Consider the following 72,089-nt stretch of genomic DNA (forward strand, 5'->3'; position numbering starts at 1 on the left):
AAATACACGTTCAACAACACATCATTTCTATGAAAAAACTATTTCGGTAGCGGTCCCTTAACACGCACTTATACAGGGTGGTCCATCTGAAGTTTCGGATGAGATTATCTCGAAAACTATACATCGGATAAAAATAGTGGGTAAGACAAGTTCGTCAGCTCAAAGGGGGACATCAAATGATACTACATGTGACCTCCAGCCGCCCCCCCCCCCTTGGGTGGGCCGGCCGTGGTGGCCGAGCGGTTCTAGGCGCTTGAGTCTGGAACCGCGTGACTGCTACGGTCGCAGGTTCGAATCCTGCCTCGGGCATGGGTGTGTGTGATGTCCTTAGGTTGGTTAGGTTTAAGTAGTTCTAAGTTCTAGGGGACTGATGAACTCAGATGTTAAGCCCCATAGTGCTCAGAGCCATTTGAACCATTTTGAACCCCTTGGGTGGAGCGTGGGCAACTTTTAAATCTGAAATGGAAACACCCATTTTTTATTGCACATTCGGATTCCCCATAAAAAAAGTAATCAAGTTTTGTCTGAAACAGTTTTTAAACCATTGACAGATGGCGCTGAAGTCGAGAAGAAAGTAAAATTGGGGAAGAGCTCTGATTTATTTGGAATGAAAGGAGAAAGAGGCATCAAATCGATAAAAAATATGCACCAATTCTTTCATCACGCCAAATTAAGCTATTTTTGTACAAAATGTACTGTATCTTACTTTGAGCGTTATCCAGGAACAACAACAAGGTCGCAGTAGAATGATGTTCCCATGGGGTGCTTCATTAGTGAGAGTCCCCTTGTCTCTCACAATTTGGGGTGCTTAATTAATGAAATTAGCCACGAATAAATTGTTCAAAATTATCCCCATTTGCTTCAATGCATAATGTCAATCTTCTGCGAAAGTTGCCCACAGTTTTGAGCAGCACATCCCGTGGTATGGCTGCACACGCTCTTCGAATGCGTTGCTCCATATCGTTTCGGGTTGTGGGCTGTCTTTCATAAACAGTATTTTTTAAATAACCCCACAACAAAAAAGTCAGGAGACGTTAGGTCTGGTGAACGTGGAGGCCACTGAATTGGTCCTCCGCGTCCTATCCACCGACCAGGGTACCGTAAATTTAAAACGTTCCGCACATTTTTAGCAAAATGGGGAGCTGCTCCGTCCTGTTGGTATCACATTTGTTGCCTAGTTTCTAAATCAACATCTTCCATTAGCTCCAACAAATCATCGCGGAGAAGTTGTGAATAAGATTCCCCAGTAACATAAAACGGTCCTATCAAGTAACCGTTTAACATTCCACACCAGACCATTAAAGACCATTTTTGTTGATTGTCAACGGGTCTGTGCCAGTGTGGATTGACAGGAGGCCAATAATGACAATCATGACGATTTAATTCGCCATTGTTTTTGAATGTGGCTTCATCGGTGAACATAACGTATCTACAAAAAAAAAAAAAAAATCGCACGACTACTAATTTCGGAATCCAGTTGAACACAGGCGAGAACGGTAAGTGTTCGAGCTCCATTATCATTGTATTCGCGATGACAAGGTGGACGGTGCATGTATCCATTTCGAGCTCGTTGAGTGATTTCCAATAATGTTTTCGCTTGGATGTCGTCTGTCTGGGAAACGATCCGCATTCAATTGCGCAGCAGCAGCGTAATTGTTATGGATTCACCTAAAATTAACATCATATCAACAATCTCTGTCGGAGGACAATGAGCCATGTTTCGCTAAAGAATAATTTACTTTCGTCAGTTGATTTTTACGGTTTACAAGCTGAAAGTGAAGTGACATTGCATCTATACTGAGCCATAGTTCGCAGTTTGGCCACGGTAGCGCCACAGTCGGGTGACTAATGCAATTGCGAGGAGTTCCCAAAGAGGTTTTAATACCATTCCGCTTCCCTCCATCAAAAACTGTGGCGGGTAGGATACATTTTGCAAAAAAATAGCTTAATTTGGCGTAATGAAAGAACTGGTGCACGTTTTGTACCGATTTGATGCGTCCTTCTCGGATCATTGTAAATAAATCGGAGTTCTTCCCCAATTTTAAAGTTTCTCGATTTCAGCGCCATCTGTCAATGGTTTAAAAAAATGTTTCAGACAAAACATGATTACTTTTTTATGAAGAATCCGAATCTGCAATAAAAATGGTTTCCATTTATGATTTAAAAGTTACGCCCCGCCATACCCAAGGTGTGTAGTATCATTTGATGTCCCCCTTTGAGCTTACAAACTTGTCTTACCCACTAATTTGAGATAATTTTCGAGATAATCTTATCCGAAACTTCAGAGGGACCACCCTGTACAAGGAAAATCAGTAATATAGCAATAAACAGAATCGAACATAGCCTGGTAACCAGGGGATGATGGACCATATGGTAAAGGAAGAGGTGAAAGCTAAATTCACTTGCATACAAATACATGCAGAAAACCAACGACATTTACATCTGAAATCTGCTGTCTTTCAAGTCATCAGAGAGCAATCAGCAGTGTCAGGGGAACCACGTGGGGCCTGGAAAGAAGTATTCACGATCGTCATGTAAACAGGAGCGAAAATATAGAGATCAGAAACTAAGGGAAAGATAGCAGATATTCACATAATTACACGTCCTAGGTAAGAATTTGGGCTGCCTTCAAGAAATTAAAAAAATCGGAGAACGGAGAGAAACTACAGTATGTACACAATATATACACACATCAAAAAAAATTTTGCATCACCTCGTTTCCTAGAGACCGGAGCCTGTACACAAAATTGGAACAGATATCAACATAAACATCATTTCCGCCTTTTTTATTGCTCATGAAAACCACACATTGCGTGTTCTACCACCATACAGCGAGACCTTCAGAGGTGCTGGTCCAGATTGCTGTACACACCGGTGCCTCTAATACCCAGTAGCACGTCCTCTTGCGTTGATGCATACATGTATTCGTCATGGCACACTATCCACAAGTTTATCAAGGCGCTGTCCTCAACGGCGATTCGGCGTAGATCACTCAGAGTGGTTGGTGGGTCACATAGTCCATCCACAGCCGTTTTCAATCTACCCCAGACGTGTTCGATACGGTTCATGTCTGGAGAACATGCTGGACACTCTAATCGAGCGATGTCGTTATCCAGAAGGAGGTCATTCACAGGATGTGCACGATGGGGGGCGCGAATTGTCGTCCATGATGACGAATGCCTCGCCAGTATGCTGCCAATATGGTTGCACTATCGGTCGGAGGATGGCATTCACGTATCGTACAGCCGTTACGGCACTTTCCATGACCACAAGCGGCGTACGTCGGCCCCATATAATGCCACCCCAAAACAGTAGGGAACCTCCACCTTGCTGAACTCGCTGGACAGTGTGTCTAAGGCGTTCAGCCTGACTGGGTTGCCTCCAAACACGTCTCCGGCGATTGTCTGGTTGAAGGCGTGTGCGACACTCATCGGTGAAGAGAACGTGATGCCAATCCTGAGCAGTCCTTTTGGCATGTTGTTGGGCCCATCTGTACCGCGCTGCATGGTGTCGTGGTTGCAAAGATGGACGTCGTCATGGACGTCGGGAGTGAAGTTGCGCATCATGCAGCCTATTGTGCACAGTTTGAGTCGAAACACGACGTTCTGTGGCTACACGAAAAGCATTATCCAACATGGTGGCGTTGCTTTCAGGGTTCCTCCGAGCTATAATCCGTAGATAGCGGTCATCGACTGCAGTATTAGCCCTTGGGCGGCCTGAGTGAGGCATGCCATCGACACTTCCTGTCTCTCTATATCTCCTTCATGTCCGAACAACATCGCTTTGGTTCACTCCGAGACACCTGGACACTTCCCTTCTTGAGAGCCCTTCCTGGCACAAAGTGACAATACGGACACGATCGAACCGCAGTATTGACCGTCTTAGGGATGTCTCCAACTACAGACAACACGAGGCTTTTGAAAAATAGAACCACACCACCAGTAAAATAGTTCATGAGACCTTAATGTTTTGAGAAAGAGCACTCACTCGATGACTCGTCTAACGGAACAAAGCGTATCATTCAGAGTTAGACATAAGCACACGAAATAATTCGAAAATGCAAAGAGAAGGACGTAGTGAGACAATTGTCTATCCGGCACAACTAAAATGAGTAGAATTTACCACATTATGAAGTAAAGCTAAGGTAAGCTAATACCTTTGTCCAGAAAACCAGAGGATTGCTTATAAAGGCGTCCGGAAGGCGCCCTCGACCGAAACAGCCACTCCGCGCGCAGTGGTGGAGGGTGTTCCCGTTAGAGCAGAAGCGGGTTGTCAACCACATTCCTGAGACGTACAAGACTGACTTCCTTCCATGTAACTACCCGAATCTCTTTAGTCCGTGCTCTTCTCTTCCATGACGTTAATTTGGTGCTAGACGTTAAGAAAAAAGAACGACGCACCGCGAATGAGTTGCGCAAACTGCTCTCAAATTAATGTTCACACAGGTACGGACGGAAATTGCAAAATTGTAAGCTCTCGTGCCAGTTGGATGAATATGTAACACTCCAAGGGAATTTCATCTAACAGCTGGGAAGGATAGTGAACAGGGGACATGTCTATTTCACAGCATAATGTTTTTAAATCTCATTTCATATATTCCGTTGGATAGTAGCTACGGCTCGCAGACAGGCGTGTGAACAGTATATGCAGATGTCATCTGGAAGAGGACGTGTAGTCGGATCCAATGAAACTAGTTGGCATAATCGACGAACTGCTGCACATCTGAACAGGAGCGATATCGCTATTTGACGATGTTGGCAGGAATGGGTGAACTGTGGTCAACAGAGTGTCAAGAAGGAATCTGCTGTCCTAGAGAGACTACAGAATGTAATGACCGAGCAATCGCCAAAGAGCTACTCAGAGCCCCAGATTCATCATCATCAGCGACCCGACGTGGTGACCACAAGGGCCACTAACAGGCGGCTCACAGGAAAGGGGATGAGCCCACGGCGCCCCTTGCGCCGACTACCATTTGTGTTATCATGTATCGATACCGATTATATGTTCGCATTGATGACAAGAATTCAACAACACGGCCTGTCCTTGAAGGACTTCCACAAGGATCGGTCATATCTCCACTGCTGTTTAATTTATATATTAACGACCTCCCGACGGTGCCACATGTTACCGCCAGTTTCTATGCCGACGACACAGCGCTCCTGACTGCAGGCACCAGAGTGGACCACCTCGTCACACGGATGCAGCGCCAACTAGATTTAGTGGACCACTGGACCCACATGAACAAAATAACGGTCAATGCAGAAAAAACCAAAGTTATTGTCTTCACACGTCGGAGACCCATTGTCAATGACCGCCTGCGGATATCAGACCAGCCACTCTCCTGGGCAACAACTGTAAAATACCTGGGAGTGCATCTAGACGCCAAACTGTTGTATAGTCATCACATTATGGAGAAGAAGACGTCTGGCCTCAAAATGCTGGGAGCTCTCCTCCCTTTTCTGAAGAGCTCATACCTCAGCCAACGCACGAAACTCCAGTTGTACCATGCCACAGTCGAACCATCTATTTTGTATGGATCGACCTCTTGGGGTACTACGTGTGCCACTAACTACAAGAAGTTACAGGTTGTACAAAGCAGATGCCTACGATGGATCACAGCAGCCCAATGGTGGATCCGAAATCATGACATTCATCGAGCCTTAAGCGAATCTTACCTCTCAGACAAGGTCAAGGAGAAGGCACGAACCTTATTTCGGAAGTTGGACATGATACGTGACAGTACACCACAACTCACCACAGTAGGTGCAGTAGAACCCTTACGCAACCACAAATATAAAGTACCGAAGGCGATAGTATTTGAGCCTCCGTAAATGATATCCCTACGTAATTCTCCATAATTTAAGGACATATCGTCCTTTAGCACTTCTACATACATGTTTTCAAACACACACCAAAAGCAGCGAGTTAAAGGACCCTTCTGTGTGCCCAAACTAAAGCTGAAAGAAGAATAAATAAATAAAGAGAAAATTTTTACCCCTTCCATTCCCTACAGAAGTAAAAATCAACGAAGTTGATCAGACTTCAGCACCACCACTCAAAAAAAAAAAAAAAAAAAAAAAAAAAGTATCCGGCCCACGGGCGTCATAGCAATGGAGTCGCCGCGTGTTTCCCTCCCGCCGGAGGTTCGAGTCCTCCCTCGGGCATGGGTGTGTGTTTCTGTGTGTGTGTGTGTGTGTGTGTGTGTTGTTCTTAGCATAAGTTAGTTTAAGTAGTGTGTAAGTCTAGGGACCGATGATCTCAGCAGATTGGTCCCTTAGGAATTCACACACGTTTGAACATGTCGCCGCATGTTTGTAGAAATACAAATGAAGCAAATCTTCTATTTGCTGTGTTACTTATTTGCTAATCGTTTCTGCTCCTGTCCAGCTTTGCTATGACAACAGTTGCAACACCAATCTGTAGCCCACCTCTCCTTACCATTGTGTACAAAATCGTACACGCCATCCTCGGCTTACATTTCAGCAACATAATGCCCACTCGCACACGTCTATAAGTTCTACTGCTTGTCTTCCTGCTTGCCAAACTCTACGTTGGCCAGAAAGGCGGCCCGTCTCTCCCCAACTCAGAATGTTTGGGGCATTATGGGACGGCCTTCAGATCAGCTCGTGTTTCTGATGACCTAACGTGCCAGTTGCTCAGAATTTGCCACGATATTCCTTAGGACGACAACCAACAACTCTACCAATCAACGCGAAGACGAATAACTGCTTGCATAACGCGTTATTAACTTGCTCAATTTGTGAAGCCCTTTGTCTTCAATAAATCATCTATTTTTTCTGAAATTGTAATCATTTATTTGTCTGTACATGTAGATCACACCTACCGACTTGCATACCACTTTTTTTTTTTTGTCTTAGGTTGTAAGCGTACTGTCATATCGCTGGCTTAGTTGTGGAGTATCTTTGCGGGCAGCCGCATCTGCAGAGTCGAGCGCGGGACACGGAAATGTTATGTTGTGTAGTGTGTAGCTCTGCATGTGAGAGGCATTGTTAGTACGGAAGTTGAAGTGTTGCTACAAGTGCTATTACAGTAAAAATGATGAAATATGGAAGTGATTCAGTGCGTCAAGATGTAATTAAATATGAGCAGTGCCGCCGATAACGCATTTGTGCATCCTCTCGTTGCGTGTCGCACAGCATCAATCATCCGCGCCGTGTTCGGTCTCCCAGAATTAACTGATGTGAATTAGTAGAAATTAGTCACCATAAAAGAGTGCAGTCAAGTGCCAGTATCTTGTAGCGAGCGTGAGAACGTGCGTTCGATCATCGCGTTCCGCATAATCAACAATCAGCCGCGCCGCGATGGTTACGCGCACGCTCGTACAAGTGAGAACTGAGAACTGAAAAATTAACTTTACGAACAGCGCTATATCATTACTTGTGTCGAGGAGGACTGGTAACAAATTTCTGTGTATGCGTGACGAGCGTAAGAACTCTCGTGCGATCATTCGGCTTTCGCATCATCAACAATCACCCGCGTCGTGTCGGTTACACGTACGCTCGTCCTAGTGATTTTTGTGGACAGATAATCGTCCGTTATTTGGGATAAACACTCATGAATTAGATTGTAAACAGTGCAACCTGCGATTTTCTTTTATCGTCTCAGAATATAGTTGTTCATACCAGACGTAGAACAGTGTTGTGTTTTAACGTTGAGTGGCTCCCCTAGACCCGCCTGTATATTTCGATAGATAATTTCAGGCAAGCATGGAGAGCTGCATCAAACCAGTCTCAGGACTGAAGACCACAACAACAACAACAACAACCATTTCAGGCAAGCCAGCGGCAGTGTGGAGCAGAACAGTACGACCGCCGCGGGATTATCAGGTACGTGGTGTGGACAGGGCGCACGGTCGAAACGACAAACAGTTTAGAGGTACCCCACTCATTTGTACCCCGGGCGTTTACAAGGTGTACGATCGCTCAACCCCGGGAAATCTTGGACGCTGTGGAGGCTATTTCAAAACCTCTCATCACGCACCCACTTACTCAAACACATTTACAAGGCTAAGTAGGAAATGAACGTGAATAACAAACAAAACGGCTCGTCCATTTCTCAGGGGTACGTGTAGCTGCGACGGAATGAAATGGTTAAATGACTAGAAACTGCCAGCGTGCTAGACAGACAGTTTAAATCAACAGTAATAAAGCGAATTCAGCTGACACATTTCAATATTACTGCATTAAAGATCCCCGCTGAATTTTTCTCTATATCTGTGATGGATAATCTCGTGAACTGCTGATGGAAATTTGATACGGTTTTCTCTGATATGTGGACTGACTATAGAATTTATCACTGCCACGCCAGACAAGTCGGCCAGCCATGGATATTTAGTGCTACCCGTGCAAAGCCACGGCTGCTCGCCACTAAACATAGTAGATGAGTTTTGTTATTCCGAGGGAAAGTTAACTGATGATGTTCGATGTAGAGAAGATAAAAAATGATTACTGGCCACTGAAGGAACAGCATTTCTGACAAAGCACAATTTGCTGGACTCCAATATAAATTTAAGTGGTACGTCTGCTATGTACCCATGAAACTACGAACATAAAGAGTTCAGACAGGAAGAGAATAAATGATTTTGATAAGTGGTGCCACTGAAATACGCTGAAGATTGAATGGATAGTTGGGAGTTGCAACAAAGATGTACCAGATCACACTAAAGAGAATATAAATTTGTTGCACAAGTTGACTAAAAGAAGGAGTAAGTCGGCAGGACACATGATGAGGCATCGAGGAATCATCTATTTGGTAACGGAGAGAAGTGTGGGTGAGGGGTTAAGAGTTATAGAGGGACACACCAGTTGACAACAGTATGCATGTTTGAGTGGATGCAGTTGCGACAGTTATGAAGGGATGAAGACATAGCTTGAAGAGCTGCGTTAAACGAGCCTTCGGACAAAAGACCAAATGAACAACAACAAAACAGGTACCTCTGCAGGCTTTCGTGATGAACGTCACTGAATGTAAAACGTTCTAGGTTCACCAGTTTGCATTCAATTATGAACTGTTGCGCTCAGCGACTGTGAAAATGTTAAAATCTGCGATGAATACAGCAATCAGCCGCATATGAATCTCTGTTTTACTGCAGATCTGTGTACATTACAGCTACAATGCTTTTATTAGCGAGTTATGTAGACCCAGAAAGCCTGAACGTGCACATGTTAATAACGACTTCAACCTGCCCATAGCTCAACTCACACTCGCAGGTTGACGTCGTTTTATCAACTTGTTCGCATTAAAGCTTTCTGGGTCTGCATGACTCGTTACGAAAAGCAGTGATGATGCCAATACTCTAGCTGAAACCTAGCTAGATCTCCAATAAAATACAGATTTGCATGCGACTGGTTCTGTGTTCATCCCTGATTACAATCTTCTAGGTTTTTAGGCCACATCATGTTCCTGTTCAAGTTGTTCCACACCATCGGCGTTTCGACCCCTCTGTCGGAATCTTCTTCACAATCTTCTGCTGTTCGCGGTCGGCTGTGTCCTATTCCATTGACGTATTCAGCGAGGAAAAATGATCGTGTAAGTACCTCTGTCTGCGCCCGAGGCTCTCTTATCTTATTTCCATGATCAGTAGGGGAGATACGAGGGATGTCCAGAAAGTAAGTTACGATTGATCACGAAATGAAAATCACAGTGAAAATCAGAAATGTTTCATTTGTAACAGTTAGCTATACCTTTCAGCTACTTCTCTACGTAGTCGCCGTTCTGACTCAGACATTCGTCGTAGCGTTGTACCAACTTTGCAATACCCTCATCATAGAAGGTAGCCGCCAGTGCTTTCCGCCAATTCTCTACGCTGGCCAACAGCTCGTTGTCTGTGCCAAAATGTTGTCTTCATAGCAAGCGGTTCGTTTGAGCAGAGATGAAACTCAGTGGGAGACAATTACGGGCTGGATTGTGGGTAACCAAACATTTCCAATTGAAACGATGCAGGGACGTCTTCATTGCCCCTGCAGAATCAGGCTGAGAATTGTCTTGAAGAAGAAACCGCACGACAGTTATGTAATGTTGGTTGCATAGCTTCAGGGGAAAATTCGCACCAGGCTCTCGTACTTGGCGGGAGACACTATTTTCTATAACATCTTTACGCGCTCACTAAGAGCTCAGGAATGAAAAGAGCGACATAATTCTACCTAGAGTCATCCTAGAGACACTGCCCAACACATCTTTGCAAAGCTTTATCGGATTTTCATAGTCGTTTCCATTTCGCGACCGATCGTAACTTACTTTCTGGACAGCCCTCGTACGTTGATTATAGCGGAACTATCCCACAGTATGCCGCGAATAGTGGACCTCTAATTTTACCCAACAGCATGACTTGAGACCAATGTCTTCTTCCGTGCAAGGATTCCTATTTAAACTCCGTGAGGCTGTTTCAATACCCGTACACATTCAAAAGCTCGATACAATTTGAAACGAGACTCGTACGACCAGGAAACATGTTTTCAGTCATCAACAATCCGATGTCGGTGTTGACGGGCGCAGGCGAGGCGTAAAGCTTTCTGTCGTGCAGTGATCAAGCGTGCGCAAGTGAACCTTCGGCTGCAAAAGGCGATATCGATTATGCTCGTTGAATGGTTCACACGCTCACACTTGTTGATGGCCCAGCATTGAAATCTGCAGTAATTTGCGAAGGGTTTCACTTCTGTCACCTTGAACGATTCCCTTCAGTCGTCGTTGGTCCGTTGTTACAGGATGTTTTTCCGGCTGCAGCGATGTCGGAGATTTGATGTTTTACCGATTCCTGATGTTCACGGTACCCTCGTGAAATGGTCGTACAGAGAAATCCCCACTTCATCGCTACCTCGGAGATGACGTGTCCCACCGGTCGTTCATCGACTGTAACACCACGCTCAACCTCACTTGAATCATGATAACTTACCATTTTAGCAACAGTAACCAATCTAACAACTGCGCCAGACACTTGGCCTTTGGCGACCGCAGCGCCGTATTCTGCCTGTTTGCATATCTTTCTGTTTGAATACGCATACCTCTACCAGTTTATTTAGTTTATTTGGCGCTTCAGTGTAATATTTCATGTGGTGTAGTTTGATGAATCCTCTCCCAGAGCAATCAAAGAACCCCCAGTCATGGCCAGACGAAAGCTGTTTCGTCTGGTCACAACAGCCAAGGCCCTATCTAACATTCTGCGTGGTGTCTCTTTGTTCTAAGTCGTGTCTCCCTACCACTTTCGCGCAACGACGCTCTAAGCGTGTTTTTTAGGGAATTGACTAGTTTGAACCTGGGACCTGTTGCTGGTAAGGAGACGCCAGACCACACATGACATGTAGAGTTTAGAAGAATTCAGTGAGACTAGCGATGATATAATCAAATACTTAATGATTTCAGCGTCAGCTCCACTGCACTCCCTGTAAAAGAATCTTAATACTAACTAAATTTAGTGGAAGCGGTTCAAGGCTTTCCTATTTTTAGTTAGCTGGTAAAATAACGTCGAAAAAAGCGGTTAAGTTTACCATTGGAAATTTTATTCTACTCACAAAACATTGTTTATAAATTGCACTATTGATAAAAGGAAATATTTTAATACAGGATGATAAAAACCAACTGTGTTCAACGAAAATGTGAGCGAATATTCCCTGAATTGGTTTCCAAGTTCTACAATGGATCGAAGGATGACCTATGCCATATCACATCTATAATCTAGGTTTAAATTAAGTTTCATAAAGGAGAAAACTATCAAAATGGTCTACAGTGACCCTCAATTATCTTTAATTACTTATTTAACTTGTCGTAAATTAAAGTGGCTGATGTGGCTTCTCAATAATTATTAACAGAAAAATCATCGCGTTCAGATTTTAACTTGTAATAGCAAATGTGAATACCACGAAGTTTAATTGACGATCGACACTAGTATTACGCAAAAAGGAGGTGTAACAGATGAGACTTCTGCAGTTCTGAGTGAAGCCTTATGCGCTCTCATGCGGCATCACGTGCGTTCATTACCTTGTCGTTAGTTAGGCAGCGTCAGGGGGCGGCGGGCGACGCAGCTACACACACACCACGCCGTCTCGGAAGCAACTGTCCCCTAACCTCTCCTTACTACAATTTACCGAAGCTGGTTTAAGAAAAAGCTATCTGGCTGTGTTTTCAACTGACCACTCAGAGTCTCAATGTTAACATTAAGCTCCGCCTACAAAAATTCTGTCTATCCAATGAGAAACGTTCTACTTGTCGTGGTGGGGCAATGTTTTTAACGTTTGCAACGTAACAGAGACACGTATAGTCTCACGCCAAAACTTGCAGCTGGTGTGGCCCTTTTAGTGTTATCGTAAGATCTATACTGTTCTTCTGTAGGGCTCTATCGTTTAACATGGGCTGGGGGGGGGGGGGAGGGGGGGGGGGACTTGGCGCTCGGCTGGCGACGTGGGTGTCCGTCCCTTATCGTAGGGCCTTCTAGCTTAACACGGTTCTGCTCTCGGCTTCTGTTCTCGTTTCTCCCCTCGGAACTGCGTCTGTTTCACGGTGGGAAGGTATGACATGCATTTAGGCGTTCTTGTGTTAGTCTGTGGTATTCCATTTGCTCACTCGTTGATCGTATTACTTTGGTTAATTTAATGTCAGGATTTATTCGGAGCTATGTGACATACTGCCGGATTTGCTATCATGTCAGGGTTTTCATGGAAGGTGTTGGATTTGCCTGACACCTTACACCTAGAAGCGCGTTTTTGTATCCTACGACGGTTTTTGTCTCTCCTAGTTCATATGGACTTCAAACATTGGCATAATGCTATTATATTGCTCGCCGCAGCGTCTTGTAAGCAGTTTGCAGGTACTGTCCAGCGGATCGTGTGTTCAGCGCTGTATTGTCAGGTCCAGAGCCGTTGCGGTCGTCAGCTGCGGAAGGCCGCAACACGTCCGCGCAAGAGCTGGTCGCGAGCAGGCGCTGCTAGGCCGCCGGCGCCGAGGCGTCGTCGCCCTGCCCCAGGGCGAACGGCTGAGTGATCGTCAGAGGCAGAGCAGGGCAGGGCAGGGCAGGAAGCGCCACTTGTCCAGCCCCGAGGCCGGCGCCCACAGCCGTCGTGACGTCCGCAATGCGGCGCCTCCGCGCCGCGGCGCCCGCAGATAGCGATCCGGGGCCCGCGGCACGTGCGCCTGCGAGTGCGCAACCCGCGGCGCGGCGCCGGCCGAAGGGTCGCCTACTTAGCGGGCGCGGGCCAAGGCCTGGCAGGGGCGCCGCGCTGACGCAGGCGGCCGCGCTAAAGTGGCGGGCGGAGCGCGGCGGCCGCCAACACTCCGCGTCTGACCCTGAAACTGTGCCTCCTCTCCTAGCTTCTCTTTTGTGTACAGCGACGCCTTCTAGCTGCTGTATCCTCGTTATATCCCGCTCAGTTCTTTTCTCGCAACTTCAGAGGGAACTGTACACACGAATTCCATCGTAACACTTTCAGCTACTGAATGAAACAACTTTATTAACTAACAGCTTTAATGTATCAATCATCTTCACGTTCAGGAGTTAGACATGTATAATGGGCAGTCAAATACCGGGTGATCAAAAAGGCAGTATAAATTTGAAAACTGAATAAATCACGGAATAATGTAGATAGAGAGGTACAAATTGACACACATGCTTGGAATGACATGGGATTTTATTAGAACAAAAAAAAAAACAAAGTTCACAAAATGTCCCACAGATGGCTCTGGACAGCAAAACGTCAGTGACTGCGCATGACAATCGTGTATAAAAGGAGCTGTAATGAGAGAGAGAATCAGATGTCGCAGCATGTTGAAATTACCTGAAAAGGCGTTTTTAGTGAAGCTGTATTATCAGAATGGGGAATGTGCTACTTCAGCGTTACGATCCTACCGCCATAGGAAGGGGATTCGAACGGGTAAAGGTCCGTTGACAAATGCAGCTGTGGCGAGAATGATTTCGAAGTTCGAAGCCACGGGTTGTTTAGACGATAGACCCCGTAGTGGCCGACCGAGCACAAGGCATAATGCTGCTGAGACAGTTTAGGAAGAAATGGAGACTGGAGCGGGTTCGTCTATGCACTGGGAAGTCAGCGCTCGTGCAGTCGCACGTCGCACCGGCATTCCATACAGTACTGTTTGGTTGGCACTGAGGCGTACCCTCCGATGCTATCCGTACAAAATCCATCGGCATCATGAACTGTTACCTGGCGATTTAGTGAAGAGGAGGGCATTTGCGGTGTCGGCGTTTCAAAAGATGGCGGAAGATGACGATTGGTCGAGTATCGTGGTCTGAACCGACGAAGCTCATTTCACGCTCCGAGGGTCTGTCAACGTCCACAACTGCAGAATTTGGGCTAACGAAAATCCTAGAACTGTCGTGGAAACTCCACTGCACGACGAGAAAATCACGGTATGGGTTGGATTTACCACATCTACCGTTATCGGGCCTTTTTTCTTCGAGGAAATGCGTGATTCTGGTTTTGTAACTGCTACCGTGACGGGTGAGAGGTACGCCGATATGTTACAGAATCGCATCTTCCCCAGCCTGGCTGATAAACACCTGCTGGAACGTTCGATGTTTATGCAGAATGGCCCTCCACCCCATATTGCTAGACGCGTGAAAGATGTCTTGCGCGCGTCGTTTGCTGGTGATCGTGTGCTCAGCCGCCACTTTCGTCATGCTTGGCCTCCCAGGTCCCCAGACCTCAGTCCGTGTGCGATTATTGGCTTTGGGGTTACCTGAAGTCGCAAGTGTATCGTGATCGACCGACATCTCTAGGAATGCTGGATGACAAAATCCGACGCCAATGCCTCACCATAACTCCAGACATGCTTTACAGTGCTGTTCACAACATTATTCCTCGACTACAGCTATTGTTGAGGAGTGATGGTGGACATATTGAGCACTTCCTGGAAAGAACATGATCTTTGCTTTGTCTTATTTTGTTATGCTGATTATTACTATTCTCATCAGATGAAGCGCCATCCGTCGGACATTTATGAACTTTTGTATTTTTTTGGTTCTAATAAAATCCCATGTCATTCCAAGCATGTGTGTCAATTTGTACCTCTCTATCTACATTATTCCGTGATTTATTCAGTTTTCAAATTTATACTGCCTTTTTGATCACCCGGTACAACGAGACACTTGAAAAGGAGTAGGTAAACTGTACATTATTTCAGAAATAATAGACATAAATGTTAATTGCTTTGTCCCACTGTGAGACAAGACCGTCAGTGCCTTTGTGGGAAAACGTTTGTGGTTGTCTACGAAACCATGATTGCACCCAAGCATTCTCCTCTTCATTCGAAGCAAGTCGATGGCAACGGATATCTTATCAGCATTCCAAAAGTGTGGAAATTGGATGGGGAGAGATCGGTACTGTCTCGAGGATGTGTAAGGGATTCCCAGCGAAACCTCTGCAGCGTACTCAAAACAACCTTGGCAGCATGTGGGCAGACATTATCCTTCAACAGAATGATGCCATCCATCTACATTCCTGGTCTATGGTGCAGAAGTAAGGTTGGAAGTCCTTACCTATAGTCTATACAGTCCCGATGTCTCCCAACCCGATATCTATATTTTCGGAGCGTTGTTGACAGGTATCCGCTGCCGTCGATTTGCTTTGGACGAAGAGGTGCACGCCTGGGTACAATCGTGTATGCATAGGAAGCCGCAAAAATTTCTCCATGAAGGTACTGACGCTCTTGCCTCACATTTGGGATACAGGTATTAACAGTTATGGCTATTACTTCTGAAATAGTGAACAGTTTACTTGCTTTTTTTCACCTGTCTGGTTTTCGTCTGACTGGCCCTTGTACATAAACATGCATGTTAGACGCTGCTCACACCTTCCCGCTTGCAGATTGTAACACCTCCGTTTTTATCCTGACCTGATCTGATCCAAAAGCAGCCCAATATTTATTATTAACATGACCGTGAACCTAATGGGGCTGGTAATCGGAATTGACTGCTACGGAAGTTGTTACTTTCCATTTTGTCCTGTTCAGTACTATAACACTGAATGTATGGTAATAAGGAACACCAACACAGTTTTACTACGAACTTATATTCTTCTCAAAACACAAAAAGGAGACAGCCACTGCCTTCGCCATACATATCTAATTACGGCTAATCTCAGCACAGGCTTTCTTCATTTGCCATTATCGTCACACGCTAATCCATCACTGCATCCAACACTGCAATTCAAGGTTAGGCCGGCGCGGTAGACGCGAAACCAAATATCGGCACTAGTGACGTCACTGATCACTTTCATAATGATACTTCATCACTTTCCCGGTATTCATTTATTATTTAGGGGTCTAACCACGGCGACGGCGACACCCTTCTCTGTTAAAAACCCTGTATTCCAATAACGGCCTCAACGCACACACCATTCCCGCCAACCAGCCTGGCGCAACTCCACACTCGCTCTCGCAACACGTCACAATCGATTGTTCGCCCTATCGACCTGTGCCGAGTGCAAAGTTATAGTAAGGGCCTACGGACCCCTTACAAGATGGTGAGCAAATGTTATGCTTTATCATAATTGTGCAATTTATCGTAACTCACGAAATCGTTACGCCTTCTTTTGAACGAAACACAGTACGCAATTTTCTTCAAGAAATCGAGTGCAATCAGCCGCATGTTACGATTCGTGTGGGCTTAACGATAGACCGCCTGCTTGGACTGTGTTTCTTTGATGGTCTTGTGTACAACCATAGTTGCATGAGGAACACGTGGTAGCTCACATAATTAACAGCTAGAGAGCGTCTGCGCACTTGTAAATGAGTTGTTTTGAAGCCGCTGGGCTGGACGTGGACCACGAGACGTTCCAGCACGGTGGCCAAGTCCTCCAGACCTCACGACGCCGGACGATGCACACGACGTATAGTGAGAGAAGACCTCCGTAAACGTCGGTACCTGAACCAAAATCAACTGAACAACGAAGTTTGCGTCGCATTTTAAAGGATTTCCCTTGCTGCAGGTATGCTGCAGGTGGAGGAGAGCACGCAGATGTTAATGAACAGTGAAACTTGAACCTTCGTAACGATGTTAATATGTTTACACAATAAGCGATGGTATCCACCAGACTCTGTTCATTCAAAATAAATGCTGAAATTTATTAAAATAGTGTGGCTGGTGCTGGCGGAGGTTCGATTCCTCCCTCGGGCATGGGTGTGTGTGTTTGTCCTTAGGGTAATTTAGGTTAAGTAGTGTGTGAGCTTAGGGCCTGATGACCTTAGCAATTAAGTCCCATAAGATTTCACACACGTTTGAACATTATTGAACATTTATTAAGATATACTGTATTTGTCTTCATGATAACGTTTATCTACATGTCTGACTACTGTGCTATTAACATGTAAAGAGGCTTTTTCCCCACCCTGTAAAAATGTTGAAATTCGTATCTGTGTGTTAGCAATCATTGTCACAGGCTACTCACAATTCATTAGTTGCCTTTCACGTACTCATCAATCAGTATATTGGTGTTAATTACGTGGAAATTTAGAAAACGGGTTGTTACCAGCACGGATAGTGATATACAAGGCAGTCCTGAAAAGTAATGCCTCTAAAAATTTTTATGTGAAAACTCTTAAGGCTTTTTTAAACAACGCAAACGTCAGTAACGTTCTACATCTTTATTTCATGTCTGTATATTTACAGCCGTCTGCCGCTAGTGTGTTCCGAACTGTAGCGTGTAACATCAGAGTGCGTAACATAACTGTCGGTGTTTGAAAAACAGCGTGCTGTAATCGAGTTTCGAATTTAAAGAGTTCACCCACCCATGGAGCCTTCCATTCAGCATGACAACACCACACAACACACGATCGTGGCGACATCTGCAACAATCCGACGCCTCGGGTTCACTGCCATCGACCACCCTCCATGCAGTCCCGACTCGGCCCCGTAAGATTTTAACCTGTTTCCAGAACTTGAAAAACATCTTCGAGGTGAAGTTTGTGGCTCCGCCAACAAAGTCAAACATTCTACAGTGACAGTATCAACAAACTGGTGTGTTGTTGGAAGAAATGTATTTGCCACCAGGATTACTACGCTGAGGAAAGCCCGCACGATTGGCCGTGCGGTCCAACGCACGGCTTTCCGGGCGGGAAGGAGCGCCTGGTCCCCGGCACGAATCCGCCCGGCGGACTGGTGTCGAGGTCCGGTGAGCCGGCCAGTCTGTGGATGGTTTTTAGGCGGTTTTCCATCTGCCTCGGCGAATGCGGGCTGGTTCTCCTTATTCCGCCTCAGTTACACTATGTCAGCGATTGCTGGGCAAACAAATTGTCCACGTACGCGTACAACACCATTCCTCTACCAGGCAAAACATAGGGGCTACACTCGTCTGGTGTGAGACGTTCCCTGAGGGGTCAACCGGGGGCCGAACCGCACAATAACCAATAACCCTGGGTTCGGTGTGGGGCGGCGGAGGGGTGAAGTGGACTGCGGTAGTCGTCGTGGGGTTGTGAACCACTGCGGCTGCGGCGGAGACGGAGCCTCTCCGTCGTTTCTAGGTCCCCGGTTAACATACAATACAATACAATACAATGCTGAGGATAAATATGTAGACATGAAGAATAAAGATGTATAATGTTAATAACGTTTGTTTTGTTTAAAAAGCCTCAAGAGTTTTCACACAAAATATTCGGAGGCATTACTTTTCAGCAAGCCCGCGAATTTCAACTTCCCTACCTCAAGACAATGTTGTAGACTCAAGCCAGCAAAAATAAAGTTGTTTAATTCAGCAGCTGCAGCTATTGGTCACAATGTGATTCCTGCAGGCTACGACATTGAGAGCCAAAGGCAGCGTTCTCCAGTGCGCAGTAGAATGGACCTACACAGGTTACTCGTGAAAAGGAGCGGTGGCACCCAGAAAGGCAAACACACTACTGGCCATTAAAATTGCAACACCAAGAAGAAATGCAGATGATAAACGTGTATTCATTGCACAAATATATTATGCTAGAACTGACATGTGATTACTTTTTCGCGCAATTTGAGTGAATAGATCCTGAGAAATCAGTACCCAGAACAACCACCTCTGGACATAATAACGGCTTGATACGCCTGGGCATTGAGTAAAGCAGAGCTTGGATGGCGTGTACAGGTACAGCTGCTCACAGTTCATCGAGAGTAGTGACTGGACTATTGTGACGAGCCAGTTGCTCGGTCGCCATTGACCAGACGTTTTCAATTGGTGAGAGATATGGAGAATGTGCTGGCCAGGGCAACAGTCGAACGTTTTCTGTATCCAGCAAGGCCCGTACAGACCTGCAACATACGGTCGTGCTGAAATGTAGGCTTTCGCAGGGATCGAATGAAGGGTAGAGCGACGGGTTGTAACACATCTGATATGTAACGTCTACTGTTCAAAGCGCCGTCAATGCTAACAAGAGGTGACCGAGACGTGTAACCACCCCATACCATCACGCCGGGTGATACGCCAGTATGGCGATGACGAATACACGCTTCCAATGTACGTTCACCGCGATGTCACCAAACACGGATGCGATCATCATGATGCTGTAAACAGAACCTGGATTCATCCGAAAAAATGACGTTTTGCAATTCGTGCACCCAGGTTCGTCGTTGAGTACACCATCGCAGGCGCTCCTGTCTGTGATGCAGCGTCAAGGGTAACGGCAGCCGTGGTCTCCGAGCTGATAGTCCGTGCTGCTGCAAACGTCGTCGAACTGTTCGTGCAGATGGTTGTTGTCTTGTAAACGTCCCCATATGTTGACTCAGGGATCGAGACGTGGCTGCACGATCCGTTACAGTCATGCGGATAAGATGCGTGTCATCTCGACTGCTAGTGATACGAGGCCGTTGGGATCCAGCAAGGCGTTCCGTATTACCCTCCTGAACCCACCGATTCCATGTTCTGCTAACAGTCATTGGATCTCGACCAACGCGAGCAGCAATGTAGCGATACGATAAACCGCAATCGCGATAGGCTACAATCCGACCTTTATCAAAGTCGTAAACGTGATGGTACGCATTTCTCCTCCGTACACGAGGCATCACAACAACGTTTCACCAGGCAACGCCGGTCAACTGGTGTTTGTGTATGATAAATCGGTTGGAAACTTTCCTCATGTCAGCACGTTGTAGGCGTCGCCACCGGCGCCAACCTTGTGTGAATGCTCTGAAAAGCTAATCATTTGCATATCACAGCATCTTCTTCCTGTCGGTTAAATTTCTCTTCTGTAGCACGTCATCTTCGTGGTGTAGCAATTTTAATGGCCAGTAGTGTAGTTTGAGTCTCAGCAGCTCCGCCATCCGATGCTGACGGGCCACAGTGCCGTCCTCTGCCAATCGCGTCACACGGAGGAGCGTGGTGTTGACACCCCGCTCTCCTGGCCATTATCAGCTTTTCAGGCGTTGGAGCCGCTACTCAGCTGGCCTCACGATGCTCGCTGGATCCTATTCCAGTTCTCAGACGCGGGACAATCTCTAGCAGTACCGCGAATTGAACCTGGTTCATCCACGTGGCAGGCTAACATTGGTTCTTTCTCTATCACTCTCCCTGTCTCTTTAAGCTTCTTGTTCCAACAGTTTCTTTGTGCTGGCACATTACTTACAGCGTAAATCGACGGCGTTTTTATGGTCTTCTGTCCAAAGACTCCACGCTAGTTACCATGTGTAAGCATCTGCATGCCTGCCTAACTAGCGCAGCCTACCTCCACTAGAACCTGCCTACTGCAGTCGAGTCGGGGTCTTCCCCTACAGTTTTTACCTCCCCTCCCTCTCCCACAAACTTCCCTCTGTTACCAATCTGACGTTTCCTTGATGCTTGCCGGCCGGAGTGGCCGAGTGGTTCTAGGTGCTACAGTCTGGAACCGCGCGACCGATACGGTCGCAGGCTCGAATCGTGCCTCGGGCATGGATGTGAGTGATGTCCTTACGTTGGTTAGGTTTCTGAGTTCTAGGGGACTGATGACCTCAGAAGTTAAGTCCAATAGTGCTCAGAGCCATTTGAACCATTTTGAACCTTGATGCTTCAAGATGTATTTTGTGAATCGATCCCTTCTTTTAGTCAAATTGTGTGATACATTACTGTTCTCACCAGTTCAATGCAGCACCTTATTCATTAGTATCCGATCTGCCCAACTAATTTTCAGTATTCTTCTCGAGCAACACATTTCAGAAGTTCTTGTTTCCTTCTGGTTTGTACTTTTCATCGTCCCCTTTTCACTTTTATCCAAGGATACACTCCAGACTAACACTGTCATAAGAGACTTCCTCGTACGTAAAATTAGACACTCTAAGATAACAAAAAGGGAGCACGACGAAGGAATTATCCATATTTGACGGAAATCGATAGATATGATGTCCATGTAGGGAAACAAATGATTACAGTTTCAGAAAAATGGGATGATTTATTCCAGACAAAGAGCTACACAAATTGAGCAAGTCAATAACGCGTTAGTCCACCTTATCGAAGCAGTTATTAGGATTGGCACTGATTGAAAGAGTTCTTGGATGCCCCCCTGAGGGATACCGTGCCAAGCTCTACGCAGCTGGCGTGATAGATCGTCAAACTGCCGAGATGGTTAGAAGACCCTGCCGATAATGCTCCAGACGTTCTCAACTGGGCAGAGATCCGGCGACCTTGCACGCCAAGGTAGGGTTTGACAAGCACAAACACGAGCAGTAGAAACTCTCGCCGTATGGGGGCAGGCATTATCTTGCTGAAATGTAAGCCCAAGATGGCTTGCCACGAAAGGCAACAAAACGGAGCGCAGAATATCGCCGACGTATCACTGTGCTGTAAGGGTGCCGCAGATGGCAACCAAAGGGGTCCGGCTATGGAAAGAAACGGCACCTCAGATCATCACTCCTGGTTGTCGGGCGACAGTCAGGTTGGTGTCCCACAGCTGTCTGGGACATCTTTAGACACGTCTTCGTTGGCCATCGGCGCTCAGTTCGTAGCGGGTCTCATCACTGAGGACAAGTCTACTGCAGTCAATGAGATTCCAGACCGAATGTGCCCGATTGGGACTCGTTACTGTACAGACGTCAGCTGTAGTCAGCTTAACACTTTCGCTGCGGCTGTCGCTCGTAATCGTCCGCGCTCACTGTCGCATTATTCAGTCTAGTTGCAGCGTCTAAGCTAGCATCAGAGCGCGTAAACTTTGTTTTGTGTGGTCAGTTACCGCACGTATATTGTTCGTAATGGCGGCCAATGTTCCGACACCTGGACCTTCCAATGTGAAAAGTGTTAAAAGTTAAATTGACAGAGGAACAGTTACTTAGTCCACTAGACGACAGTGATTTTCTGTGTGGTGAGGACGAGGCATACCACGGACATTGTCATTTAGAGGCTGGAGAAGAATTGCAAAATGATGATAGGGTGGAAGCACAGCTTTCGAATCTGTTTCGTGACAGTTCCGAATCGGACGATACGGATCACGACGATTGTGTGGAAATCGACGACGAAAAAGAGCCCGACCTGCCACACGGAGATAATCCAGGTGAGTCCTGACACAAAGAACCACATAATACGCAGTAACACCCATTTATGAAGGAAGAAGTTTTGCAAATTCATCCTGCTGGCAATTCTCCTATGGATTTTTTTCAGATTATTGGTAACAGACGAATTGTTGCAGCTTGTAGCTGACGAAACGAACGATAACGCAGTCAACATATTGCTGAGCGAAAATATAAAAGAGGAGTCTAGAATCTGTAAATGGAAACCTCTAAGTATAGGAGAATTTTTAGTTTTCCTGGGTTTTTCGTCACATACGGGTAACGTTAAATATCAGCGGTTACAAGACTACTGGAAGAAAGAACCGCTGTTTGAGAATAGAGGAATAGCGATGAGTATAAGCAGAGACTGGTATTTGATCATATTACGCTCTCTGCATTTTGCAAAAAAAATCAATTCCAGGAAACCCGAAAATAGACGATCTTAAAAATGCGCATTTGAAGTAAATATAATTTCAAATGAATCCAGTTTTCTTTTTCCTCTTATTCCTTCTTGCGTTTTGGAATCCAAATTTTTCCTGAATGCAGTGGATTTGTTGCTTGTTTGACTTGTATTTTTTGTTACATTATCAACAAATCACGAACATTTGAATGGCGCTGTGACCCCTATAGGTGTCAGACAGCAAACAGACTTTAAAACATGACCACAATACAGTCGAAGCTTATTTGAAGTAATGCATCTAAGGTGTCGTCATTAAGTCAGTGTGGAACATGCTCCTACATATCTTACAAGGTCTTGACGTCAGCCCGTAACTCAGGTGTGCTTAGGAGCGTCGGCTGCGAGCGGTACCTGACGTTTCATAGCGTTACCGGCCCGCACTCGCACGTTGGCGGGCGGCACTGGAAAGTTGCGCGTCTGCACCGTGAAAGGTGGCTACACTGAGCCACAGCGCCAGAGATCGCTAGAGAGCATTGTTCCGCCGCCTCCACTGGCAGTGATTATTGAAATGTCGTAGTGGGCAGTGATTATTGAGATGTCGTAGTGGTCAGTGCTTGTCCAGGACTGGTAGTAGTCAGTTCGTGTTCAGATGTGCTAGTAGGGAGTGCTTGCTGAGATGTGATACTGAAAAGTTCTTGTTGAGATGTGGTAATAGCGAGGCGGTGTGGAGCTATATTGTAATTATGAGAGTGATTTTGGTCAATATATGAAGGTAACGAAACTTGATTTATTTTTCATTATTTCCATGTTTTAAATAATGTGTCATTACAGGTTCAGTCAACAAAGCATCTGGCTTGTGTTCTTGGATTAGAGTGTAATTGTGGTTCTCTTGAGTAATTATGGTATTTGTATTTTCTTTAATTAATTCAGTATAAATGTTATTTAAAAATTCTTGTGTTGTTGAAGAAGAACCGTGCCAGATGCGTACGTTGAGTCACACTCCTACACACAGAACAGTTACTCTTGTGCTTGTTGTTGCGTTGGTTTTATAGTTGCTGGGGACTTAATTAATTAACTGTGTTAATGAAAATTTCCATTTCATTCTTTGTTATTGTTCTAAGCAGTCAGATTGCGTAATAATAAGTCAGGGCCAACCGTTACGAGACTTCGTAATCGGACATACAGCTACTAAAATTATTTTCATATTTTTTAATCAAGCCCCCATGCAACCGATGCCGCAGCGAAAGTGTTAAGCGGTGCCGTGAGGACAGCAGCCTTCCTGTGAACCGACTGTTAATGGAAACTGAAGGTCCAGTTTCATGTCCTACTGACGATGATAATGAATCCGGGACTCTGGGTGCCTCTCTGGCTACTGCTCTGCCCTCTCGTTCTGTCGTCCCTCTCTAGGTCGATCACTTCCATCACTGTATTCCGGCACTGTTCACCCGTTCCTGCCAACATCTCCAATAGAGGCATGGCTCCTCGTCAAATGTCGAGCGATTTGCCGTCCAGCCCAACCGGCTACTTTGAGCCCGACTGCACGTCCTCTTTCAGGTGACACTTGCGTATATTGTTGACGCGCATGTCTGCGAGGCACAGATACTGAACACGCCGAACGAAATTCACGAAGACATTATGCCCTGGTATAGACACATCATCCGTTTACTGTCCTTGCCAGATGCGCGGTTAAACTGCACTGTAGCGTCACATATTCGTCCAGCGGCCTCCAAAGTTTAAAGTTTTGCATTTTACGTCGATACCTGTATGAAGGCCCCGGGAAGAGACAACATTCCATTAGAACTACTGACAGCCTTGGGAGAGCCAGTCCTGACAAAACTCTACCATCTGGTGAGCAAGAGACAGGCGAAATACCCTCAGACTTCAAGAAGAATGTAATAATTCCAATCCCAAAGAAAGCAGGTGTTAACAGATGTGAAAAATAGCGAACTATCAGTTTAATAAGTCACAGCTGCAAAATACTAACGCGAATTCTTTACAGACGAATGGAAAAACTGGTGGAAGCCGACCTCGGGGAAGATCAGTTTGGATTCCGTAGAAATATTGGAACACGTGAGGGAATACAGACCCTACGACTTATCTTAGAAGAAAGATTAACGAAAGGCAAACCTACGTTTCTAGCATTTGTAGACTTAGAGAAAGCTTTTGACAATGTTGATTGGAATACTCTCTTTCAAATTCTGAAGGTGGTAGGGGATAATACAGGGAGCGAAAGGCTACTTACAATTTCTACAGAAACCAGATGGCAGTTATAAGAGTCGAAGGACATGAAAGGGAAGCAGTGGTTGGGAAGGGAGTGAGACAGGGTTGTAGCCTGTCCCCGATGTTATTCAATCTGTATATTGAGCAAGCAATAAAGGAAACAAAATAAAAGTTCGGAGTAGGTATTAAAATCCATGGAGAAGAAATAAAAACTTTGAGGTTCGCCGATGACATTGTAATTCTGTCAGAGACAGCAAAGGACTTGGAAGAGCAGCTGAACGGAATGGACAGTGTCTTGAAAGGGGGGTATATGATGAACATCAACAAAAGCAAAACGAGGATAATGGAATGTAGTCGAATTAAGTCGGGTGATGCTGAGGGAATTAGATTAGGAAATGAGACACTTAAAGTAGTAAAGGAGTTTTGCTATTTGGGGAGCAAAATAACTGATGATGGTCGAAGTAGAGAGGATATAAAATGTAGACTGGGAATGGCAAGGAAAGCGTTCCAGAAGAAGAAAAATTTGTTAACATCGAGTATAGATTTAAGTGTCAGGAAGTCGTTTCTGAAAGTATTTGTATGGAGTATAGCCATGTATGGAAGTGAAACGTGGACAATAAATAGTTTAGACAAGAAGAGAATAGAAGCTTTCGAAATGTGGTGCTACAGAAGAATGCTGAAGATTAGATGGGTAGATCACATAAGTAATGAGGAGGTATTGAATAGAATTGGGGAGAAGAGGAGTTTGTGGCACAACTTGACTAGAAGAAGGGATCGGTTGGTAGGACACGTTTGAGACATCGAGGGATCACCAATTTAGTATTGGAGGGCAGCGCGGAGGGTTAAAATTGTAGAGGGAGACCAAGAGATGAATACACTAAGCAGATTCAGAAGGATGTAGGCTGCAGTAAGTACTGGGAGATGAAGAAGCTTGCACAGGATAGAGTAGCATGGAGAGCTGCATCAAACCAGTCTCAGGACTGAAGACCACAACAACAACAAGAACGGACGGTGGAAGGAATGGAAATTTTGCAACTGAAACGTTTTTTGTCTTTCAAGAAAACAACGGCAGTGTCAAAAATTACTCAAGTCCCTTTAAAAATAAGAGAGAGATCCGCCACATCAGCCGAGGTCGCGTGTGTGTGCGGCGGCCTCGTATTTCACCATCAGTGAAGGAGAAGTGGTAGCGTAACTTCCTCGTCAACAATCTTTCCGCCAACGTCCCGGATTAAATCCCAATCCTCTGCGCAGCGTCTCATGGAGTGAGGGCACGTGACACTGCTCATGGTGACCCTTCCTTCAGATGGGGGCGTTAAGTCTCGCCGGCCCCACCCCTGCCATTCTCGAGCAGGAGGGAGAAACGAAGTCAGTTACATGTCCTCAAAAGATCACGTAAAGCCATAGGAAATAGCTTTTCTCACGTTCGACGCCTTATTGATGTCAGGAGGTTCCCCCACTGAACTTTCAACTTACAATCTTATTTTACGTCGCAATCTCTGTGACACTACACGTAGAAGACAGGTTTCGAGTGGTGTTCACTCACCGTCATTGTATGTATTCAGTCGCTACCAACTACTTGAGCCTATTCTCTGACGAATTCAGTGCTACTTATAACGACCACCACCTTGCGTAAAACTTTGCAAGACAACTAACCGAGGGTGCAATTCTATTCTCGAAAATTGTTTTTATTCAGTGCTAGAAAATTACATGCCTCAGCACACTTGTTGACCCATTGGTTAGTGAATTTCAGTGGGCGGTTGTAGAGAAAATTTCGAAGGCTCCTATTTTATCTGTTTTTCGCTATTTTTTTGCATCGAAACACAGTCCGAATGTATTCTTCACATAGAGTTATATTTCTCTAGAGAAATCACTTGCGACAAATACTACTTGGGGCATATACATCGACAGTGGATAATCACAGGACATAAGACACAATATGCACTACTAAAAATATTGAGGGTACCTGCACTACAGTGTTTCATAACTCACCATTGGATAACTACCAAAGTGAGAACAAACTGCATCTGTCGTACAGCTGCAGAAAAATATTACAGAAATTGTACGAACTGTTTTAATCATCGCCTAACAACCACTGGCAGAAATACTGAGTCAAGATCAAGCTCTTCATTGATCTGAAGAAATGATTGGCTACAGAACAATATAGAAAGGTGTCAGGATGTGCACAAAAGCGGCTTGAGGTGTATACATTAGTTTGGACAAAAATCATCAGATCAGTACAGGAAAAGATTCACGGCCGGCCTGACTTGATGTGCATCGATTTCTCCTCTCACACAATCTGAACGTCATCATTCCACAGCTAGACACATAGATTCTGCCTCGTTATTCGTTTAAACCAGTTCCAACAAAAACCGTGATCGAGTAAACATTATATTGTGACGTAAATGTAATGAAACAGGAGCCCAGTAAAGCGACATAGCGAGCGACGCTTTCAACTCGCTTGGCTCGGTGTTGTGTGCCACTTTTCTCCCCTCCTCCCCCCTCCCCTCCTCCTCCTCCACCGACCCCAGCCTCCCACCTCTTCAAACCAGCACAGAAACAAGAAATGGTCTAGATTTGGCATTCAGCGAGAGCCAGAAGTATGCCACGAAAGATGAATAGCGAGATTCTCGCCCCAAAGACGTTACCCAGAAGACCAATGGTATATCTGCCATGTAGCTCAGCGAGGGGGAAACCCTTAGAGGATCGATCCATGTAAACTGTAAAGATGTCCAAGATGATACAAGAAGTTGAAAAAGAAAATTTTATACTCTTGTATCAATAGAATTTGTACTTATGGCCTCAAAAAGTATATTAAAGGCTAAAACGCCACTGCAAAAGTCCATCGCGGAACCAATAATAAGTTATGGGAGCAAGCGTTGGGAAATCACAGAAAGAAGGAAAACCAGACTTGAGCCTTAGAAATGGACCACCTGAGACGAGCCTGCAGAATTTCCCGGCTTGACCGTCTCACAGACAAGGAAATAAGGGAAAAAAACGGAGACCCATAAAATTTTTACGGATAGAACAGAAGAAAGACAGTCTGTATGGTTACACCACGTTAAATGAATCTACAGCTATACGCCTACTCTGCATTTCACAACTGAGTGCCTAGGAGAGGGTTCATCGAGTCACCTTCAAGCTACTTATCTATCGATCCACTCTGCAACAGTACACTCGAAAAAAGAACACTTCAATATTTGCATGCAAGCTGTGATTTCTCTTATGTTAATACAATGATCATTTTTCCCTGCGTAGGCGGGCACCAACAAAATATTTTCGAATTCTGAGGAAAAAGTTGGTGACTGAAATTTCGTTTAGAGATCCTGCCGCGACAAAAACTGCTTTTGGTTTAATTTTTGCCACCCCAAATCGAGTATTATATCCGTGGCACTCTCTCCCCTAATTCGGGATAATACAAAACGAGCTGCCCTTCTTTGAACTTTTTCAAAAATGGTTCAAATGGCTCTGAGCTCTGTGGGACCTAATAGCTGAGGTCATCAGTCCACTAGAACTTAGAACTACTTAAGCCTAACTAACCTAAGGACATCAAACAACACCCAGTCATCACTAGGCAGAGAAAATCCCTGACCCCGCCGGGAAACGAACCGGGGAACCAGGGCGCGGGAAGCGAGAACGCTACAACACGACCACGAGCTGCGGACTGAACTTTTTCGATGTCATCTGTCAGACCTAACTGATTCCATCCCACGCCGCACAGTAATACTCCAGAGCGCGGAAAAGCTTAGTGTCTGCATCTACATCTACATGATTACTATGCAATTCACATTTAAGTGCTTGGCAGAGGGTTCATCGAACCACAATCATACTATCTCTCTACCATTCCACTCCCGAACAGCGCGCGGGAAATACGAACACCTAAACCTTTCTGTTCGAGCTCTGATTTCTCTTATTTTATTTTGATGATCATTCCTACCTATGTAGGTTGGGCTCAACAAAATATTTTCGCATTCGGAAGAGAAAGTTGGTGACTGAAATTTCGTAAATAGATCTCGCCGCGACGAAAAACGTCCTTGCTTTAATGACTTCCATCCCAACTCGCGTATCATATCTGCCACACTCTCTCCCCTATTACGTGATAATACAAAACGAGCTGCCCTTTTTTGCACCCTTTCGATGTCCTCCGTCAATCGCACCTGGAAAGGATCCCACACCGCGCAGCAATATTCTAACAGAGGACGAACGAGTGTAGTGTAAGGTGTCTCTTTAGTGGACTTGTTGCATCTTCTATGTGTCCTGCCAATGAAACGCAACCTTTGGCTCGCCTTCCCCACAATATTATCTATGTGGTCTTTCCAACTGAAGTTGTTCGTAATTTTAACACCCGGGTACTTAGTTGAATTGACAGCCTTGAGAATTGTACTATTTATCGAGTAATTGAATTCCAACGGATTTCTTTTGGAACTCATGTGGATCATCTCACACTTTTCGTTATTTAGCGTCAACTGCCACCTGCCACATCATACAGCAATCTTTTCTAAATCGCTTTGCAACTGATACTGGTCTTCGGATGACCTTACTAGACGGTAAATTACAGCATCATCTGCGAACAACCTAAGAAAACTGCTCAGATTGTCACCCAGGTCATTTATATAGATCAGGAACAGTAGAGGTCCCAGGACGCTTCCCTGGGGAACATCTGATATCACTTCAGTTTTACTCGATGATTTGCCGTCTATTACTACGAACTGCGACATTCCTGACAGGGAATCACGAATCCAGTCGCACAACTGAGACGATACCCCATAGGCCCGCAGCTTGATTAGAAGTCGCTTGTGAGGAACGGTGTCAAAAGCTTTCCGGAAATCTAGAAATACGGAATCAACTTGAGATCCCCTGTCGATAGCGGCCATTACTTCGTACGAATAAAGAGCTAGCTGCATTTTATAAGGGTTCTACCAGTCTTTGGTTCGCTTTTCCCGCAATATTATACATGTGACCGGTCTAGTTTAAGTTATTCGCAATTGTAATTGATAGCCTTTAGATTTACGTAATTTCTAGTGTATCCGAAATTTAGAGGATTCCTCTTAGTATTCATGTGGATGACGTCACCACACGTTTCATTATTTAGAGTAAAATGCAGATACCTCGTCTAAATCATATTGCACTTGGTTTTGATTATACACTCCTGGAAATGGAAAAAAGAACGCATTGACACCGGTGTGTCAGACCCACCATACTTGCTCCGGACACTGCGAGAGGGCTGTACAAGCAATGATCACACGCACGGCACAGCGGACACACCAGGAACCGCGGTGTTGGCCGTCGAATGGCGCTAGCTGCGCAGCATTTGTGCACCGCCGCCGTCAGTGTCAGCCAGTTTGCCGTGGCATACGGAGCTCCATCGCAGTCTTTAACACTGGTAGCATGCCGCGACAGCGTGGACGTGAACCGTATGTGCAGTTGACGGACTTTGAGCGAGGGCATATAGTGGGCATGCGGGAGGCCGGGTGGACGTACCACCGAATTGCTCAACACGTGGGGCGTGAGGTCTCCACAGTACATCGATGTTGTCGCCAGTGGTCGGCGGAAGGTGCACGTGCCCGTCGACCTGGGACCGGACCGCAGCGACGCACGGATGCACGCCAAGACCGTAGGATCCTACGCAGTGCCGTAGGGGACCGCACCGCCACTTCCCAGCAAATTAGGGACACTGTTGCTCCTGGGGTATCGGCGAGGACCATTCGCAACCGTCTCCATGAAGCTGGGCTACGGTCCCGCACACCGTTAGGCCGTCTTCCGCTCACGCCCCAACATCGTGCAGCCCGCCTCCAGTGGTGTCGCGACAGGCGTGAATGGAGGGACGAATGGAGACGTGTCGTCTTCAGCGAGGAGAGTCGCTTCTGCCTTGGTGCCAATGATGGTCGTATGCGTGTTTGGCGCCGTGCAGGTGAGTGCCACAATCAGGACTGCATACGACCGAGGCACACAGGGCCAACACCCGGCATCATGGTGTGGGGAGCGATCCCCTACACTGGCCGTACACCACTGGTGATCGTCGAGGGGACACTGAATAGTGCACGGTACATCCAAACCGTCATCGAACCCATCGTTCTACCATTCCTAGACCGGCAAGGGAACTTGCTGTTCCAACAGGACAATGCACGTCCGCATGTATCCCGTGCCACCCAACGTGCTCTAGAAGGTGTAAGTCAACTACCCTGGCCAGCAAGACCTCCGGATCTGTCCCCCATTGAGCATGTTTGGGACTGGATGAAGCGTCGTCTCACGCGGTCTGCACGTCCGGCACGAGCGCTGGTCCAACTGAGGCGCCAGGTGGAAATGGCATGGCAAGCCGTTCCACAGGACTACATCCAGCATCTCTACGATCGTCTCCATGGGAGAATAGCAGCCTGCAAGCCTGCATTGCTGCGAAAGGTGGATATACACTGTACTAGTGCCGACATTGTGCATGCTCTGTTGCCTGTGTCTATGTGCCTGTGGTTCTGTCAGTGTGATAATGTGATGTATCTGACCCCAGGAATGTGTCAATAAAGTTTCCCCTTCCTGGGACAATGAATTCACGGTGTTCTTATTTCAATTTCCAGGAGTGTATGATGACTTTAAAAGATGGTAAATGACAGCAGCATTTGCAAACAGTAAGAAGACTCCTCACATTGTCTCCTATACTGTTTATGTAGATTAGGAACAGCAGAGGGCCTACAACACTTCCTTGCAGAACACCAGACATCACCTCTGTTTTACTCGACGACTTTCCATCAGTTACTATGAACTGTAACAGGAAATCACAAATTCAGTTGCATAGCTGAGACGATACTCCATAGGCATGCAGTTCGATTAGTAGCCGCTTCTCAGACACTGTATCAAAAGCCGTTTGAAAATCTATAAATAAGGAATCAATTTGAGATCCCTTTCTATAACACTCATTTTCTCGTGAAAATAAAGACCTAGGCGTGTTTCAGAAGAACGGTATTTTCTGAATCTGTGATGGCTTTTTTTTTTCAATAAATCGTTTTCTTCGAAGTAATTCATAATGTTCGAATACAATATATGTTCCAAAATCTTACTGCAGATGGACGTTAGTGATACACTCTGTAATTCAGCGGATTCTTCCAATTTCTTTTATTTATTATGGTGTGACCTGTGCAGGCTTCCAATCTTTAGATACGGATATTCGTGGAGCGAGCAGCTGTACATCATTGCTAAGTGTGGCGTTATTGTATCAGTATACTGCGAAAGGAACCTAACTGGTATATTGGATACAATCTGGACTGGACACCGTTCTTGTATAAAGTGGTTTAAGCTGCTTCGCCTCACCTAGGATATTTGCTTCTACGTTACTCATATTGGAAGCTGTTCTTTATTCGAATTCTGAAATATTTACTTCGTTTCCTTTGGTGATGGAACTTCAGAAAACCGTGTTTAGTGACTCCGCTTTAGTGGTAATGCCACACGTAACATCACCATTGCTACCGCGCAGTGAAAGTATTGGTTGTGTCTTGCCGCTGGCGTACTTCTTGTTACTAAAAGGTGTTTACCAGAATCTCTTTGGACTTTCTGTCATATTTCGAGATAGAGTTTGGTTGTGGAAACTATTAAAAGCATCTTGCATTGAAGTCCGCGCTGAATTTCGAGTTTGAATAGAACATCAACAATGTTGGAGATTTTGCGTTCTTTTAAATTTGGCATCATTTCTGCGTTGTTTCCGTAACGGTGACCTGTTTTGTGTACCATGTTTTATTAATTTATTTGGTATATATATCTCAACTGCCGTCGATAATATTTCTTTTAATTGAAGTCATATCTGGTCTACGCTTACATAATCAGTTTGGAAGGAGTGCAGAATGTCTCTTAGGTGAGGTCTGTAGTGGACTGACAAGGCAGCCAGTCCACAGTGAAGTAGCCGAAAGGGCACGCGTCAACTCACGCCGTCTGGCGTGAAGTCTGGAACAGGATAAGTTATGAATGTGATAAAGAAAAGAACGTAGCTACTAGAACACTTAACTTTTATATTGTCCTTTGGTATACAGCATTCTTGATGATACAAGTGAGTATCTTGAGGTACATGCAATGTTACAAATGGCGCCTTGCTAGGTTGTAGCCATTAACTTAGCTGAAGGCTATTCTAACTGTCTCTCTGCAAATGAGAGAAAGGCTTCGTCCGTATAGTCGCTAGCAACGTCGTCGTACAACTGGGGCGAGTGCTCGTACGTCTCTCGAGACCTGCCATGTGGTGGCGCTCTGTCTGCGATCACTAACAGTGGCGACACGCGGGTCCAACATGTACTAATGGACCGCGGCCGATTTAAGCTACCACCTAGCAAGTGTGGTGTCTGGCGGTGACACCACAAGGTCAAGCGAATTTTCATCTCCTTTTTTAAACAGACATATTTCGCGTTTATTTTTGGTGGTTTCGGATGTTACTATATTCAGTCCTGCTACAACGATCTTGTGGTCACTAATCCCTGTGCTCTCTATCTGTTAAGGATTATTTGTTGTTGAAAGGTCAAGCATGTTTTCACAACCATTTGCACTTAAAGTGGGCTCTTAAAATAATTGATCAAAATACTTTACTGAAAAAGCATTCAGTAGGATTTCGAACGACTTTTAGTGCCTACCACTGACTTTAAACATGCATTTTCGGCAACATACTGAGGGTAGATTAAAGTGAGCACCAATTATAATTTTGTGAGTAGGATACCTATCGGAAATGAGAAGCAAGCTTTCCTTGAACTGATCAGCAACTGTATCATCACAGCCGGGAGGAGGGGGGGGGGGGGTGCGGTAAAAGTAATCGATATTAATTTATATACCTTTTGTCAAGTATAACCTCTACCCGTACTAACCTACAAGAAGTACCTACTTCAATCTCACAAGAACGTTTACAGCTCCTGACAGCAAGGAACACTCTACTACCAACAAGAATGGAAGAAGACAGATGGCCAAAGAGATCATTTTCATGGCACCGTTCTGGAAGAAAAAGAAGAGGAAGACCAGGAAAAAGGGTGGCTAAGAAGTGTCCAGGAAGCGACTGAGAGAAGGGAAGCAGAAGATAATGAGGAAGAACGGCTAGATCGAGGCGTTAGGCCACAGAGATGCGGGATGCAACGACAGCTGCAGGACCCCCGCGACGAAAAATAACAACAGTTGAACTATCGAATATTCCAGTGATTGCTGCACGTCTTCGTACGCAGTAAACCGCATCACTACATGTGTCCAATCTAAGGTGTGCCAAACTTTACAAATATAGTGTAGACGACATATTTTTAATTGCATTAGGCAAAATTATGACGAAAATCCAGGCACGATCTCTCGCACGTTCTACATGGTGGTATTTCTGTCAGCGGTGTGCGCACTGTGAATTTCCTTACGTTCTGCTTCACAAAACAAGGGAGAATATAACGGAAGCAGCTGCAGTTTCTGATATTCCTCTGCCCTTACGGCTCCCAGCATATGGAAGAAGGACCATTAGGTATGTAAAGCTGCCGGATATATCGTGAATTTCTGATGACACATCAAAACGCCTGAGTACTCTACGAACTTCTCTACAAATAATATTACCAGAGAAACGAGAAAAGTGGACGAAAACTCGCAAATAAATACGGATATAGTACTTTTGACGGCTTTAGAATACGTGAACAGTATTTTCTGAAGTGCTTTAACGCTATTATTCGTAGAAAAATCTGAAATTTCTTATGCTAGAATTGTAGTTTACGCATTACTCAGAAATAGATAACAGACTCATAACTTCGCAGTGCAATGGCTGTTTTTCAGAAATAAATCACGCTCACTCACACAGTTTGCTCTTCATTTAGGGCTTCACCGCTCCTGCGCCTCATGTGACAATTTTTGCCGTTATTTAATGACCCGCATTGCGACTTGTTCGCCAAATGTCAACCCAGACCGGTGCTGCCCCTAATCAAATATTTATACGTAAAATGTCACATTGAAAGGCCTGAAATATTGCCGTTTCTTGCAACAGTTGATGACCACACGATAAATAGGATACGCGACTATAGAAACGAAAGATGAGCTGATGGTACAGAAAGCAGTTACTGCAGTGACATCATTGTTGTTGTTTTTGTTGTTGTTGTCTTCAGTCCGAAAACTGGTTTGATGCTGCTCTCCATGTTAGTCTATTCCGTGCAAGCCTCTACATCTCTGTATAACTACGGCAGTCTACCTCCCGATACAAAAGTTATCCCCTATAATTACATTCATAACCAATTTAACTATCCTTTGGCGCCTCAGAATGTGTACTATTAACCCATCACTTAGTTTAATCAGACTGTGCCATAAATTTATTTTCATATCAGTTCAATACAGTGCCTTCTCATATTTTACGCAACCTTCAGCATTCTTCTGCAGTACCACATTTCTAGATCTTCTACTCTCTCTTGTTCTTGTCTGAACTGTTTATCGTTCACGTTTCACTGACGTACAAGACTACAGTACAAAAAAATACCTTCAGAAAAGACTTGCTAACACTTATATTCAATGGCAACAAATTTCTCTTTTTCAGAATCGCTTTGCTTCCTATTATCAATGCTGATTGTAGAGCCTGTCTACTTCGGCCAATATCAGTTCTCTGCTGTCCAAATAGTAAAAGTAATTCACTACTGTCACCGTCTCGTATCCTAATCCAATGCCCTCAGAATCGCTTGATTCATCTACATCTACATTTATACTCCGCAAGCCACCCAACGGTGTGTGGCGGAGGGCACTTTACGTGCCACTGTCATTACCTCCCTTTCCTGTTCCAGTCGCGTATGGTTCGCGGGAAGAACGACTGTCTGAAAGCCTCCGTGCGCGCTCTAATCTCTCTAATTTTACATTCGTGATCTCCTCGGGAAGTATAAGTAGGGGGAAGCAATATATTCGATACCTCATCCAGAAACGCACCCTCTCGAAACCTGGGCAGCAAGCTACACACCGTTGCAGAGCGCCTCTCTTGCAGAGGCTGCCACTTGAGTTTATTAAACATCTCCGTAACGCTATCACGGTTACCGAATAACCCTGTGACGAAACGCGCCGCTCTTCTTTGGATCTTCTCTATCTCCTCCGTCAACCCGATCTGGTACGGATCCCACACTGATGAGCAATACTCAAGTATAGGTCGAACGAGTGTTTTGTAAGCCACCTCCTTTGTTGATGGACTACATTTTCTAAGCACTCTCCCAATGAATCTCAACCTGGTACCCGCCTTACCAACATGCATACTCCCAGATATTTTACAGAAGTAACTGCTACCAATGTTTGTTCCGCTATCATATAATCATACAATAAAGGATCCTTCTTTCTATGTATTCGGAATACATTACATTTGTCTATGTTAAGGGACAGTTGCCACTCCCTGCACCAAGTGCCTATCCGCTGCAGATCTTCCTGCATTTCGCTACAATTTTCTAATGCTGCAACTTCTCTGTATACTACAGCATCATCCGCGAAAAGCCGCATGGAACTTCCGACACTATCTACTAGGTCATTTATATATATATTGTGAAAAGCAATGGTCACATAACACTCACCTGTGGCACGCCAGAGGTTACTTTACAACATGCTGTGTTCGTTTTGACTACGTGTCATATCTTTCGATTCCTTTACCGTCTCTGACACTAGTACAATGTCTTCACAAAACCTTAAACTATTTATTTCTTGTGCTTCAGCCCCACCTTGTAAATAACCTCAAGTATAGGCTACCACCCTGTGTCACGCCGTTCTCAACCACTGCTTGCCTCACACGTCCCTCGACGCTTACAGCACCACTCTGCTTACTGTATGTTAGGTTAGCCTCGAAAATGTCGCTGTTTTTGCAACTTTCCCAGAAAATTCGACTATTTATAGTTCTTGTGGTTTTTTCCAACGTAAAGCACTAAAAAAAACAGTTATAACACACACAAGTTCTACGTCACTCTAATTTATTTAATTAATTCGCCAGTGTTCGTCAGTGAGATGACTACAATAGTCTCAGTAGCCTAAATCATCAAATACGTTGAAATAGTTGAATTCATCTCAGGATATCAGCTGAGTATGCTGTTCCAAGTGTAGCAACGTTTCAGCAAGTTTATTACTTGCCACCTTCTGGCAAAGTCTGTCTTCGACAGAAAATGACAAGTAAGATGTTCGCCAAAATTTCGCTACATATTCCTAAGTGACTTGTACAGGCGCATTCTCTGGATATCAGCCGAGAATACAGAAGCGTAAATACTCACGATTGAAATCGGTAGTAAGTGCTGGGGTGGAAAAGCGAAATGGCAGTAGAAAAAACTGGGGAAACGGAAAAGGAAATGGGCGACGGATTGGCAGTTTTAGCATAAAGAAAACTTGAATAAAGTTTTATTTAAACTAAAAGCAAGAGCACCAGTATTCAGTGTGGGAAAGTAATTACACTGTTAAACAACGAGGACAGAGCGGTTTTGTGGAAACACTACTCTGAAGGCCTCTACGAGGGGGATGAACTATCTCTTGATTTCGTAGAAGAAAAAGGTGAGTTAATTTGGAAGACAAAAGCGATGCAGTGTCAGAGAATATCAGAGCTCTGAAAGACCTGCAATCAAGTAAGGCAGAAGGTGCAGACATTTCTACAGAATCATTGGAGGAAGTGACAATTAGAAAATTATTGAAATAAGTGTGAGACCGGAGACATATAGCACTTTCTGAAGAATATCTGCACATCCTCGAAGGTATGGAAAGATAGATAAATGAAGAACCATCACCTGACCAGCTTAAAAACTCATGCTTCCAAGGTGCTAACTATAACGATGTACAGAAGAAATTAGAAGCAACGGTGGAAACGAAAGGAAGTTCAGCAGTGGGATAAATATCCAGGGATGCCATCTCTACCCTCAGAGAACGTCATGAAGAATTACAGGACCCGTTGAATAGAAACAACAGTCTAATGAACATCAAATATGGGCTGAGAGTAAAAAAGAAAGACGGAAGTCATGAGAAATAACACTGGAGACCACACAGTACATGATGTATTGGAATGCTGCTACCTTGAAAGCAAAATAATGCGTGACGGAGGAAGCAAGGAGTACATAAGAGGCAGACTAGCGCAGGCCAAGGGGGCTTTCCCAGCCAAGAAAAGGCTACTCGTATCAAAGACTAACATATATTTGAGAAAAAAAATCTCTGTAAATATACGCCTGTAGCACAGCATCGTATAAAAATGGTTCATGTACCGGGGGAAATCCGGAAAAAGAAGAGAATCGAAGCTTTTGAAAAGATGTGGCGTTGAGTGGTGCCGACATTTAAGTGATCTGATAAAGCAAGAGATGAGGAAGTGCGCCAGGAGAGGCATATGTGCAAAAGACTCAGTAGAAGAAGGGACAGGGTAACAGGATGTGTTAAGACAAAAGATAATAAATCCTGGATACTACAGGAGGGCAAGAACTGAGAGGGAAGACAGAGATAGGAATGTATGCTAAAAATAAATGAGGCCATTGAGCTTTAGTGTTACTCTGAAATGAAAAGATTGGTAAAGAAGAAGATGTCATGGCTGGCTGCCTCAAACCAGTTAGAAGATTGACGAACAAAAATAAGGAGAAGACAGACAGAGAAAAGGATTCGTCAAAGTAATTAGCAGAGAAAGCTAACATTAACATGCTAGAGATGTGGTGTCACCGCCAGACACCACACTTGCTATGTGGTAGCCTTTAAATCGGCCGCGGTCCGTTAGTATACGTCGGGCCCGCGTGTCGCCACTATCAGTGATTGCAGACCGAGCGCCGCCACACGGCAGGTCTAGAGAGACTTCCTAGCACTCGCCCCAGTTGTACAACCGACTTTGCTAGCGATCGTTCACTGACAAAATACGCTCTCATTTGCCGAGACGATAGTTAGCATAGCCTTCAGCTACGTCATTTGCTACGACCTAGCAAGGCGCCATTACCAGTTACTATTGATACTGTAAAACACGTACCGTCAAGACCGACGTTCACCACCTATGGATTAAAGTTAAGTATTCCACCAGCTACGTCAGTTTCTTCTAAAGTCTAATTTCCTTGTCCTGTTCCAGACCTCACGCCAGCCTGCGTGAGCTAAAACGCGTGCCTTTCGGCTTCCTCTAGTATCACGGTGTTGGCTCTCCTGCCAACCCACAACAAGAGATGTTTTGTCCTGCTTGATATTCAGAAGCATTCAGTGACGGGTAAAACACAGCATCTCTTCACCAGTCGGTAGGAAGGATGAGAAGACGTTATGGGATGAGGAGGGCTTACTATAATCTGAGATCATTAAAGACCTGCAGGTGCCGGAAGCTGCTGAAGTAGTAACATACCACTGAGAAAGGGGCAAGAAAAACAAACAGAAACGGTAGTGAGTAAAAGGAGAGAGAGAGAGAGAGAGAGAGAGAGAGAGAGAGGGAGAGAGAGAGAGAGAGGGGTAGGCAGGGAAGAAGAGAGGGGGGGAGGGAGAGAGGGAGAATAGCCGGGGGAAAGGAGATTCCGCTGCAGCTCATCCGTCTACAGAGCAGCAGCTTTATGGCCAATGTCTCGTCTTCTCATCTCCTCTCCAGTCAGGACGGACGTCCACTACGGGCCTTTGTGGGCCGCTGCTTTGTGTTCCGTATTCCCGGCAAGAGGAGTCGCCAACAGCCTCGTCCCAAGCAGCGACAGAGTCTTCTCTGTAGATAAGATCCGGACTTTGCTCTCAAAGGGTGACACTGATTTCCTTCCTGAAGAGCAATAAGGTAATCGAAATTGGCGCGTGGTCTCCCAAGTTTAAAGTCAATCCCTGTGAAAGTAGAACACCAAAGCACTTTGCTCAAATTTCTGAGCCTTTCTCTGCACGATTGATTGATCGATGGCTGCAGTGTTGCTCCTGCGTATTGGCTACTCCTTTGTCTAGCAGCTTGGATCAGCAGAAATTCTGGCCTGCAGCTGTTCAATATGACGGTCTGTCTCCAATGGAAGTCCCCTCGTTGGAGAGAAATTAATTATAACTGTGAATCTCTAGTAAGGCATCAGAATACGTCTCCTACTAGAGAGCTTGATTGTTCGACGTGGGGGAAGTAAAGGCCATCGATGTTACAAATAAAGTAAAGATAAAGACGACCGTACTTGTCCAGAGTGTCGAAAAATAAAACTGTACCACGAAATATTTCATGCATCTTAAAATAGACAACCGAACTTACATTGTATGTCCCAGCCGCAGAGCATGCAATTTTTTTTCCTTTATTGTTATTTTAATACCTGTACATCAGTAGGCTGGCAGCAGTATCTTACGCTGCTCTTCAGCCTCGGAGTGGACAATGAGAAAACATAAAGAAGACACATAATAGATTGAACATATTGACGGGCAAAAAACAGTAGACACAAAATACAAGAAACACAAAGCCGTTCACACTAGACGAAAACCACACTGAAACACGTTGGCACGGCGCACAAACACTGACGACTTCGATGGCACTGTGAACGCAGGAGCGTGACGGCGAACACTAAACACAAACACGATGGCACACACCCGAGAAACGGATGGCGATGATCTCCGGCGCGCGACTGTCCACATAACATGTGCGAGTCTGGGGACCTGCCAAGAGGGGAATAGGGGGGAGGGGGAGGGAGAGGGGAGAGCAAAGATGCCAATGGCAGAGGAGACGGGAGGAGGAATGGAGGTATGGGGGAGGGGAAGCCCGGGGGAGGAGTGGGGAGAAAGTGAGGAGGGAGCGAAGGGGGAGAGAAGGGAGGGAGTGTGCCAATAGCAACAAACACAGGAAGAGGGAGGGAGGATCAAAGTTGGTAGGAGGGGTAGATGGAGGGGAGGAGGGCATCATCAGGGAGGGGGAGCTGGCGGAAGCCACCTTGCGAGAGAGTGTGGAGAGTGGAGAGATGGAGAGCAGGTGGGACGTGGCAATACAGGCGCAGCAGTGGACGGGAGCGGGAGAGGATGGGAGAGACCAGCGGGTGAGGAGGGTCGAGTTTATGGGAGGTGTAGAGGATCCGTATCCGTCCGAGGAAAAGGAGGAGGTGGGGGAAGGGAATAAGGTCGTACAGGAACCGTGTGGGGGAGGGGAGACGGATGCGATAGGTGAGGCGAAGAGCATGGCGTTCTAGGATCTGAAGAGATTTGTAGAAGGTAGGGGGAGCAGAGATCCCGGCAGGGTGGGCGTAGCAAAGGATAGGGCGAATGAGGGATTTATAGGTATGGAGGATGGTGGAGGGGTCCAGACCCCAAGTACGGCCGGAAAGGAGCTCGAGGAGACAGAGTCGGGAGCGTGCCTTGGCTTGGATCGTCCGGAGGTGGGGGGTCCAGGAGAGGCGACGGTCGAGGGTGACACCAAGGTACTTAAGGGTGGGGGTGAGAGCATGCAAGTTGGGTTGCCTATCTTATACACTGGTGTGCAAAACTTAGTGATGAGCGCAACTTTTACACGATGTGTTACTGGCAAGCAGCGTAGCTCGATGAAACTTGGACCATACTTAGAAATAGCTGCTACAGTATGGTACAGCAGGTACCTGAAAGAAATCTTCAATGAAACGAACATAAATTACATTTTTTTTTTCAGGCAGTAACCACACTGAATTCAAAGCGGTTTACAATGGTGAACCGGACATGCGAAAAGGTGGGACATTGTTGTCAATAGTCCGCGTGACCATCATGGATGGCGGTGCACGGTCTTCAACTTGCTCCCACGCTGGCCACAAGGTCGGTGCGGCGTCCTTGTGGTAGCGCATTTCATTCCTCCAGCACCGCGGTTGACGACTTTAGGATCGTTGTCGGTGCATGTGGGCGTCCCCACAACGTTTGCCACACGTGCTCGATGAGATTTAAGTTGGGGAACGGACAGGCCAGCCCATTCCCTGGATATATCCTCTCGTTCCACGAAGTCCTTCAACTGCCCTGCGTAACGGGGCATCCTCCTCTAGCATTACTTTTCCTCAACAGTAGTTGTCGATACCAGTACTACTTTTCGATTTTTGGACAGTTGCTTTTCTGAACACAGTATGTTATATTTCAAGCTAAAATTTATGAAAAGGAATTACTTTGTAAAATATTTTAGTTTCGATGCCAAGATCGGTAAGTACTAGTTCCGACTGTACAGTTACAATTAAATTGTAGAAACATTTTAAATTACGAATTATTTGCACATTAAAATTTCTATTATTAACTACGCAATCCTGTACCGTTTACTATGTTTATTTCTGGATTAATTTGTGAAATAATAATCTAAATTAACAATTTAACGAAAGCACGTAGGAATTCATTTGTTAAGAAAAATTTTAAACCCTTTGGAATATTGTTATTTGTTATTCGTAAGCTTGCTTCTGACGTGATCGGACGTATTTATGTGCGAACAGTGTAATTTAGGATTTGTTAATGTGAAAAATCAAAATACTGTATGATCTACTAAAAGTGAGAAAACCAATGGAAAACATATTCACGCAAAAAAATTCTGGAACAACCAACTTCCAATTTATTTAGTTCAAATCAACCGCGAGGGTCTGATGTTAGATTTTGAGCTTCAAGAATCAGACCTTTAGACAAGAAGAACTGCAGCCATCTCAACATGACAAGCTCTCAAATCTTCATAAAAAGCTTTGCTCGTTAATTACTTGGACTGGGTACTGTTTAATGTGGGTAATAGATGGAAGAAGGAAAGAGTGGGGAGATTACAGCTATTCGATACAGCCGCGCATTGTCATTCATGAACATGAAGTCAGGACGAGTGCACCCCTGAAAAAACGTGCTCTGTGACAGTAACGCTCACCGGGGAGTGACCGTCTTCAATGAACCGGAGGCCAGTACACCGTTGCAACATATGCCTCGCCACACCGTAACATCTGGACCGCCAAAACGTGCATGTTGGACATGTTCCTGCTTGCATTACGCGCTCCCACCTCTCAGCATATGAGGGAACGTCCAGAATCACTACTCAGAACATACACTACTGGCCATTAGAATTGCTACACCACGAAGATGACGTGCTACAGAAGCGAAATTTAAGCGACAGGAAGAAGATGCTGTGATATGCAAATGATTAGCTTTCCAGAGCATTCACACGAGGTTGGCGCCGGTGGTGACACCTACAACGTGCTGACATCAGGAAACTTTCCAACCGATTTCTCATACACAAACTGCAGTAGACCGGCGTTGCCTGGTGAAACGTAGTTGTGATGCCTCGTGTAAGGAGGAGAAATGCGTACCATCACGTTTACGACTTTGATAAAGGTCGGATTGTAGCCTATCGCGATTGCGGTTTATCGTATCGCGACATTGCTGCTCGCATTGGTCGAGATCCGATGACTGTTAACAGAATATGGAATCTGTGGGTTCAGGAGAGTAATACGGAACGCCGTGCTGGATCCCAACGGCCTCGTATCACTAGCAGTCGAGATGACAGGCATCTTATCCGTATGGCTGTAACGGATCGTGCAGCCACGTCTCGAGCCCTGAGTAAACAGATGGGGACGTTTGCAAGACAACAACCATCTGCACGAACAGTTCGACGACGTTTGCAGCAGCATGGACTATCAGCTCGGAGACCGTGGCTGCGGTTACCCGTGACGCTGCATCACAAACAGGAGCGCCTGCGATGGTGTACTCAACAACGAACCTGGGTGCACGAATGGCAAAACGTCATTTTTTCGGATGAATCCAGGTTCGGTTTACAGCATCGTGATGATCACATCCGTGTTTCGCGGCATCGCGCTGAACGCACATTGGAAGTGTGTATTCGTCATCACCATACTGGCGAATCCCCCTGCGTTGATGGTATGAGGTGCCATTGGTTACATGTCTCGGTCAACCTTTGTTCACATTGACAGCACTTTGACCAGTGGACGTTACATTTCAGATGTGCTACGACCCGTGGTTGTACCCTTCATTCGATCCCTGCGAAACCCTACATTCTAGCAGGATAATGCACGACCGCATCTTGCAGGTCCGGTGCGGGCCTTTCTGGATACAGAAAATGTTTGACTGCTGCCTTGGCCAGCACATTCTCCAGATCTCTCATCAATTGAAAACGTCTGGTCAATGGTGGCCGAGCAACTGGCTCGTCACAATACGCCAGTCACTACTCTTGATGTGCTGTGGGATCGTGTTGAAGGTGCATGGGCAGCTGTACCTGTACACGCCATCCAAGCTCTGGTTCACTCAGTGCCCAGGCGTATCAAGGCCGTTATTACGGCCAGAGGTGGTTGTTCCTGGGTACTGATTTCTCAGGATCTATGCACCCAAATTGCGTGAAAATGTAATCTCATGTCACTTCTAGTATAATATATTTGTCCAATGAATACCCGTTTATCATTTTTATTTCTTCTTGGTGTAGCAATTTTAACGACCGGCAGTGTGTTTGCTCACATCTGAGAAGATCACGTTCACTCACTTTGCATTTGCCCAATACGTATACTTTTGGCACCAACACAAGTTACTGGTCGTCAGCAAATCTTTGCTGACGACCAGCTCCACTCAGTCGACGTGGAACTGTGGAGGGTAGGTTGCGTGCCTTGCGATACTCCTAAATGTCGTTGCAACTGGACCTTCTGTTTGACGTGCGGCTCCTTACGCAGCGATCATCCGCTGCTGTAGTTGACCGTGGGCGATCACCACCTCTCCTTCGAGCAGCAGTGCCTGCGGTTCTGAACGCTCTCCAGGCTCTTCAAACAATGCCGTGAGCAAGACCAGATTCCTGGACTACACTCGTCGCATTTCGTCCTCTTCCCCGTTTCCCGACGATTCTTCCCCATGCGAAGTCATCCAGATGTTGTCTCTGGGCCACGATATACTGAAGAACACCAGTAGACGCTCGCTGATTGACCCACACCGTCTTTTCCCGTTCCTTCAACTGCCTCCTGCTGCGGAGCCGGCTGCATTTGGCACTAGAATCATCTACATCCACATGATTGCTGTGCTATTCACAATAAAGTGCCTGGCAGAGGGATCAATGAACCACCTCTCAAACGGCGCGTGGGAAAAACGAGCACTTAAATTTTTCTGTGCGAGCCCTGATTTCTCTTTTGATCATTTCTCCCTATGTAAATTGGTGCCAACAGAATGTTTTCGCAACCGGAGGAAAAACCCGGTGATTGAAATTTCATGAGAAGATCTCGTCGCAACGAAAAGCGCCTTTAATTACTGCCACTCCAATTCACGTATCATGTCTGTGGCGCTATCTCCCCTATTTCACCATAGTACAAAACGCTGACCCTACGCCATGTGACGTCCAGATTTCTGTGTACGTCTGGGAAACCTCTGGCAACATGCTCCCTCACTTTATTCATTTCCACCTACTTGTTATTATGTTTGCAAAAATTGGCATAATGACACTGGAAAACAAATCCGTAATCACTTACTTTCAAACAGTTTTAACGAAACAGGATGGATAGTAAATTTGTTTGTTAATATCTTACGTTACTTTATCTACCTCGTCCATACGTTTTGCAGTGCAATATATTTTCTGGAACAGTTTCTTTTGAGGAAGCTTTATGTGTGCTGAAATGCATGTGCCTCATCAATTCAGGCTCTCTCTCGTGTCGTACGGTCGTCTTAATACACGAGGCGGTCTTTTGTAAGACTGCACCTTGTCCCTGCTAATCGCATGTTTCAGTACAGAATTGAAGCAAATCTTCCTGTTCGCAAAATGGCTTCAAACCAGGCCACAGAGTTACCCGTCACTTCTCCTGAAAATCAGACAGGACTGAGGTCCACAGGTTAAAAAGTCAGGGAGTGTTTCCGACACGGAAGAAGCAGTTCGCTGCTAACTTTTCAGGGGAGTCCCATGTGACGTTCTCCCAGGGCATGTCAGTGGACAGGAATCGGAGGCGCGCTCTCTCTCAAGTTGCCTCGCTCAGCACCTCACTGTCTCTCAGTAATTTATCTGTAAACTGAAAATGGGCAAGAAGGGAGGTTCAAACCAAATAGCCGTTGAAGTGTCCACCACTGATACTGATTAAAATGTCATTGGGTACCTAGTGATCACGTTACTAGCTCTCCTCGCTCCTTACAACAGTGGGAAGATAAATTTACAGATTACAATCAAAGGGGTATCACGTAATAACTCATTGTAATTGAATTTGAAATCTTCTGAGTTATTAGGCCGCGCCATGTTTCTTCTAAAATGATCGACTTTTCGACCCCTCTGCTGGGATCTTCCTCAGGATCTTCTGGTGTCCACTACTGCTACAACTGTACACCAGAAGATCCTGAGGAAGATCCCAGCAGAGGGATCGAAACGTCGATCATTTTAGAAGAAACATGACGCGGCCTAATAACCCAGATGATTTTAACTTCGGTGACAACGGCCACGAAAGCCTGCAGACTTACATAAAACTCATTGTAATGGCGCCTGGGATGCGGGCATCATTAAATGACACGATAGCTATTTCTGCCCCAGGACGGCGTGTGCACGACGGTGCATCTTCATTGGAGGGGGAGAGTGTGGGGGTGGGGAGGTTGGTAACTGATAAATACGAGTACATCCTAACTGACATAAGAACAAAGGATGGATGTGCAAGGGCAAGAAGCCAAATAATACGGAGCTTCAGTCGAAAGCACTTTTATTCAGGAGATATTTTTACGTTAGAGATAATATTTAAGCTTTGTATGAAACACTTCAAAAAGTATAATCCGTACATTTTGCTCTGGCATAATACTAGGTGAAGACTAGAAATCGTTTACATTTTTCCTAAGTTTTTAGTATGTGGCCAAGCCAACATTATTTAGCCGACTGTTTCTACCTTTCTCAAGTTACTCACAAAAACGTAAATATTGGGAAGAGTCGATCTAAAAAAACGAATTAAAACGATAACTGAAAATCTCCCACGCATTGTTCTCCAAAGTGCAGAGGATTCGTCTGCCCAAATACAAAAAGAAAAAGATACATTCAGGCATGTTCCTCAACGTAATTTTCTGTAAGGTGGACAGTGAACTGTGTAAGTAATGCATCTTCCGACGTAATGTTTATCGGAATACAAAACGCATCTATGACTTGTTTGTGTTTCATATCAATATAGAAAGGCGCAGTAATGAAACCATTTAACATTTTCACACTTGGTTTCCTTTGTTTTCATTCCATTTGTTACCGATTTCCTGCCTGCCTCTTGTACTGACTGCGATTTCCCATGCGCCTTGACAAAAACATGATCACTGCCTGTTGTAAACGTTTTGGCGCTACAGTTCCTCATGTTCGCTCACCTCTAACTCTGTTCGCTAGTAGATTTTACTTTCCTATAATGTCTGAATTTAAAGTTTTTGTAAAGCAGGAGTGTCTTGCCTCTTTCACTTCAGATTACTTTTATGCTGCTCCCCATCTTCAGTAACGTTATCTTTCTGCCTAACTGCACTTTTGAGTAATTTATTTTCTTGGTAATAGATTCACCACTACTATGCTAAGCTCTGCGGCCAGCTACAAGCTGCCTGGCCTTAAGGTTGCGTTGCCGGATGCACTTGTTTAGCGGAAAAAAGCGCCCTTCTTCCTGAACAGCAAATTGTAGAGTTCGGGTAGGGAGATTAGCGGATCTTGTAACCCAAAGAATTAACACACTTTCTTGAACAAACATATTCAGGACATGGATACACAACATAATTTATTTCTATTATCCATCAAGTTTTGAATAATTCAGTTTGAAGTATCTTAATATTTACACCAATATTCAGCAAAAATAACAAGTAGTATCACTTGTTAGTATCGTGGGAAAATATTTATGTAAATGGTTTCATTTTGTCTGTACAAAGTTGTAATTTAATTGCTTATTATTTTTACGACACATTGTCTTAAATGCGTAAATATTATGGAAATAGTAAAATGTGTAGCATAATATATATATATATATATATATATATATATATATATATATATATATATATATATATATGTGTGTGTGTATGTGTGTGTGTGTGTGTGTGTGTGTGTGTGTGTGTGTGTAAACGTTTTTGTTGCCGTTTCGAAGAGAATTGCCCTGGGTAGGCCGGACAGGTTATCTGCTGCTGTAAGAGTTGAGCAGTAGCATTATGCGGCAGGCAGTGATGGAGGCAGGGTGTTTAAAAACAGTTGTGTATGCATGTGGTGTTCAGAAGAAAAGATGTGCCTTTAACGAATGGGTGGTGGCAATGTGCTCAGATGTCGGAGGAAAATGCTTACAGCTACCGCTTATTTAACATAAAATCGCTACTGAGATTCGGAGAGGGAGAGAAAGATACCAGTCTGGTATTGACTTCGTGACAATCACTGCAATAATATTTCTATTCAGCTAAGTTGAATAACAGAGTTTGTAAAGTCCAGCTTCTTAGTGAGTTCCTTTGAACTTTTTTAAGTTCAATTAATAGGAAATCATTTAAACAACACTTGCGTATTTTGCTACTCATTTTCTGTAAAATATCTCATAATAAAACGATAATAGTCATTACCTGGAAACGGAAGGACACGTTTGACTCAGTAATACTATTTGGCCCTAAAGTCATCTTATTTCACTTTACAAATTCTGACGATGTTTCTAAAAGTTATTACAATTACAGAGCAGGCTTTTACTACTTGCACAGTATAATTTCATATTAATTATAATGTTACTTTGTGCTTGATGAGTAATGTAATTTGCATGACGGTTTGTGTAAAAGATTACTTACTACGTTTGATATTGTTTTTGTGTAAATGCAGTGCTAGAGGACGCTAAATCATTGAGCATACCTACGTCAACCTACCGGTTATCGCATGAACCAGATTTTACCTTTTCCTCTTAGTTCAGTTTCAAAATTATGCACACGGAAGTGAATTACTCACGTTATGTGTGCCTATAAAATTCTGCTGTACGGCATTGGGTGTCCGATATGCTGACGGCCGTTACTTATAATTAGGTGACTTATTTAAGTATTAAATACCGACGCCTGCGTTACTATTGTTCCTCCACCTTCTGTGAGTAGTAGGGAGTACATCTCCCAGAGACAGCACTCCCGCGCTGCGTGATAACACCGTGTGTCTGATGGAGAAGCGGAGGAAGGGAGGGACGTCAGTCTTCTGAGCGTGTTGATGCGGCCGCTACGAATTCCTCTTATGTGGGTGGCATCCTCTTCGTCTCAATGTTACACTTGGCCTCAATTATTTGCAGGACACATTTCAGTCTGTCTTGTAATGCAGTTTTTGCAGTCTGCATATCCTTCAGTATAAAGGAGTTACTCTCTGGTTCTTAACACATACAGGGGTTCGGCAAAAACATGCGAGAAATGCATACTAAACCATAAATGTAGGTGCTGGCCGAGTCTGTACGTTGTACTGACGCATTTGACCAGGAACGACACTTGTGCAATGTCCTCAACTTCTTTCAAGTGCCAGTCGCGGTCGGAACTGTGTTCTGTTTAGCTGTTAGGTGCAGTATGTGGGAGCTAAGTGAATTGCAGCTCGCCCTGCAATTCGCTTCTTCTAGGGCTCGCTTCGTGTTATTTCGGTGCTGGCAGGGTTCGAGAGTGTGACAATCAGTTCTACAGTGAGTTTCGCAGCTGTCGTCATCTTAGTTTTCGAGCCGGCCGCTGTGGCCGAGCGATTGTAGGCGCTTCATTCCGGAACTGCGCTGCTGCTGCGGTCGCAGGTTCGAATCCTGCCTCGGGCATGGATGTGTGTGACGTCCTTAGGTTAGTTAGGTTTAAGTAGGTAACTGATGACCTCAGATGTTAAGTCCCACAGAGCTCAGAGCCATTTGAACCATTTTCTTAGTTTTCGTCAGTTCCACAGTAAGTTTCGCAGCTGTCGTCGTCTTAGTTTTCGTCACACTCCTCTTCAATGCCCTCTGCCTCGGTCACTCAACACACACTTGTGTCAGCACTGTGATTTAGCGGAGGATGTTTTTCCTCATTCCCTACACTTAGTGAATTCGAAGGCGAGGAAAGTGTTGGTGATCGTATGGTGGGGTCTTACATAACCAGGTCATCGAAAGTGTTTGGTGTTTCACGAGGCGCCCTGTCGAATACTTATACTAAGTGTACGGAAACAGGAAAAACATCCGCCAAGTCACAGTGCTGACACAAGTGTGTGTTGAGTGACCGAGGCAGAGGGCATTGAAGAGGAGTGTGACGAAAACTAAGACAACAGCTGCGGAACGTACTGTAGAACTGACGAAAACTAAGAAAATGGTTCAAATGGCTCTGAGCACTGTGGGACTTAACATCACATAATTTGCTGTGTTGACCACAAAATATTACCGCAGGAGTTGGACCATTATGGAGTAAGGGGAGTAGCTTACAATTGGTTCGCCTCTTACTTTAAGAACAGAAAGCAGAAGGTAATTCTCCGCAATATTGAGAGTGGTATTGATGTTCAGTCCCAATGGGGCACTGTTAAGTGGGGCGTTCCCCAAGGGTCGGTGCTGGGGCCACTGCTGTTTCTTATTTATACAAATGATATGCCTTCTAGTATTACAGGTGATTCAAAAATATTTCTGTTTGCTGATGACACCAGCTTGGTAGTGAGGGATCTTGTGTGTAATATTGAAACAGTATCAAATAATGTAGTTCATTAAATAAGTTCGCGGCTTGTGGAAAATAATTTGATGCTAAATCACAGTAAGGCTCAGTTTTTAGAGTTTCTAACTCACAATTCAACAAGAACCGATATTTTGATGAGACAGAATGGGCATATTATAAGCGAGACGGAACAGTTCAAGTTCCTAGGCGTTCGCGTAGATAGTAAGCTGTTGTGGAAAGCCCATGTTCAGGATCTTGTTCAGAAACTAAATGCTGCTTTATTTACCATTAGAACAGTATGTGAAAGAAGTGACAGTTCAACACGAAAAGTAGTCTACTTCGCATATTTTCATACGCTTATGTCATATGGTATTATTTTTTGGGGTAATTCTTCTGATTCAAAAAGGGTATTTTTGGCTCAAAAACGGGCTGTTCGAGCTATGTGTGGTGTAAGTTCGAGAACCTCTTTTCGACCCCTGTTCAATAGTCTGGGAATTCTGACATTGCCCTCACAGTATATATTTTCTTTAATGTCGTTTTTTGTTAGCAATATTAGCTTATTCCCAAGAGTTAGCAGCTTTCACTCAGTTAATACTAGGCAGAAATCAAATCTGCATGTGGAATGCACTTCCTTGACTCTTGTGCAGAAAGGAGTGCACTATTCTGCTGCATCCATTTTCAATAAGCTACCACAATAACTCAAAAATCTTAGCAGTAGCCCAAACGCTTTTAAGTCTAAACTGAAGAGTTTGCTCATGGCTCACTCCTTCTATTCTGTCGAGGAGCTCCTGGAAGAGCTGAAAAATTAAGCAAATTCCAGTGTTACATTGTTCATTTTCTTTATTTAAACTTACGAATTGTCGCCTGAATATGTTTCTTGTATTTCATCTGTTTCTACTATCGAGTTATAATTTCATCTATTGACTCGTTCCATGACCATGGAAACTTCTCCTTAGTTTGGTTCCACGGAACAATAAATAAATAAATAAATAAGAGCAAAAGATGGCGGAGGTTTGGTGACGATTCTGGCAGCCATATCGTTGTATTCTGTGGTCTCCGTTGGTATTCTCCAATGTCGTATTAAAGTCAAGGATTATGTGACTATTTAAGCTGATTAGGGTCATCCAGTGGTACAGTGTTTGTTCCCCAATGGTGATGCTGTGTTGGCAGACGCGAGGCCGACGTTTACACAGCTCGCATCGTCAAATGTGTTCAAATGTATGTGAATTCCTAAGAGACCAAAATGCTGAGCTCATCGGTCCCTAGACTTACACACTACTTAAACTAACTTATGCTAAGAACAACACACACCCATGCCCGAGGGAGGACTCGAACCTCCGGCGGGAGAGGCCGCGCAATCTGTGACATGGCGCGGCTCGCATCGTGGGTTGAGGAGCACGTAGATGGATTGTCGCAGGTCCTCTGGCTGCCACACACACCAGATCTCAATATTATTGAGCGTCATTGGTCTACTTCGGAGAGAAGGACGTGTGATCGCTGTCCACCTCCATCGTCGTTACCTGAACTTGCCATCATTTTGTAGGGAAAATGGTGTAAGACTCTTGAAAACGAAACATGACCTGTATTCATCCATTCCGAGACGGTTGGAAGTTGCCACGCTGCTACGACTTTTCTATACCGTATTAGGCGTGGTGTTGTGTTGTGTTTTTGGTGTTTTCATACACTACTGCCCATTAAAATTGCTACATCACGAAGGTGACGTGCTACAGACGCGAAATTTAACCAACAGGAAGAAGATGCTGTGATATTCAAATGATTAGCTATTCAGAGCATTCAGACAAGGTTGGCGCCGGTGGCGACACCTACAACGTGCTGACATCAGGAAACTTTCCAACCGATTTCTCATACACAACAGCAGTTGACCGGCGTTGCCTGGTGAAACGTTGTTGTGATGCCTCATGTTGTTGTTGTTGTTGTGGTCTTCAGTCCTGAGACTGGTTTGATGCAGCTCTCCATGCTACTCTATCCTGTGCAAGCTTCTTCATCTCCCAGTACCTACTGCAACCTACATCCTTTTGAATCTGCTTAGTGTATTGATCTCTTGGTCTCCCCCTACGATTTCTACCCTCCACACTGCCCTCCAATGCTAAATTTGTGATCCCTTGATGCCTCAAAACATGTCCTACCAACCGATCCCTTCTTCTAGTCAAGTTGTGCCACAAACTTCTCTTCTCCCCAATCCTATTCAATACCTCCTCATTAGTTACGTGATCTACCCACCTTATCTTCAGCATTCTTCTGTAGCACCACATTTCGAAAGCTTCTATTCTCTTCTTGTCCACACTAGTTATCGTCCATGTTTCACTTCCATACATGGCTACACTCCATACAAATACTTTCAGAAACGACTTCCTGACACTTAAATCTATACTCGATGTTAACAAATTTCTCTTCTTCAGAAATGATTTCCTTGCCATTGCCAGTCTACATTTTATATCCTCTCTACTTCGACCATCATCAGTTATTTTACTCCCTAAATAGCAAAACTCCTTTACTACTTTAAGTATCTCATTTCCTAATCTAATCCCCTCAGCATCACCCGATTTAATTTGACTACATTCCATTATCCTCGTTTTGCTTTTGTTGATATTCATCTTATATCCTCCTTTCAAGACACTGTCCATTCCGTTCAACTGCTCTTCCAAGTCCTTTGCTGTCTCTGACAGAATTACAATGTCATCGGCGAACCACAAAGTTTTTACTTCTTCTCCATGAATTTTAATACCTACTCCGAATTTTTCTTTTGTTTCCTTTACTGCTTGCTCGATATACAGATTGAATAACATCGGGGAGAGGCTACAACCCTGTCTCACTCCTTTCCCAACCACTGCTTCCCGTTGATGTCCCTCGACTCTTATAACTGCCATCTGGTTTCTGTACAAATTGTAAATAGCCTTTCGCTCCCTGTATTTTACCCCTGCCACCTTCAGAATTTGAAAGAGAGTATTCCAGTTAACGTTGTCAAAAGCTTTCTCTAAGTCTACAAATGCTAGAAACGTAGGTTTGCCTTTTCTTAATCTTTCTTCTAAGATAAGTCGTAAGGTTAGTATTGCCTCACGTGTTCCAACATTTCTACGGAATCCAAACTGATCTTCCCCGAGGTCCGCTTCTACCAGTTTTTCCATTCGTCTGTAAAGAATTCGCGTTAGTATTTTGCAGCTGTGAGTTATTAAACTGATAGTTCGGTAATTTTCACATTTGTCAACACCTGCTTTCTTTGGTATTGGAATTATTATATTCTTCTTGAAGTCTGTGGGTATTTCGCCTGTCTCATACATCTTGCTCACCAGATGGTAGAGTTTTGTCATGACTGGCTCTCCCAAGGCCATCAGTAGTTCTAATGGAATGTTGTCTACTCCCGGGGCCTTGTTTCGACTCAGGTCTTTCAGTGCTCTGTCAAACTCTTCACGCAGTATCTTATCTCCCATTTCATCTTCATCTACATCCTCTTCCATTTCCATAATATTGTCCTCAAGTACATCGCCCTTGTCTAAACCCTCTATATATTCCTTCCACCTTTCTGCCTTCCCTTCTTTGCTTAGAACTGGGTTGCCATTTGAGCTCTTGATATTCATACAAGTGGTTCTCTTCTCTCCAAAGGTCTCTTTAATTTTCCTGTAGGCAGTATCTGTCTTACCCCTAGTGAGACAAGCCTCTACATCCTTACATTTGTCCTCTAGCCATCCCTGCTTAGCCATTTTGCACTTCCTGTCGATCTCATTTTTGAGACGTTTGTATTCCTTTTTGCCTGCTTCATTTACTGCATTTTTATATTTTCTCCTTTCATCAATTAAATTCAATATTTCTTCTGTTACCCAAGGATTTCTATTAGCCCTCGTCTTTTTACCTACTTGATCCTCTGCTGCCTTCACTACTTCATCCCTCAGAGCTACCCATTCTTCTTCTACTGTATTTCTTTCCCCCATTCCTGTCAATTGTTCCCTTATGCTCTCCCTGAAACTCTCTACAACCTCTGGTTCTTTCAGTTTATCCAGCTCCCATCTCCTTAAATTCCCACCTTTTTGCAGTTTCTTCAGTTTCAATCTGCAGTTCATAACCAATAGATTGTGGTCAGAATCCACATCTGCCCCTGGAAATGTCTTACAATTTAAAACCTGGTTCCTAAATCTCTGTCTTACCATTATATAATCTATCTGATACCTATTAGTATCTCCAGGATTCTTCCAGGTATACAACCTTCTTTTATGATTCTTGAACCAAGTGTTAGCTATGATTAAGTTATGCTCTGTGCAAAATTCTACAAGGCGGCTTCCTCTTTCATTTCTTCCCCCCAATCCATTTCACCTACTATGTTTCCTTCTCTCCCTTTTCCTACTGACGAATTCCAGTCACCAATGACTATTAAATTTTCGTCTCCCTTCACTACCTGAATAATTTCTTTTATCTCGTCATACATTTCATCAATTTCTTCATCATCTGCAGAGCTAGTTGGCATATAAACTTGTACTACTGTAGTAGGCATGGGCTTTGTGTCTATCTTGGCCACAATAATGCGTTCACTATGCTGTTTGTAGTAGCTAACCCGCACTCCTATTTTTTTATTCATTATTAAACCTACTCCTGCATTACCCCTATTTGATTTTGTATTTATAACCTTGTAATCACCTGACCAAAAGTCTTGTTCCTCCTGAGACCGAACTTCACTAATTCCCACTATATCTAACTTTAACCTATCCATTTCCCTTTTCAAATTTTCTAACCTACCTGCCCGATTAAGGGATCTGACATTCCACGCTCCGATCCGTAGAATGCCAGTTTTCTTTCTCCTGATAACGACGTCCTCTTGAATAGTCCCCTCCCGGAGATCCGAATGGGGGACTATTTTACCTCCGGAATATTTTACCCAAGAGGACGCCATCATCATTTAATCATACAGTAAAGCTGCATGTCCTCGGGAAAAATTACGGCTGTAGTTTCCCCTTGCTTTCAGCCGTTCGCAGTACCAGCACAGCAAGGCCGTTTTGGTTAATGTTACAAGGCCAGATCAGTCAATCATCCAGACTGTTGCCCCTGCAACTACTGAAAAGGCTGCTGCCCCTCTTCAGGAACCACATGTTTGTCTGGCCTCTCAACAGATACCCCTCCGTTGTGGTTGCAACTACGGTACGGCCATCTGTATCGCTGAGGCACGCAAGCCTCCCCACCAACGGCAAGGTCCATGGTTCATGGGGGAAGATGCCTCATGTAAGGAGGAGAAATGCGTACCATCACGTTTCCGACATTAATAAAGGTCGGATTGTAGCCTATCGCGATTACGGTTTATCGTATCGCGATATCGCTGCTCGCGTTGGTCGGGATGCAATGACTATTAGCAGAATATGGAATCGGTGGGTTCAGGAGGGTAATACGGAACGCCATGCTGCATCCCAACGGCCTCGTATCACTAACAGTCGAGATGACAGGCATCTTATCCGCATGGCTGTAACGGATCATGCAGCTACGTCTCGATCCCTGAGTCAACGGATGGGGACGTTTGCAAGACAACACCCATCTGCACGAATAGTTCGACATTTGCAGCAGCATGCACTATCAGCTCGGAGACCGTGCCTGCGGTTACCCTTGACGCTGCATCACAGACAGGAGCGCCTGCGATGGTGTACTCAACGACGAACCTGGGTGCACGAATGGCAAAACGTCATTTTTTCGGATGAATCCAGGTTCAGTTTACAACATCATGATGGTCGCATCCGTGTTTGGCGACATCGCGGTGAACGCACATTGGAAGCGTGTATTCGTCATCGCCATTCTGGCGTATCACCCGGCGTGATGGTACGGGGTGCCATTGGTTACACGTCTCGGTCACCTCTTGTTCCCACCGAGCGAGGTGGCGCAGTGGCTAGCACACTGGACTCGCATTCGGGAGGACGACGGTTCAATCTCGCGTCCGGCCATCCTGATTTAGGTTTTCCGTGATTTCCCTAAAACGCTCCAGGCAAATGCCGGGATGGTTCCTTCGAAAGGGCACGGCCGACTTCCTTCCCCGTCCTTCCCTAATCTTGGACGCATTGACGGCACTTTGAACAGTGGATGTAACATTTCAGATGTGTTACGGCCCGCGGCTCTACCCTTCATTCCACCCATGCGAAACCCTACATTTCAGCAGAATAATGTACGACCGCATGTTGCAGTTCCTGTACGGACCTTTCTGGATATAGAAAATGTTCGACTGCTGCCCTGGCCAGCACATTCTCCAGATCTTTCACCAATTGAAAACGTCTGGTCAATGGCTCGTCACAATACGCCAGTCACTACTCTTAATGAACTATAGTTCGTGTTGAAGCTGCATGAGCAGCTGTACCTGTACAGGCCATCCAAGCTCTGACTCAATGCCGAGGCGTATCAAGGCCGTTATTACGGCCAGAGGTGGTTGTTCTGGGTACTGATTTCTCTGGCTCTATGCACCCAAATTGCGTGAAAATATAATCACATGTCAGTTCTAGCATAATATATTTGCCCAATGAATACCCGTTTATCATCTGCATTTCTTCTTGGTGTAGCAATTCTAATGGCCACTAGAGTTATTTCGTACACCCTCCCTGTATCTTATGATCCTGTCCCTTCTTACAGTAGATTTTTGCTTATACCCGTCTCTTCGCCGATTAGCTATAAGACTGAGTGGGAAACTGGACAGTAACGGTCAGCAGAGTCGTTTACGACTGCACTCGTGACAGCGACACATTTCTGACGTCGGCACGGTGGCGGTGCTTTAAGTAAGCCAGGGCCGGCTGAGAGGCCGCCGCTCGTGTAGAGGCGGAGGCTGCGCGGCTGTGCGGCCGGGCGCCCACCGCCCCCGGCGCCGCCACTTGCAGCCGCCCCCGGCCCACCCCCAGCCCGCCTCCGCCCCCGCCCCCACGCCCTCCGGCACGCGCCCGCTCGCCTGCACAAACCGGAGGCGCGCCTTTTCAGCGGCGCACGCCGCCGCATCGATCCCGCTCGTTTCCCGGATTCGGGCCTCTTAGGGCCGTTCTGAACAGCTGGGGGGCTCGCGCCGCGTCGGTCGTCTCTCCCGTCACGTACACCGATGGCCGTTAGACCAGCAGCACCGCGCAGGTACTGGTGTACAAAGGGAAGACGTACACTGCTGGCTACCGTAAATGCAACACCAATAAAGACAAGAGGTAGCACAACAAAATTTATTTTGTAGATAACATGTTGACCAAGTATCAAATGATTACGTTTACAGACGTCTGTGACATGTGGTTCCTGCCAGAATCAGTAGCCAGAGTAGCCGCCATTGTTGGAGATCACCGCTGCCACACGTCTCGGCATTGAGTCAAAGAGACGTTGGATGTGTTCCTGGGGTACAGCAGCCCAAGCAGCTTCCACACGTTGCCAAAGATCATCTGGTGTGGCAGCTGGGGATGTAATCTGGGTCACTCGTTGAGCAACCATGGACCACATGTTTTCTATCGGCGAAAGATCCGGAGAGCGAGCCGGCCAGGGAAGCAATTCAATCTGGTTATTGACGAAGAACCTTTGGACAATGCGTGCCACGTGTGGTCGCGCATTATCCTGTTGAAATATGGCTGTGGCCGAGCCCTGAAGGTAAGGAAGGACAACTGGCTCCAGCACCTCGGACATGTAGCGCCGGCTATTTAAAGTACCGGCAATGCGTACTAGAGGCGTGCGAGAGTAATATCCAATACCGCCCCATACCATAGGCTAATACCCGGTGCAAGACCAGTGTGGCGGTGCATAATGCAGCTGTCCAGCATCCTCTCTCCACGGTGTCTCCACACTCGAATCCGACCATCGTGGTGCTGCAGACAGAAGCGTGCCTCGTCAGTAAAGACAACGTCATTCCATTCTGCCGTCCACATCCGTCCGTCATCACACCATTGGCGACGGAGACGTCTGTGGTTCTGCGCCAATGGTAGACGAAGCAATGGACGTCTTGCGGACACACCACTCTGCTGTAAACGGCGTCGAATGGTACGCGCAGACACTGGATGATGCGTTACAGACGCAATGTGCTGTGCTATGGTTCGGGATGTCACTGAGCGATCCGTCACTGCCATGCGCACAATTTGCCTATCAGCACGTGCAGTGGTGCACCGAGGTGAATGCGATCGACCATGTCGGTCCGTCGTACCCTCCTGCATCCAACGGTCACATATCCGCATTACAGTTGTTTGGTTTCGTCCAACACGACTAGCGATTTCTCTGTATGATAATCCACAATCTCGGTAAGCCACTATCCTTCCTCTGTCGAACTCGGATACTTGATCAAAAGATGTTCGCTGTTGTCTACGAGGCATAACTGATCGTCTTGTGAAACAACCACAAGGTAAACACACGTGCCGAACGTACACTCGTCGAAATCGCCAAGCCTTAAATGCCGCTATTCTAATCAGTTGCATATCTCATCGCTGCAAACCCATGGTGTAAATTTCACTTGATTCGGATGCTTCCTTCAGGGTGTTGCATTTACGGTGGCCAGCAGTGTATTATGTTCGACTATAATGACTTTTCTGGAGACTAGAAATCTACTCTGTGGGAATCAGCATGGGTTTCGAAAAAGACGGTCGTGTGAAACCCAGCTCGCGCTATTCGTCCACGAGACTCAGAGGGCCATAGACACGGGCTCCCAGGTAGATGCCGTGTTTCTTGACTTCCGCAAGGCGTTCGATACAGTTCCCCCAGTCCTTTAATGAACAAAGTAAGAGCATATGGACTATCAGGCCAATTGTGTGATTGGATTGAAGAGTCCCTAGATAACAGAATGCACCATGTCATTCTCAATGGAGAGAAGTCTTCCGAAGTAAGAGTGATTTCAGGTGTGCCGCAGGGGAGTGTCGTAGGACCGTTGCTATTCACAATACACATAAATGACCTTGTGGATGACATCGGAAGTTCACTGAGGCTTTTTGCGGATGACGCTGTGGTGTATCGAGAGGTTGTAACAATGGAAAATTGTACTGAAATGCAGGAGCATCTGCAGCGAATTGACGCATGGTGCAGGGAATGGCAATTGAATCTCAATGTAGACAAGTGTAATGTGCTGCGAATACATAGAAAGAAAGATCCCTTATCATTTAGCTGCAATATAGCTGGTCAGCAACTGGAAGCAGTTAATTCCATAAATTATCTGGGAGTAGGCATTAGGAGTGATTTAAAATGGAATGATCACATAAAGTTGATCGTTGGCAAAGCAGATGCCAGGCTGAGATTGATTGGAAGAATCGTAAGGAAATCCAATCCGAAAACAAAGGAAGTAGGTTACAGTAAGCGTGTTGGCCCACTGCTTGAATACTGCTCAGAAGTGTGGGTTCCGTACCAGATAGGGTTGATAGAAGAGATAGAGAAGATCCAACGGAGAGCAGCGCGCTTCGTTACAATATCATTTAGTAATCGCGAAAGCGTTACGGAGCTGATAGATAAACTGCAGTGGAAGACTCTGCAGGAGAGACGCTCAGTAGCTCGGTACGGGCTTTTGTTAAAGTTTCGAGAACATACCTTCACCGAAGAGTCAAGCAGTATATTGCTCCCTCCTACGTATATCTCGCGAAGAGACCATGAGCATAAAATCAGAGAGATCAGAACCCTCACAGAGGCATACCGACAATCCTTCTTTCCACGAACAATACGAGACTGGAATAGAAGGGAAAACCGATAGAGGTACTGTAGGTACCCTCCGCCACACATCGTCAGGTGGCTTGCCGAGTATGGATGTAGATGTAGATGTAGAAGAGGATGAACGTGATACTGTACGCTGAATTTCATGGGGCAGTGAAACACCTAAACAAGGCTCCTGGAGAAGACGACATTGCGTCACTACTACTGACGACCTTAGGAGGCCATCCTTGACACAACTCATCCATCTGGTGTGGGATACGCCCGCTAAACCCGCTGGTACACCTGAATTTGAAACACGGTAGTTGAGCCGTGTATCGACTCGTGCTACACCTTGTGTTTAGATTGCATTGGTTTTCCTTTTCTTCCCCTGACATGTTTGTTTGATATGCTGTCTGTCATTAAGTGGCTACTTAGTTGTCTTTCCCTCTGCTATCGATATCTGCGTTTTTGCTTCAGGGAAAGTGCTATGGAGGAAGTGAGATCTTTGACCGATTGTAACCTCGTGTGGTGGCGCCGAAGTAGGGGCGTACCGTGCAGAGAGTCTGGTGGACACGAGAGGGCAGTGTGGCTCTCCAGCGCGGAGCAGGCGTGGTGGGTTGTACCGAGTCGCCACGTGATGTATGTCGGTTGTGTGTAACGAGCGGGTCGAGTTGACGGAAGAGCTCCCCGCGTGTTGGTTGTATACAGAATCCCCCCACGAGTACTTGCTGTTCATTTCGCCTTGGTGGGACGGTAACAAGCTTCTTTAAATCCTCCGTTTAAACACTGGAGTTTAAAAGGAGACACCTAACGTGAAGGAGCGGTCACTACCCGTCAACTCTGCAGAGAAGACGTGAACTCCGGTGACAGAGCGTGTTGTCGCGTGACCGTGGCGTGTTGGGTACGCTGGCGACGCGTGCGCGGTTGGATGTGTGGATCCTTGCCATCGGAGGTCGTGTACTGCCTGTTCGAGCATAATTGCAAGTTAAGTTCGTGGAAGGTTTAATCATTAATCATTAATCTTCTGCCTTGTGGCCTCCGGCGACCGGGTTTCCTGTCCCCGGCACCGGTGTAATTGAAGACAATGATCTTTCCTCCTCCTCTCGTTACTGTCCGATGGGAGGTGTAGTTTTGGCAATTTAATTGTTTCGCTATTCTGTCGTGTGTTTTGAGTAAATTCATGCTTCTTGTTGGTTGATCATGTGGTCGCTCATTCAGAACTGTGTGGTGTAATGATTCCTTGCACGAGGTTAGCTCTAATTCTATCAGCAAGTTAAGCCATCTTATAACAAGTTTTCGCTGGCTAAAAGTCGGTGCGGTGACCAGCCTGAGAGTGGCAATTGTGTTTAAATTGGTCAGTATTCTGTCTAGCCTGAGCATCCCTGACTGGGTGATTTGTGGCCGCCTTAGACGGGTCAGTCATATCTGTTATGTTCTATTGATATTGTAGGACACTTTTGTTTAAAATGTTTTTAAATTCCTCCAAGTTTGTAAATTCCTTTTATTGCCATTAATCGTGTGTTTGCTGAGACCGGTTTAATTTTTTAAATGGCGGTTTTGCTAGCTTTACTACCTCGCCGTACTTTATTAACAAAGTTCTGCATCTACTTTAGTAGCCTGTTTACTAATGTTCTTTAATTTTTTTTAAATTGTTGTATTGCTATAAATTACTTGATTGCCCTTAGCGGCGTGTTTAAAAGGCTGTTTGTTGCCGTACTGCTAGTTTCTGTAAGATACGAATAAAACATTTGTGAAAATATCAACTCGACAGTAAACTACTAGAAATTTGGCCCCGTTTCCCAACTTGTGGTGTGGCTTGTAGTAACCGTAACCCCTGTGTGTGTCAGTAATATAGTTAACTTCACTCAAAAGAACACTGCCTGAATTTACGTCAGTGCCCAGGGCAGGTAACCAGAACACTAACGGCCACGAGACAGAAAATTCCACTGGTGCACTCAAATGTACTCGACCACAGTAGTTAATTGCACCGCATGGCGGCTAAAATTCAGCAGTAGAAACACTCGGTGTTGCTCACAGGAAAACATCCCCAACAGCAAACCACCGAAACGAACCACCACAACATGAATGGACGCGGCTTGGGTAGTTGAAACCACTACTCAACTTTGGCGTCCTGGGCAGGTGAACCACGAAGCTCGTAGCGAGCGGACAGCTCCACACAGGCTCCGACACTGCGCAGGGGCTGCCAGCGGACCCAGCCGACTGCACCGCGCGGAAATATCTTCCCTGGTCCGCAGCAACCGACCGACTGCCTTTTGGTCCGTCCGCGACTGCTGCTCCGACGCGAATGCACTGCCGGTGCGTCTCCGACTCACTTCCAGACACACGGCGGCGGAAATACTGGCTCGGACCCAACCATGCAGAGGAAACACGCCCACTGGCTAAACGACATCCCTGCACCAGGAAAGGACTGACCCAAGTTCCACAAGCTGGTAATTGAAGAGGCTCAGAAGCGCCTGGAGAACCAGTTACACGTCGCCCGATGAGACGACCGACCTCTCAGAGGCAGTACACCGACAACATTTAAAATAACTTGTCGAAGTAAATAACGCGAACTACACATACAACCTGAAAAACACTTGCACGAAGACCTGAACGATACGCAACAGTAACTCAGCACACACGAAGACAAATCAGGAGTCGATGCACACAAACGCACAGCAGACTCATGAACGATCGGCGAGCCAAAACGCCTCGTCCGGTAGGACGACCGACCGACGATCCACCAAGATCGTGGACCGGCTCAAGTGATGCGTGGCGGCAATGGTCGGGCGAGCCATGTCGACGCAGACCTCACCGCTGCTCCAACCCGACTGCACTAGTGCCGCATTACAACTCCCCGACTGACAGGTCCGAACTGCACTCCAGCCGCATTCCAACTGACAGGCAGGTCCGAACTCGCGATCCGAAATGCGACCAACTGACTCGCTATCCGAACTCCCGACAAACTGCCTTCCGAGAGACAAGGACCGGGAAGTAATAGCAGTCCAACAAAGATACTACGAGAGGGGATATATCGATACGCGCTGCTAACGCCACTCACGGTCAGGCAAAGTAGCAACTCAGTGACAGTAGTAATTTAAATTAACGTAGTGAGGTGGTGTAAAATACATGATGGCGGGAACACAAGCCACGCAAGACATGGGGAAATACCCACAGCCTTCAAGTAGAAAGTAATAATTCTAATTCCGAAGAAAGCAGGTGCTCACAGGTGCGAATATTACCAAACTATCAGTCTAATACATAATATGAATTCGTGGTGTCTTTTTTTTTCGGACATGTCCGGAAGAACAGACATCAAGCATTCAAATACTCGAATAGCCTCGATGGACAGTGAATCCCCAGCCTTCAGTGCGGATGTACAATATGGTTTGACCTCCGGCTGGAATCTAACATTAACGTGCATGGAAGGCATGGATGGGAACTGCAGATCGCTGCCGGCCGGGGTAGCCGAGCGGTTCTAGGTGCTACCGTCTGGAAGTGCGAGACCGCTACGGTCGCAGGTTCGAATCCTGCCTCGGGCATGGATGTATGTGATGCCCTTAGGTTAGTTAGGTTTAAGTATTTCTAAGTTCTAGAGGACTGATGACCTCAGAAGTTAAGTCCCATAGTGCTCAGAGCCGTTTGAACCATTTTGCAGATAGCCGGCGCCAGGTGCGAACGTGGTTTGGCTGCGTAACGTGCCGAGATAGTCCATGCACTTGTGATAAACGCTGCGTGCGTGTGGCGCATTGGTTAACGCAACTGCCCAGTAAGCAGTAGATCTCGGGTTCGAGTCCGGATCCGGCACACATTTTCATTCTACGCCGTCGATTCAGCATGAAGTCCAAATGCAGTCGATATCATCAGTTCCTTTCCTTTCCCTTCTTCCCCCTCCACCTTCAATTCACATAATAAGTTTAATGCGTCTTAGTTGCAAGTACTAACACGAATCCTTTACAGGGGAATGCAGAAATTGGTAGAAACCAACCGCGGCGAAGATCAGTTTCGGTTTCAGAGAAATGTGGGAAGACGAGAGGCAATACTGACCCTATGACTTATCTTGGAAGATACATTGAAGAAAGGCAAACCTATATTTATAGCATTTGTAGATTCGGAGAAAGCTTCTGATAAGGTTGTCTGAAATACTTTGAAAGTTATAGTGGATAAAGTACGGAAATGAAAGTGTTTCTACATCTTCTACAGAAACCATACTGGGGTTATGAATCTTGAAGGATGTGAAACGGAAGAAGTAATTTAGAAGGCAACCTATTTGTTGCATTATTCAATCAGCACACATACTAAATATTTGTATTATTTAATAAGTACAATACGAAATATTGAAAGAAACCAAGGAGAAAGTTGGAAAGGGGTAAGAAATAAAAACGTTAAGATTTGCAGAGAAAATGTAATTTTGCAGAGGTGGCAAACGGCTTGGAGAATGAGTTGGTATCTTGAAAATCGATTATACGTGGAGTTCATAGAAACTAAAACAAAAGTCATGTAATGTAGTCGAATTAAATGGGGCGATGCTGAGAGATTAGAAAATAAGATACAAGTAGTAGATGAGTTCTACTATTTCGTTAGCAAAACAACTGTCAAGGGCCGAAGTAGAGGGGATACAAAATACAGACTGGCTATAGCGAGGAAATTATTTCTGATAACGAGGAGTTTCTGAATATCGAATATAAATTTAAATGTTACAAATACTTTTCTGAAGGTATTTATCTCTAATGTAGCTTTTTACTTACGTGAAACGTGGGCACTAGCATTTCACAGAGGAAGAGAATAGAAACTTTTGGTATGTTGGTTTGTTTAAAGGAGGAGGGGGGGGGGGGGGAATTGGACCAAACTGCGAGGTCATTGGTCCCTTGTTCCCGGTAAAATAATTACACGAGGGAGAGAAGAAAGGAAAGGAGAAGTTCAGCACAATAACAGCGAATGGAAGAAGCAGAAGAACAACAGGACAACTAACACTACTATTGACAAAAAGGAAAAGAAAACCACAGAGAGAAGAAACAGATAGAAGGGATAAAAACAAAAGAGCAGATGACCTGGTTGCCTGACCAAGAAAATAAAAAGGAAAAGCCAGCCACTCTGCGACACATTAAAACATCCACCATAAAAGCTGTAGAGTGGAGATCACAAAGGGGCAAAGGACATGCGCTGAAAGTTATATACAGGGTGATTCAAAAAGAATACCACAACTTTAAAAATGTGTATTTAATGAAAGAAACATAATATAACCTTCTGTTATACATCATTACAAACAGTATTTAAAAAGGTTTTTTTTTCACTCAAAAACAAGTTCAGAGATGTTCAATATGGCCCCCTCCAGACACCCGAGCAATAGCAACCTGATACTCCAACTCGTTCCACACTCTCTGTAGCATATCAGGCGTAACAGTTTGGATAGCTGCTGTTATTTCTCGTTTCAAATCATCAATGGTGGCTGGGAGAGGTGGCCGAAACACCATATCCTTAACATACCCCCATAAGAAAAAATCGCAGGGGGTAAGATCAGGGCTTCTTGGAGGCCAGTGATGAAGTGCTCTGTCACGGGCTGCCTGGCGGCCGATCCATCGCCTCGGGTAGTTGACGTTCAGGTAGTTACGGACAGATAAGTGCCAATGTGGTGGCGCTCCATTCTGCTGAAATATGAATTGTTGTGCTTCTTGTTCGAGCTGAGGGAACAGCCAATTCTCTAACATCTCCAGATACTGTAGTCCAGTTACAGTAGCACCTTCGAAGGAAAAGGGACCAAAAACTTTATTGGCTGAAATGGCACAGAAAACGTTCACCTTAGGCGAGTCACGTTCATACTGAGTTGTTTCCCGCGGATTCTCAGTGCCCCATATACAGACATTGTGACGGTTGACTTTCCCGTTAGTGTGGAAAGTTGTTTCATCACTAAACACAACCTTTGAAACGAAAGATTCATCTGTTTCCATTTGAGCAAGGATAAAATCACAGAAATCGATTCTTTTAATCTTATCAGCTGCAGACAGTGCTTGAACCAATTTCAGACGATAAGGTTTCATAACTAACCTTTTTCGTAGGACTCTCCATACAGTTGATTGTGGAATTTGCAGTTCTCTGCTAGCTCTGCGAGTCGATTTTCCTGGGCTGCGAACAAATGCTTGCTGGATGCGTGCTACATTTTCATCACTCGTTCTCGGCCGTCCAGAACTTTTCCCTTTGCACAAACACCCATTCTCTGTAAACTGTTTATACCAACGTTTAATACACCACCTATCAGGAGGTTTAACACCATACTTCGTTCGAAATGCACGCTGAACAACTGTCGTCGATTCACTTCTGCCGTACTCAATAGCACAAAAAGCTTTCTGTTGAGCGGTCGCCATCTTAGCATCAACTGACGCTGACGCCTAGTCAACAGCGCCTCAAGCGAACAAATGTACAACTAAATGAAACTTTATAGCTCCCTTAATTCGCCGACAGATAGTGCTTAGCTCTGCCTTTTGTCGTTGCAGAGTTTTAAATTCCTAAAGTTGTGGTATTCTTTTTGAATCACCCTGGAGAATGATAAAACCCAACGTCACATATAAAACGTAAAACTAAATTAGACGATGAGACGTTGTCAGCTAAAATTAATGACGAGTCAGGTAACTGGAGAGTCCGTCGCAGGGCAGCCAAAGAAGGACAGCTCACCAAGATATGGGCCACTGTCAGCCGGGTGCTGCACCGACACTGCGGTGGGTCGCCACGGCGCAGGAGGTAGCCGTGGGTCACCCAAGCGTGGCCAATGCGGAGCCGGCAGAGGACCACAGAGTCCCTGCGAGAGGCCAGCGTGGAGGTCTTCCACACGTTCGTACTCTCCTTAATGGCAGGCAGTTTGTTGTGCATACTGAGGTTCTGCCATTCCGTCTCCCGAAGTCGCAAAACCTTACGGTGTTGTACTGAAAGCAGGTCATTTGTAAAGATGCCAATCTCCATAAGCGGTGTCCGCCGTAGCCTATTTGGCCAGCCTCTCGGCAAGTTGGTTGCCTGGGATGCCGACGTGACCTGGGGTCCACACAAACACCACTGAACGACTGGACCGTTCCAGGGCATATATCGACTCCTGGATGGCTGCTACCAAAGGATGACGAGGGTAGCACTGGTCGATAGCTTGTAGGCTGCTCAAGGAGTAAGTACACAGAAGAAACGACTCCCCAGGGCATGAGCGGATGTGCTCAAGAGCACAAGAAATGCCACCAGCTAGGCAGTGAAAACACTGCAGCCATCAGGCAGGGAATGCTGTTCAGTATGTCCTACATGGACATACGCGAAGCCGAATTTATCGTCAGCCATCGAGCTGTCAGTGTAAACCACTTCATGGGCTCGGTACATGTCGAGAACTGAGAGGAAGTGACAGCGGAGAACCACGGGGTTAACTGAGTCCTTAGGGCCATGTGAGAGGTCCAGGCGAAGCCGCGGCCTAGGTGTACACCATGGAGGTGTACGTAAATGCACCTCAAGTATAGGTTCCTGATGCATTAATTTACCAACAGCCGTATGTATTGTAGAAATTTATTTTATTCTATGAACTTCTATGTGCTACCAGTTTCGGCATTACATTGATGCCATCTTCAGGCCCCTGTACAGAGAGTAGAAGAAATGCACTATTATAAAAAATTTTAAAAAGTATAGAACATACGTTAACAATTGTATCATGTTAACTATGTAAGTGGCTCAAAGAGATATATTGTATATCATTAAAACTATATGTAACATTAGGGCACATATGCTGCTGCCTATGTCATGCTGTTGTTAATAGTTTTCACTGTTTTACTCGAATAAAGCATGATATATGAACATATGTATACGATGTTATTCAGAAACCCGTAACGCACGTAATGGGCCATGCAACACATCAGATATACTGCATACATTCGTATGTCCAGTGGAACAGTGGAAGAATTTTTTTATTTATAATAATTAACTAATATAAATAATAAAATAAATTAAAATACAAGAAAATGTGACAACCATAGTCAGTAAAATTCTTCTGGTTATTATGCCGCGTCATTGCTAAAAGCTAACAACAATAATAAACTAAAACCGACGTTTCGGCCGAATTGCAACTGCCTTCCTCAGGGAGGAGATTTAGGGAGTTGATCAATAAGTGCAGTTAATACATTCAGCGGTACACTGCACCATCTGGAGGAAAATATACATTGAAGACAGTTATTTCCTGTGTCGCCCTTATTCTGACAGCCACAGCTTCAAGAGGGGTTTGAAGGGGCACAGTTTTACTACAGACGGAGTTTATGGCATAAACGCAAACTCCACCTGACACTCGATTATAGTTGCTACGGTTCCTGTAAGATCCCTTACAGCCACGGAGGGCAGGGCTCCGCATTGCCGAAAACCAGGTTTCATGGAGGGCAATGCAGAAAGCAGATGTAAAGCTCAACAGTTGTCGTAGCTCGAACATGCAGTGGAAAAAATCGCCGCAATTCCACTGGAGGACGACGTCATCGTGAGACTGGGAACGCATGGAACATTCAGTGAGGCAGTTTACGCCTCAGGGTCACCTGCTGCCAGAATCTTCACCTCATCCGCAGAAACAAAGCTTGTAGGTAGCGGTGGTGTGGGTGCCATCGCAATTCCCTTGGTCTTGAGGATCTTCGTTTTGGATTTCTCTCTTTGCTCCTTAGGTTTCCCTGGCTGGGAGGACTTCACTGATTCAGTCTCTGGGACTGAGGATGAGCATGAAGCCATACAACCAGCTGCTTTTGGGCTCTTCAGCCACTGGTGGGTGTCATCTTTCCCACTAGCAGAAACCTGGGAACGGAGCGACCCAAGGGACCCCTTCCTAGCGGGAGGAGCCAAAGGAGGCTTACGCTTCTCCAGCACAGAACACAGAAGTGGGCACTGATATCCCCGGAGGTGGGGAGGGGGGTGCTGCTCCTGAAGTAGGTGGTGCAGGTGCAACAGGGAGGGAAGTGCCCCCACCATCAAGGGGGTAGGTGTAGTCTTCCAGCTCTGAGAGGTGACTGGGGTTGGCGGCGCTGACGGGGTAGAACTGTTGTAGCGGCGGCGTAAGACTATGTCATACATACTGGATGTAGGCCTTCAAATTTCCTCTTAGCCTCAGTGTAGGTTATTCAGTCCAGGGTCTTGTATTCCATGATTTTCCTTTCTTTCTGGAGAATCCTGCAGTCAGGTGAGCAAGGCGAATGGAGCTATTCGCAGTTGACACAGGTCAGAGGCGGGGCGCATGGAGTATTGGGATGTGATGGGCGTTCGCAGTCTCGACATGTGAGCTGGAAGTACAGTGGGAAGACATATGGCCGGACTTCCAGCATTTAAAGCAACGCATTGGGGGAGGGATACAAGGCTTTGCATCAGAGAGGTGGACCATCACCTTGACCTTCTCGGTTAATGTATCACCCTCGAAGGCCAAGATGAAGGCACCAGTGGCAACGTGATTATCCCTCGAACCCCAATGAACATGCTGAACTAAATGTACACCCCGCCGCTCTAAATTGGCCTGCAGCTCATCGTCAGACTGCAAAAAAAGATCCCTGTGAAATACGATACCCTGGACCATATTTTAGCTCTTATGGGCTGTCATGGTTACAGAAACATCCCCCAGCTTGTCACAAGCGAGTAACTCCCGTGACTGGGCAGAGGATGCTGTTTTGATCAGGACTGACCCTGACCGCATTTTGGACTAGCCCTCCACCTCCCCAAACTTGTCCTTTAAATGCTCAACAAAAAACTGAGGCTTCATCGCCATGAAAGATTCCCCATCAGCTCTCGAACATACAAGGTACCAGAGCGAATAAGAGCCCCTGCCATCCATAGCCTGACGTTCCTCCCATGGTGTGGCCAGGGAGGGGAACGATTTGGGGTCGTACTTCTGTGCGTTGAATTGAGCCCGTGAATGCTTAGAGACTGCTGGCGTTTGACCAGCAAGAGATGATGTACTACGCTTCATCACGTGTCATCCGCCCTGATGCCACCCACTCCGACCAGGGCCCTCCCCACGGGCGCCACCCAGCCGAAGCAAAGGCCACCTGGCAGGATGGGCATTGCTGGGAGTCTCGATGCCCCAGGGTGATGGGCATCTACTTCTCGGCATACGTGGGGAGTTAATGGCGCAGGCATCAGTAGAGTGATCCCTCTGTGGTAAGGGGGCTACAACCAACAGGATAATGGCAGCCCCAACACAACCGACTGGCTATCGTTCTGGATATCAGGTGCAAACAAGTCCCTTATCATTTTTAGCGTAGAAAATGATACTGCAGAGTTGATGGAAAAATACTCACCCAGGAGGGTGGCGTCGCCCAGCAGTTGGAGAACGAGCAAAAGTGCAGATCCACGCCGACGAAGGATGAGATAGCTCTCAGCGCAATGCATCATGTAGGGCGCCCTTCCCCAACTGGCTCGCTCCTCGGGAAAATTTTGAAAAGCGGAGGTGAAACCCTATAGGGGACCATCATATAAAGGCCGAAACGTGTGAGACTCCTTTTAGTCGCCTCTTACGACAGGCAGGAATACCTTGGGCCTATTCTAACCCCAGGACCCGCAGGGGGTAGAAAGTTTTGAAATGTGATCCTAGAAAAGAGTGCTGAAGATGAGCCGATCGCATAACTAATAACGATGAGCTGAATAGACCTAGGGAAGAAAGTAATTTCTCGCACAACTTGACTGAAAGAAGGCTTCTGTTCGTAGGAGACATTCTGAGCCATCAACCAATCGTCAGTTCGGTGATGAAGGTACAAATAATTGTGTGGGTGTTGGGGGGGGGGGGGGGGTCAGGGGTCAAAATCGTGGAGGGAGACCAGCGCTTGAATATAGTAAACATGTACAAATATATGTAGCTTGTGGTAATTACGTACAGGTGAAGAGGCTTGCATAGGATAGACTAGCGTGGAGACCTCCATGAGGCCAGTGTTTGTAATGAAAATGAAGAGAACAAAAATGGTTCTGAGCACTATGGGACTTAACATCTGAGGTCATCAGTCACCTAGAACTTAGAACTACTTAAACCTAACTAACCTAAGGACATCACACACATCCTTGCCCGAGGCAGGATTCGAACCTGCGACCGTAGCAGTCGCGCGGTTTCGAACTGACGCGCCTAGAACCGCTCGGCCGCCGCGGCTGGCTTGAAGAGAACAACCAGTAACTACAGGACAAAATGGAATTTTATTCATTGTGGATGTGTGGAGGGTAAGAAGTTTAGTCATTACACATGCCACCTCTTGCAGCGACAAGCTGGCCGTCGACTCGACCAAAGTTTTCACGGCAGGTATGGACACGTCCTTCCATGTTGCTTCATTTCTAAGTCAAATTTGAGCGATCACAGTGGACGGCGAGTGGGACCATGCCAGTCCTTTGGCAGCCCATAGCCGGATGGTCTCAGCGGCTGAGAGATCTGCCGAGCGTGCTGGCCAGAGCAATAGTCTAACATCCTTTGTATTGATGTCTTGTGCTATCTTGTTGAGACCTCGAAATGGAACACAGCCATCCATCGACCCTTAACGTGACAGAAACGTAAATTGCCAGCTATACGAACCTGTTTGACCGTGTATCCAGTGGCACGCTGTACCATCGAGACAAGTGCTAGGCCTGTATGACGAATACAGGCTGGTAACATTTGTTTTCCTCGTAGCCACCAAATAAGTTCTACACAGAATCGGGAGTTATCTGAGAAGACGACATTGTGCAACTCTACATCTACAACTGCTTCTGTACTCCGCAAGCCACCTTGCAGTGTGGCGGAGGGTACTTTGTGTACCCCTGTCGCTTCCCCCCTTTCCTGTTCGAGTTGCGAATCGTTCGCGGGACGAACGATTGCCGGTAAGACTCCGTGTGGGCTGGAATCTCTCTGATTTTACCGCCATACTCTTCTGTGTACGATGTGAACGCACTGCCGCCGGCGCTCAGCCCCTCGCTGCAGCATCAAGGTAAGCCGCAACAACGGCCGCCGTGCTGGCGGTCACTGGTGCTCCATACGTCGTCGCATTGTCCGCGTGGAATCGCGTCTGGCTGCGACCAGACCCACTTTCTGAGGGTGCGTCACACGGCTGTACGATCCTGCACCGCCGGCCG

The sequence above is a fragment of the Schistocerca nitens genome, chromosome 8, assembly GCF_023898315.1.
Source record: "Schistocerca nitens isolate TAMUIC-IGC-003100 chromosome 8, iqSchNite1.1, whole genome shotgun sequence".
In the NCBI taxonomy this organism is placed as follows: domain Eukaryota; kingdom Metazoa; phylum Arthropoda; class Insecta; order Orthoptera; family Acrididae; genus Schistocerca; species Schistocerca nitens.